The sequence below is a fragment of the Pteropus medius genome, unplaced genomic scaffold (genome assembly GCF_902729225.1).
Source record: "Pteropus medius unplaced genomic scaffold, Ma_sr-lr_union100, whole genome shotgun sequence".
Lineage (NCBI taxonomy): Eukaryota > Metazoa > Chordata > Mammalia > Chiroptera > Pteropodidae > Pteropus > Pteropus medius.
The window spans coordinates 799846-871934 of record NW_024344241.1 but is presented as its reverse complement, the minus strand read 5'-3'; the positions used below and the strand labels follow the sequence as shown (position 1 = coordinate 871934).

Genomic DNA, 72089 nt, shown 5'->3' with positions numbered 1-72089 from the left:
CTTGGGAAAAGTAGTGCCAGATCTAAGAGAAGAAAGGAGAAAACACCTCATCTCTTAAGGAAAGAGCTGCAGGTTCCTAGAACTTGCCTCTAAAGCTGACTTTGAGGTAGATATGTGTGTTCATAAGGCTTTCTGTGCAGGATATATAATGGGTGAGAAGAACTGAAGGAAAACTCTCAAGAATTCTATTTTTGTATCACCTCACATATGTCAGACGGCTATCCTCAATAAATCAAAAAAAATCAAGTGTTGGTGAGGATGTAGGGAACAGGTAACCTTTATACACTGTTGAGAGGATAGCAAATTTATACAGTCACTATGGAAAACAGAACTAACCAGCAATTGCACTTCTGGGTACTTATCCAAAGAAAACCGAAACACTAATTTGAAAAGATATCTGCACCCCTATGTTTACTTGACTATTTACAATAGTCAAGATATGCGAGCAACCTAAGTGCCTATCAGTAAACATTTGGATAAAGAAGAGATGATACATATATACAACAGAATATTACTCAGCCATAAAATAATGAAATCTTACCATTTGCAATGACATGGATGGACCTAGAGGACATTATGCTAAGTGAAATAAGTAGACAGAGAAATCTAAAAAGAAATAATAAATGATTTCTTCTAAATGATATGTTCAAATACTATATAATTCCACTTATATGTAAAGTCTAAGGAACAAAATAAATGAATAAACAAAAAGCAAACAGACTCATAGCTACAGAGAAGAAACTAATGATTGCCGTAGGAAAAGGGTGTTAGGGGCTGGGTGAAAAGGTGAGGGGATTAAGAAGTACAAATTGGTAGTTACAAAATAGTCATGGGGATGTGAAGTATAGCATAGAGAAGATAGAGAATAACACTGTAATAACTATATATAGTCCCAAATAGGTACTAGAATAATCGGAGGGATCACTTTGTAAATTATATAAATGTCTAACAACTATGCTGTACACTTGAACTAAACTGAACTAAACTGCTAAACTGAAATGACATGAAATAATAAAATAAAATAATAAGTAAAATAAAAAGATTTATCTTCATTTTTAAACTTATATATGTTCTTCTTGAACTACCTCACACTAGATTTCCAACTTTATATCCCACTCTTGTCCCTACAGTTTCTTGTGCTTTTACCATATCAAATTCCTCATGTTCATAAAATGTCCCTTGTGCATTCACTTCTCAGGGCTTTGTTCATTTCAGCCCCTCTACCAAAAATGCTTTGTCTTTCCATCTTTACTGGACAAAACTGTATTCAGCCTAAGGCACATTTTAATGTTTTCATGAAGAAATTATCCATGACTCTCTAAGAGGAATGAATTTTCTGATCTCATAAAACACTTTGTTAACACTGAAGTTCACATCAGTCTTTTAGTTAGCCTATTCCCCAGCTAGACGGTGAGGTCACTGTAGGCAACTTATTCTTCTTTGTTCACACAAATACCTAGCATAGGCTCTGGTACAAAATTCGACAGTGGAAAAATATTAGTTAAATGAGTGAATTAATAAGTACATTAAAAATTAGTGAAATGGAATAAATGAAATGGAATAATTTTGAAACTTTTTTCTCTTTTAAAAAATAATTTTTAAAAGAATTGCAATTATAATACTACATAGTAATGTAGCTGTGAATTTTGACATATTTAGAGAAAGTTTTTTCAAAATTACATTTTATATTTTTCAATCTAATACCTTAGTAGGTACATTAAAATAACTTAGTTATAATTTCCCAAGATTTGTTATTAGAATACAAATAAAAAAATAACACTCTAAATAAATTTTGTAATACACCTGAAGTTAACATAAAGAAAAATTACAATTTATTTTTCTTTGACATATTATAGTTATAGTTGGCATTATTCTCAAAACACAAGCAATAATTTCCTCTTTTCAAACATGTTTTATAAGTACTGTATTAAGCTAAGCTCTTCTAAGGATTATGTGGGGAGTTTTTATCAGCATTTTTGAGAATCAGGCCTCAGGTGTTAATAAATGAAGGCCAAGATTTAAATAGGAAAATGTAGTGGGATAGTTTAATGAAAAGCTACTAGTTAAAATAGTATTAAAAAAAAAAATGTCTAATGATTTTAGCAAAACCATTTGAAAATATACACGCTTTATGAACATTTGGAAATTATGAACATTTCAGAAGAAAATAGTTAAACGACTCATATCGAATAAAAACTGGTGAGAAGCTGAAATAAACTAATTACCACTATTAAATGCTCCCTTTAATGTACAAATGCAATCACAAGGTGCCTTAGTATTTGAAAAACAACTACCAATTGAAGAGGTAAGATATTCTAAATTTCACATTTTTGGCCCACATGAGTTGGCACAGTAAAATCTGTCCAGAATCCTCGATCCTCGAAGGGAAAACAAAAGAAAACTGACAAAAAAGTCCTATATTCATTAAATATCTCTTCACACAGAAGAACTTACGTAATGTCACATTACAGGGAACCAGAAACACAAATGATAACTAGAATCATAAATGTTGACTGAAATAGAAATTTAAAGTTTAAGATATTTTTATTAAAATGATTCCTTAAGCTACATAAAACAATTGATTTAAAAGTAAAACATAAATTAACCACTATATATCATGAAATTGTTATTAACCTAATTATTCTTATTGGAACTAAACTTAAAGCATGTTAGTAAATAAGTTATAGATTTAATAGGATAAATATATCACACCAAATAAGAGAATTTATAGAAAATAACATTTAAAGGTACATATAAATAGCATCTATTATTTGAGTACATAGATATTTGCCTTACCTGAGAATATTTCTATAGTAGAAAAACCAGAAATTCACTGGAAGTTGAACGTGAAATTGAAAATCACATATGTGTTCTTTTGTGTCTGGCTTATTTCACTTAGCCTAATCTATCAAGATTCATCTACGTTGTAACGTGTATCCAAATTTTATTCCTTTCTAAAGCTGAATAATATTTCATTATTTAATATTAGATCTAGATTTTACCTATTCATCTTTTGATGGCCATGGGTCGTTTCTACCTTTTGGCTATTGTGAATAATGTTACAGTGAACACTGACATACAAATATCTATTTGAGTCCTTTTTTCAATTCTTTCTGGGCCATGCAATAATTATATTGTTTAGCTTTTGCTGCATTTTACATTTCCACCAACAACAGAGGAGAGTTCTAATTTGTCTAAAACCTCGGCAATACTTGTTCATTTGTTTATATTATAATCATACTAGTACCTATGAAGTGATATCTTATTGTGGTTTTGATTTGCATTTCCCTAGTGACTAATGATGTTGACCATCTTTTTTATGTGCTTTTTATTGGTCATTTATATATCTTCTCTGAAGAAATGTCTATTCAAGTCTCTTGGAAATTGTTATTTATTTTTTGCCTTGTTGATGAGTTGTAGATGTTCTTTATAGATTCTGAATATTAAATTTTTATCAGATGCAGACTTGTAAATATCTTCTACCATGCTGTAGTTTGTCTTATCACTTTTCCGATAATGTCTTCTGACTTTATAGTGAAATAGCTTGTGAATTTACTCAAGTTATTTAATCTTCTCATTTTGCAAAGTAATTTTCGATAAAATTACTTGCTTTTTAAGCAATCCTTTATTAAGTTAAATGCAATGGGTAGTTATTAAATGTGTTTGTTCTAGGAAGTGAGACTACAAAGATAAATAAAAAAACAGAGTCACTGCCCTCAAGAGACTTAAAATCTTCAATGTCATAGATACATAAACATTTATTTGACATATGTAATAATAAACAAAGTGGTTTCTGTAGTATAGATAATGTTTGCAGAATGACCTAAATATATAATTATGATGTATAAACTCTAGATTTATGGAAAGAGAAAGGGTGGAAGTAGAAATAATTAAATATTAGCTTGCCATGGAAAGTAGAAATAATTAAATATTAGTTTTGCCATGCAATAGCTATTAAACTTACCTAAACTTGAGGTACTCTAATTTCCTTATCTGTAAAATTGGGGTACTGATTTCTCTTCTTGTGGGATTATTGTGTAAGATTAAATTAGATAACGGATATGAAAACACTTTTGACATTTAAAGGTGCAGTGTAAATGTAAGGCCTATTATTGTCATGCATTCTTGTGCACCAATTACTTAGTATCATAATAATTGGTAATGATCATTAAAGGGCATCATTAGAAATGCAGTCTTGTCTGTAAATTTATATGCAGTCTTTGTGTACTTAATACCCCTGTATACTTGAGTATTTGGTATGTGCATTTATTTTACTTTCCAATCAAACTATGTATTTCTTTCCTAGTAAATGCTGTTAAACTGCTGGCTTTCACCCTGCACAGCCCTTTATACCAATGTAAGATGCAGACATTGCCATTGTAGCCAGAATAAAATGTAAGGGCTGGAATTGTTCGGCCGAGTTTTAGTGGTCCTCTTTTAGAAACTGGGCCCTCAGGCCTCAGCAGCCTTTAATCAGCTGTAACTGGAGTGAAGCTGTCAACCCCTGCTTGTTCTCTGTCAGCTTTAGTACCATTTAGAGCATCCCTGATAAATGTACAGTACAAATTTAACAGTCAACCTGTGAGAAAGAAAAAACAAACATCTCTCAAACAGTGAAAGAAATTTTCTTCAGCTTGTTATGAAATATTCATGGACTAGAATCCTCAGTGTTAATAAAATAGAAGTTGGTGAAATATGAATATATAAGATGGAAATACAAGTAATCTTGATACATCTATGGGTTTTAGAAAATGTGTAAAAATAGAGGAAAAATAAAGTGAAGAAAAGAAAAAAGAAAAGGTGAGGTGGGAAAAGTTGATGAAAAGTAAAGATAAAATGCCAAGAGAAATTTCCTGATGTTCTCTTTGAGTTGGAAGAAGAAAACCCCAGAGCATATTCCCTAGCCACTCTTAAAGGTGGAACATGCTTGGTTTGGATGAAGAGAATGGTATGATAATTTGGAAGTACTAAAATTTGAAGAGTTGCACTGTGCTACCAATTCATTATTCTCATCTATGTATTGAGAATAAAATGATTCTGACCTAACAGAGTTTTTGTGAAGATGAAATGAAATAATATATGGGCTTTATAAACTCTAATGCATTCTACAAAATTTGGTTAAGTTAATGTCATGCCAAATTATTTGCTAGTGTCCTAAGAGGCTATTACTCTACGAAAAAGGAAAAAATTATTTTTCTAAGAACTCTGATATTAAACATAGAATTAAACCGAGTTGCTTAAATAGAAAGTTTCGTTCACACTTAAAAGCCTAGTGAAGTTCAATTACATGTGCCTCTGGTATCACAGTCAAGTTGAATCTATAGCCAATGATCAGTAGGCTGCTTCCTAGAATAAAAGGAGTGAAAATTTCCAAACCTTTAAAGTAGCATCTCCCAAAATATGTTCCAGAGAAGGCTAGTCATGTGAAATAAAAATTCCAACGGTCAAATAAATTAATTATTTACCGAATGAAAATTTACAACACATTATAGCATATCAAAGTTTCTAACAATTCTGGCAGTAAAGAAATCTGCTTAATATTTTAGCGTTATTCACCAGTTTGAATAGTGTACGCTAAAACACCTGGTAACAGTAGGCCCAGTACTATAAGAGAGTCTGTAAGGGAGAAATGGTCAAGAAAAAAAAGATCTCTCTCTCTCTCTCTCTCTCTCTCTCCCCCCATACCATATATCACATATCATATATCATATATATATATATATTATGGTTTTCTGTCCTATACTTCCTTGATGTCAACTTCTTTTTTCTGTTAGAATGTTTAGCATGCTTGGATGAAAATTAACATTTTTATAATGTGAGTGGAAATAGTCCATATTCAGCTCTTTTCAATTCTAATATATGACTTGAGAATTTAAAAAGAATTTTTGTTTCTATCATAATTTAAAAAAAGAATTAAAGAAAATACTACCTGTTATTCTGTTATTTATCCTGCCAACTACTAGAAAAAAGTACATGAATGTCAACTCAGAAATTGGGATCCCAGAGGAAAGAACTTGGGAGAAGAAGTGGAGAGCTTGGGATATTTCAGAATATAGAGATAGCAAACCATTGAGTCTATGTTCAGCAAAGGGAACTTTGAAGGTCATCTCTCACTACTTAAGTATACTTTTGTTGGCTACATGAGGAAGTCATATCATCATTTATAACCATCTTCATGTATTTTATTGATGTCTGACAGATATATCCTCATGCTCCAGCATTTTCTTGGAATCTGTGCATATCACTTTCTTAATGGTCCAGGATATTGCTAAGTTTTCCTACTCACTTCTACCCAATCTCCTCTCCAAAAGAAAAAGTAAAGATATCTATTCAGAGAGTTAGATGTGGTACCGAACAGGAAGCTCCAGCACTATAAATATGATAAGGCTGGAAAGTGGTGAAAACCATTAGTGTTGTCAGGAATGATGAGCTGAAAATGATATAGAACCTCTATCTAAATTTAGGGAATAGAAAATCTGTGTTCATTTAGTAATGTCTGCAGTGAATTCAGAAATGGGAGTGTTGGCATGTAGGTTTGTACCTGTAAATGCTTCTCTGATTGATAAATTTCTGAAATAGCAATTTTGAGGCTTTTCAGGACCAGTAGAACTAGGGATTACATATTGGTTATTTCAAGGACTAAACAGAAAGGAGACCATTAACGAGAGAGGACGTTTAATGGTGTACCTCTGTTTTTTATTAAAGGGAAAATTATTTTTGAGATCATTGCCTAGGGAAGCAGGAGAGGAGGAGTTTCTCTTATTTTATGCCTAAGAAAGTGAAGCCTTGGAGTGTTTCAATACTCATCAAAATCATACAGGCAGGAATGCCAGAAAAGATACTCAATCTTGAAAACTCTCACCAAATTTGCTGTACTACCGTAGAGTGTGTATCTATGTGTGTGTGTGTATAAATTTCCTTCCTCTTTTGGCAGTAATGAAATGTTTAAGTCTTATTTTTTATAACTCTTAAACATTTAATTTAAGTATCTTTTTCAACTGTGAAAATTTCTCTAACATAACATTTGTCTCCATTTGTGACATTTAAATACCAAGCCCAGAAAGAAAATTAGGCTTTATTTCTTCATTTCTTGTTTTTAAGAAAGAACATTTCCATTAGAATTTCCATACTTTTAATGTGTGAAAATTTGAAAAAATTTCATCAATTTAACTTCTAAGTTAAATTAAGAAGAAAAAATAATAATAATAAAACACACAATTTGTGGCAAGGAACATTGGTGCCTTTATACTGAAAGAAGAGTTTTAGCATTTTCCAGTACATTGTTTAAAATTTTGTACTTTCTATTTTGCGTGGTGGGTTAGGCTTCTTGAACATAAAATAAGAATGTTTTAATCAAAGAGTCGTTTGTAGGTAATAAATTTGTGAAAATTAAGAAAAAAAATTAACCAATAATCCACCAATAACAGGTGATGTACTAAACATTTAAAGATCAGCACAGGGCACGTTTATATTTGAAAATATAAGAAAAATACACTCAGAAGTCTTTCCTATATTATGCAGTTATTAAAAAGTTAGAACACATCAGTTTAGAGGAGACTGTCCCTGATGATTCTACATATAAAAATTTTAATTTATGTTGTCTCATTATATAATTATGCCATTTGTACAATTAAAAGATAATTTAACTTTTCTTTAACCTATGGTTTGCTATTTGGCCCAGTGAGGATCTATTGATGCAGAAATATATGTGGTATTACAACTTTTTTACCACAATAGTGACAACTATGAACACGAGAATCTTTTTTTGTGAGGGAGAGGGTAGAGGAGGTTAATAGGATGATCATTTTATTTTAAGTAAACATTTTATTGAAGGAAAACATATTATTGGAGAAAAGGGCCTAATATTTCTTCCTCCAAAAATAAGGAGGTCCGTCCTAAGTGTAAAAATACTGAAAAGGGTTCAAATGAATAAGAACACTGATTACAGAAATGCTATTTAAAGTGCACAAACTTTAAGGTGATAGAAGAGAAAGACATTGTTTTTTAAAGAAAACGAGTTAAAGGAAAGAATAAATGAAGAATGAGTAGTGAAGGAGGAATAATAAGGATATATTTTGAAATCTGTAAGTCACAAAGAATCAGTAAAATATATCTCACCCTCCACAATATCTCAAAAGGAAACTGTTCATGAAATTTCACTTTGTTACTGTTGGTGTGGATGCTCTTGGAATAGAAATTGTAGATACTGCCAATATCTGCACTAAATGTATAGACTTAAATCTATTATAAGAATATAAGAAGAAAGCAGAAAACCAAGATCAAAATAATTCAAAATCAAATATCAAAAAGACATAATAACCATGTAGCAGAATTAACTGTATCATACATTTCCAAAACTACACTAAATATTCTCAAATAATTGGAGATATGAAAAACACGAAAATAAAAAAAATGAAACAAAAGAGAGAAGAAGAAATGAAATAGAAGATTTTACTCAAGAAATGGACCAAAATAATAAAATCAAGTCAAAAATTACAGAGTTCCAAAAGATGAATAAATTGAAATAAGATTTAATGAAGAACATTGAAGAAAGAAGAAAATTCACTGGGAGAATGCAAATGAGATAAAGAAAGAAATGAAAAAGTCAAAAAAATTTGTTAAAAAAAAGTCAAGCAAAGAAGATCTAATGAATGTATAATTGAAGTCCCTGAAAGAAAGGCAGAAAAGTAAACTGATAAAAACTAGTATTTAAAATCATAATGCAAAAATTAAATCTATAAATATGTTGGCTGAAAGCAGCTTCTAAGATCTTACCATACATAAAATGAACCCATTTGATTTTAAAAATTAAAAAAACAAAATAGAGACTCAAGGTAAAAATAGTCAATATAAAGGTATAAGAGATTTGTATTGATATCAGATTTAAAAGAAAAAACAACATATAGAAGATTCTGGGAAGATGGTGGATTAGGAAGCACCAGGAATCTGTCTTTCCATCTAAACAACAATTACACTGGCAGATTGTATCTGATGTAATTATTTTGAAACTCTGATGACTACTAAAGGCTTACAACATCCAGGGAAGCCTTGGATAGTAAACAGGTTAATTTCGATAATTTTAGCCGTTAGCCACTTACCAATAATGGAGAGAACAATCAGAAGATAATTAAGGAAATAGAGGATTTGAAGAATGAAATAATTCACCTAGATCTAATAGACATATATACAATTCTCTACCCAACAATAACAGAATACACATTTTTCTCAAGAGCACATGGGACATTTTTCATAATGGACCCTATATTAGGCCACAAGTTAAGTCTCAATAGATTTAAAAGAATAGATATCATACAAAGTATCTTCTCCGACCACACAGGATAAAGTTAGAAGTCAATAACAGATGTAAAACTGGAAAATTTACAAATTTGTAGACATTAAACAGCATACTCTTTAAAAACCCCAACAGTTCAATGAAAAAATTACAATGGAAGTTAGAAAATACTTAGAAACAAATGAAAATAAAACCACAATGGAGGAAAATTTGTGAAATGCAGAGAAAGTGGTTCTATGAGGGAAATTTATGGCTATTAATGCTTCCATGAAAAAAAAAAGATCTCAAACCAAAAGCCTAACTTTACATCTTAAGGACCTAGAAAAAAAAAGAACAACATAAACCCAAAGCTAGCAGATGGAAAGAAATAAAGATTACAGCATAAATAAATGAAAAAGAGAATTAAAAAACAGAGAAAATCAATAAATCAAAAGATTTTTTCTTTGAAAAGATCAAGAAAATCGACAAATATCAAGCTAGCTAAATTAAGAAAAAAGGAAGATTCAAATTACTAAAATCAGAAATGAAAGTGGGGATATTTTTATTAATTTCACAGAAACAAAAGGATTATAAGAAAGCAGTATAAACTCTTACAACTCAACATCAAAAAAAAAAAAAAACCGAGTGAAGGACTGAATAGATATCTCTCCAAAGAAAACATACAAATGTCCAATAAGCACATGAAAAGGTGCTCAACATCACTAATTAAGAAATGTAAATCAAAACAACAACGAAATACCACTTCATCCCCATTAGAATAGGTAATATATTAAAAAATATATATCAGAAAGTGTTGGTGAGGATGTGAGAAATTGGAACCCTTGTTACTATTGTTGAGAATGTAAAATGGTGCGGCCACTGTGGAAAACAGGATAGCTATTCCTCAAAAAATTAAAAATAGAACTGCTATGTATATACCCAAAAGAAGTAAAAGCAGAGTCTTGAAGAGATATTTATAATCCCATGTTCCTAGAAGCATCATTCACAATAGATATAATGTAGAAGCACCAAAGTGTTCATAGACTAATGAATGGAATGTTATTCAGCCTTAAAAGGAAAGAAATTCTGACATATGCTACAACATGAATAAACTTTGAGACTTATTACATGCTCATTGAAGTTTATTACATGAGGTTTATTACTTATTACATGCTAAGTAAAAAAAGCCAGTCACAAAAAGATAAATATTGTATGTTTCTACTTATATGAGGTACTTAGAGTACTCAAAATTATAGACACAGAAAGTAGAATGGTGGTTGCCAGAGGCTGGAGGCAAGGTGGAAATGGGGACTTATTAATAGGTATGAGATTCAATTTCACAAAATGAAAAGTATCTTATAGATGCATGATAGTAATAGTAGCACAACATTATGACTGTATTTAATACCAGTGAAGTTTATTCTTAAAAATAGTTAAGATGGTAAATTTTATATTATGTGTGTTTTATTCAGTGGAAAAAACAATTTGAGAAAAAAGACATAAAAAGCTAGGCAACAATGGAGAAACACTTTCAAATAACTCGAAGTAAAAATGAAAATTAAGGATTTTATATTCCGATGTATATTGAAAATACAAAAAAAATAATAATAATAAAAGCCTTAAAAAACTTTTAAACAGACAGTAACTCCAGGAAGAAACTACCCCAAAGGACTTTTTGCTGAGTTGTTTTTTTTTTTTTTTTCTAGACCACTTGCTTCCTCCCACCAAGAGATGACTAGGAAAATTTTGGCAAAGTTATTACTAGGAATTTACTCTGAAAATTGGCCTGCAATGATACAAAAATACATATGAACAAAGTTATTTATTGTAGCATTGCTAAAAACTACAATACATTGGTAAACATATAAATTTTTACAAATTAATGTTTGGTTTAATAAATTATAGTAATGCACAAAATGGATTATTGTGCTGCTGTAAAAGAAAAAGGTGGAGAAAATGGTGAAAAATGGAGGAAGAATTTGATTCATATGAACAAATAGGAATCATTTTTAGAATTTACTGTGAAGTAAAAATCAAAGTATAAATGAGTATAAGTAAGTTTACCTTTTGTGTAAGAAAGCAGAAAAAATAAACTAATCAAATTTGTTATCTAAAGGAGTGAGTGGAAATAAATGAAAGGGTTGGGGGTTGGGTATAGACACCTCTGTGAGTATACTTTTCCTGTAGTTTTGACTTTTGGAACCATTTTTATATTTTACATTTTCAAAAAAAAATAAAATCAACAAGAATTGGGGGAAACCTTAATACTGAACACAGACATAAGCAAATAAACACATTTTTAATAAATAGCATAATCACACTGAAGCAAAGGGGTGAAAAATAATTTAAGTAGCTTTTGAACACATTATTTTGATTCTAGAATGAATCTATTTTGAGTCTAGAATGAAAAACAGTAAATATGTTTTGAATTCTAGGAGATTTGTTTTTGTGCTGGTAGAAATGAATGATTATGAAACTACTTTCCATATATTCTAGGAATGAGCAAGTTAGTAAACATATTAAGGATAATGAGAGTTGCACAATGGAAAGGTAGCAGACCAGATTCATTCTAGAGTGATGGATTAGAATTAGAGGTATACCTATAAAATCATGATTTTTTAAATCTCTAAATGGATAGATTAGATGATTAATAGATGATAGATAGATGGATAGGTAGATAGATCTCTATTGCTAAATAGCACTGTGAAAATAATGAAACAGAGTCTTAATTTGGGTTTGCTTGTTTGTTTTTATCTCCTTCCTCCTAGCTTCTTAACCTATTACTTTGCACAAGTTAAAGATTCAAGAAACATATTTCCTCTCTCTACATCTTTTCTCAGGGATTTTAGCCTTTTATGGCTGCTTTGCCTTGGTTGCCCTCAAACTCATACTAAGGCTCTTGGTAATCCCCAGTCAACTGTCTCTTAACAGTCACCTTCTGACTTTTCAGGCTATCCTCTCCCTAGATTCCATGCCAAAAGTTGGAAACTATTCTGAAGAGATAAGTGTGATGCAGAATACTGGGCTACCTTCCTTTTTCTCTGAGGCTTTGTTCTCTAAAGCCTAACTGCTTTGGCTGCTATTCAGTATCTATCAGATGATTTTGTATATCTAGCTTTCATAGTTGCTCTTGATGGGACCATTGGTCTGTTACAAATTTTCCACTATATATAGCCTAAAACAAATCTAGAAGACAAAATTAATTTCGTCACTGGTTTTAATTTGTTTATGACATTACCAATGTATGATAATATTTAAGTATATGTGCCCCTGAGCTGGATATATCTGGATCCAAATCCTAGATCTATCATTTACTATGTGACTTTGGAAAATATTTTAAATTTTTCTAAGATTTTTTTTTTAATCTGTGATGTGAGGACAGTATTGTGACTATCTCACAGAATTATTATGATGCATAAATGTAATAATGTTGTGATATTAAATATAAACTACTTTTTGTAGCTCTTATGGTATAAATACCGAAATGTACTTGAGATGAGTGCAGCTGCCATTGTTCTGCCTTTGCCATATATTGACCTCTTGTCAATAATCAAAAGAGAACTAACTTGTGCTTCTTAGACCTTTAGATAATGAATCCATGAGTGCACAAGAGATATATGTTTTTAAAGTACCAATTAATGAAAAAATTATACAGTTTTACTTTGAATTGAATGCTATTTCACTTGGGAAGCTTCATATTGAAAAATTAAATTTAAAATCATGTTTTTACATGGCACATACTTTAAGAATCATAGAATTACATATATTTTATATCATATTATCATCACAGAATAGATCATTAAAAGGTCATTCACATCTAGAGAAGAGCTTTGGGAGTAAAGGAACATCTAAAAATGTGTTCTGGAGGAATTTGTCCCAAGCCTGATGTTATTTTATAATTTTGTTTGATTAGGATAACAAGCAAATATTGAACAATATAAATTGAAAATGGCCTTGAAGGAGTAACCAAAGCTAATAAATAGACCAATGTAGCATTTTATTTCTTGAAGTGATAGAATTTATGGAAAGTTAAAAAAGAATATAAAAAAATTACTAAAGTGTTTGTAAAAGAACACATTTCTAATGTGGAACATAAAATTAGTTTTTAATGAAAAGTTTAATATGTGGAACAAAGGGTCTCCATATTGTACCCAGGGAAAGAATGAGATTCTTCTAAACACATTGCAATTCTTTCCCTGAGAATTTTCTGGAGAAATAACTCCTCAAAAATAAATCTTATTTTTATAAGATATTTACCAGAGAATATTAGAATATTGGAAATAAATGGAAAATAACCTTAATATGTAACCATAGGGTGGACACTGGGCAGATAGCATATCAGTATTATAATATTAGATAAACCTAAAACATTAATTAAAGCCTGTGCCACATGTAAAATGCTTACTTATATTACGTGAACAGAATCAAAAAATAATATTGAATCTATTACATAATCAAAATATATAAAATTGTATATTCAATTTGACGTGGACTGGCAGACATTTAAAATAAAAGCGTAAAATTGTTAGTATGGACTCTGGGTATTTTTAAGTTTGTTTTGATTTCTGGTATTGTTATTTCATTATTGTGAATTAACCTGAAATATAATAATCCTGGGAATAAATAATAATGGTGGGTAGAGGATGGAATAAAAGCTAACCAGTAAAAATGTCCTTTGATCATAGTCCATTACATTAATACCAGCAGGTTACCCCGTACATGATCTTGCAAAGAAAAAAAATGTTAAATACTCATGAAAGTAATTTTTATAAAGTTTTTATGTATTAATTTAAATATTAAAATTGAATAAGGAAAATAAGTCTAAGATTTATTTAAGTTAATTTAAACAAATTATCTTAAAATATTTCTGAAGAATTGACTCAAGCCACTGAATTAGGTATAGGCCTTTATAATTTTCTATTAAATTCCTTATTGTCCTGCCTGAAGATTTTACCTATCGTAGAATTGGAAAAATATCTACTAAATTTTAATACTACTACAAAAAAAAAAGAATTATTATTGTAATAATCTATTCTATTAGGGATTGGGTTATTAATGATTTCAAACCAGGTCCCAGTATATAGTAGATGCATTCTTTATTTTTCACACTAGTAAACCCTATGGAATACCATTATTTCTCATCCTCAAAAGCCAAGGTTCAAATAGGATTCCTTTACATTAACCATTTGAAAAGATGCCTAAATATAAAGCACAAAATTGTCATGCTCTCTCACTCCAGAGAAAATTCAGTTCATAAGGCTGCATAGAATAGTCTTACAGAGTTGAGACAAAATAATCCAAAAAGCTAAAATCATTATGCTTAACTTCAAGTCTTTAAACATAATTTGCTTAATAAAAATTTGTTTGCCATTGTTTACTAGGAAAAAATTAAGGTAATTTAAATGCAGAACCCCTATCCTGATAAATGATTTGAATCCCAGCTATAAATAAATAAAACAAGTATTCAGAATCTTAGAGAATGAAAGGTTCCATAAGGACTGACAAATGTTTTAATAACACATGAATTTTTATGCCATTGGTGATATAACTAGGAATCAAAAAGTATATTAAATATGAACAACATATAGAAACATCATAGTTTATCATTTCATTTTTTTATTTCTCCATATCCAAACACGAAATTTGAGATTGAAAACATCTCATTCATTATTCAAACCTTATTTAACACAACTCTGCACAAACCAAGAAAGAGAAATTTTCACCCCTTTCTCATATAGTGATAGAGAAATAGTGACTGAAATCATATATCAATTGAATTGTTTTCCAGGAACAACAGCACTCAAAAGCAGGAGCTCAGGTAACAACTCTCAAATTTTAAGGAACCCACTGTCAACAGACAGCTATTTTAATATTCTATTTCCCTCCTCATCATGAAATAATATTTTTTTCTGGAAACCTGAATTTTAGAATCCCTCGGATATCAGATTTCCCTCAAGTCAGAATAGATAGAATAAACAAAGAACACTGAGTAGCCTCGACACTTTGAGAAAACAGGTGAGAATCATAAAAACACTAAGAATGCCAGAGGTGGGATTAGTTGGTTCACTAACTAGCTAAAAGAAGGTTCAGACACTATGTATAAAATGATAATAAACACATACACAAAAAATGTTAAAAGATTAGAAGTAAGCAACAAAAGAGAAAACAGATGAAAAAGAACATAAAAGAAAATAGCAACAAAAACAGAACTCTGCAATAGATATTTCAGAAGGAATGAAACAACCATCTAGAGTTAATGAACATAACCATGGCCAGTTCAGACTCCTGCTTCCAAGGAAATCATTGTATTATGTTAAAGGGATGCCTACCAATATGGGTGGGGAATCAGTTAGTTGGTGGGGAGCAAAGGAAATCAAAATCCTTCAAAACTAGGATTACACCATTCACCAAAGGCAGGCACCGCCCTATCCAGAAAAAAACTATAATGGTTGTCATTCAGAATGTTCTTGAACCAAAAATAATTGAAATTGTTTGTTTTATTTTGACAAGAAAAATAAATATTTGGAGAATTTACAAATGTTTGCATCAAAAATAGTTAAATAATATTTTTATGAAAATAAGTTAAATCCTAAATGATCCAGGATAATCTCTTATTCCATGTTTATCCAATGTGGTCTCTATCTTTTGAATGAGATGCTTGTCTCTCAAAATGGAATCTGAGTATCTTGAAGCTTTGAGAGCATAGTTCTTTGCAGGTAGAAAATGCTGGAGGAGAGGGAGGGAACAAATAAATGAACAAAAACGTCTTTAATCAATAAATTATTCAATTATTAATAGAAGTTCTATTATTTTTTTAAATTGATAAATTTCTTTTGTATCTTACTCATTTGGCATTTGCATGAATTGTTGAAATACTATAAATTATTTCAAAGTAATAAGGAATTTTGCTATCTTCATTAGGGAAAACTTTCCCTCTACACCATAATTTTATAATTTAGAGAAAAAGACATGGTTGAAGATAAGAGGAATTATTATATCTTGCACTTGAGGTCAATATAGATAAGTTTTGATACATATATTTTGAAAGCCCCAAAGATTTTCAATTATCGTATTGTATTTTATATTACTCAAAGTGAACTTGGAAACCATTTCTTGGTTTTTATGTTATATGGACTTATAACTTGCATAGTTGTTATTCACTTTTTAGAGAGGGGTCAATACCAATAAACAAATTTGAGAGGAAACTAGTTATTTTCATATCTTTAATGACAGAGCAACTCTGAGGCAGACAAAATTATATTTAAAAATAAATTGATTATATCTCACAATACCATGTTTAAAAGATTTTGCCAATGGATTTATGCTTGTTAGGGGTAACACCTCACCATTCTATTTATTTTAAACATGTTTTAATTTAAAATTATTAATGTTTGCCAAATAGTCTTTATTTTTAATTTGTACATTATTCATTAATTTTATTAATTTACCAAAAGATTCCATTTTGTACCAATACAGCTATTTTTTTAAAGATACTGAAACTCTTTTTTTTAACTAACAGAAATCCAGACTTTCGCCTTTAAGTAATAACTAATCTCTAGAAATATTTAACACTTAAAATATGACTGGGCAAAAGTTTTTCACTTTTATATTCTATCAATAAACTAAAAAATATTCTACAAGACATTTTATACATCAGATATCTGAATTTCCAAGTCTAAACTCAGACAAAATATACTTCTCATTGGTACCAAAGTGTTACCCATTTCCATGCTTTTTCTCAAATCGCAAGCTGCTATGAGAATTGTAACTTTGGTGTAATTTTTATAAACCAATTAACTATGGGCGTTTATCTGTTCCAAGAAGGAGCAAGACATGTGGATGGAAGTTGAAGAAAGAAAGACCAGACATGAAAGATGATGGAAGCTGGGTTAACAGGCTAGCAGATTTGTAGACACAGAATAATCAGGTCTCACCCCTAATGAGCAGAATCAGACAGCTTTAATTCATGTCTTTTTTTTTTTTTTTGTCTCCCTGACCACAAAAGAGAATATAGGATCTGTTTAGGAGAGGGTTAGATTAGTCCTATGTGGTCAAAGGGAACAATACTGACATGTTAGTTGATCAGAAAGATGTTTTCACACTGTTTCTCATAGATGGTCCCTGGAGACAACTTTCTTTCTCTCTGCCTGTCTCTTCCCTTTTTTTTTTTTTTTTTAATTACCAAGCATGACATTCATGGTTATTTCTTTTTTTCACACAGTTGACTACAAAGGGTCTAGCTCTTCCGCCCCTTGTTGGCCAGGCCTGGGGGAGGAAGTGACAGAAGGCTCGCCTTATTTACCTTAGTGGCTTCCCGGTGTAATCTGCTTAATCATGTGGCTAATGGGAGGACACCGTGGGTCCCCACACACTGTGCTCCACAATGAGGACTCATTCATATTTAATACAATAGAGTGTTTAAGTCATTCCACGCTTTGCGGAGAAGATTGGCTTTCTTTGTGTGTTGTCTCCAGAGGGGCCTTTACCCCCTCCTCCTCTTTCAGACAGGCATATGTTCCAGCTCCTGCCTGCTGCAGCTGGACAAGGAAAGAGCAGGCTTCTTTCTTTTTCTTTTTTTTTATTTTTAAACCAATGAATTGATTACTGCAGTGTGAAATGTGGACTGAAATGGTCCCCTCTGCCCCATGGATGCATATATTAGCCTTTTGCTCTTCTAATATTTCACAGCAAGACATCTTGAGAAGAAGCAGGGCTCATGTTCCTCAAGTTTGCCATTGTGTGGACAGCAATCTGTTGAATATAAAAGAAAAATAAATAAATAAAAGCTGGTGAGATGTTGACCTTATTCTTTACATATTACACATGTACGGTACTCCTTAGTGGATTCTGGGGAGAAGAAAAAAGGAGGCACTTGGGAGGTGGGAAACATTCTTACTCCACACAGAATTTTAAAACAACTAAATTAAAAAGAGAATCTCATCAAGACACTACTACTTACCTCTTGGATTTGATTTTAGAGGGAAAAAAATGAGTTCTCATTAGTCTTAATGGGATTGATAATGGATACACAGATTCTATCACACCCCACTGGATAAACGGACATTTTTGAGAATAATGGAAATTAATGACTTCTGAGATACAGATTCTCATGTTCTTAATTCTTAATTTTTTTTTTAAATTTGATTCGAATTTTAAAAATATCTAAAACATTATGTGTATCATTCTCTGCCATTAATCTATTTCAAATAGACAGCTATTAATATAGCTGAGTCAGAAAAATAAGGAGTTACTCCTATTTATGTAGTAGAACAATTCAATTTCTATTTGGATACTAAAAAGAAACTTTCAAAAAAATCCCATGAATTCTAATGTTTTTACTCCCAAATATTGCGAGATTATCAAAGTCTTAAGAATTCTAAAATCTTTTGTAAGCTTCTATATATCTTAAGTCTTCTGGCTACAAGATTGTATATATTGGGACTCTTACAAGAAGGGTCATGATGAAGAATATGTCTGTTTAGAACAAAAACCCTGAGTAAATATGCTTACATTTGCAGCTGCGGTGATTTTGATTCAACCAAACAAATAATGTACTCTCCTGAAATGACTATATATAAAGTAATAACTATATACATAGAAATCAGCCCTAGTCCCAGATTAATGAAAGATGAAGAATTATTGATTGTTGGACTATATAACCAAAGGAGATGGTAACATTTATTTTTAAAACAATGTAGAGTTCTTCTGGTCTAGGGCTGTATTGATGTGGTGCAGCCCAAAGCAAAGGAAGAGACTGGCTGATTGATCCTATTCCCGTACCTGACTCAGTAACAGTACATTCTGTTGTGCTAACAAGGAAAGAAAGTAGAAGCCTTCCACACAGCTTTATGTGTACCTGAGCAGTGTATCAATTCTTAGCTCCCATAATAAAATTTATTTTTTACTTGCCAGCGCTGGGAAACAAATTGCTTAAAACGTTAAAAAGCGCATTTATATTGGCTATTAAAAGGATAACATTTACAAACTAGCCAAGGCTGCAAATGAATTTAACAGTTGCTTTGGCTTATTCTATAAACCACATGTGAAAATTGCTTGTATTTTTTTTTTTTATTTATATAAGACCCTGTTGCCTCTTATAGTCGGCAAATGATGTGACATAAGATGGATACAAAATACAACCACTTTTATTATTGTTTAACGTTCATACATAAAATTATTCTAAGTGGTAAAAAAAGAATTGATTCCATATTTCCTATAATATATATTTTGTATAAATAACTGAGAAAAAATACTAAGCAAATAAAAGAAGTTAATATGAAAATGTACTTCTAAATATAATTTATTAAAATACATTTTTGTGAATGTCGGAAAAAGCAAAATAGAATAAGAATAAACGCTGTAGAAAGAAAAGTACTATACCTCTTAAATTAACTATTTATTCAAATATAGGAAACCAAAGTTAACCAAAACCTTAATTAAAGTTTACTCTTGCAAACATCTATCCACCCCCTACCACCCTAGACCTCCCCAGCTGAGAGGTTTCATCTCCATATCCTCTACTTCATTAGAACCTTAACAGTCCATTATCCATTTCCTAATCCTCCACTGCTTCAAGGAGTGGGGTTATTAGAGTACTTGAAGGGTTGCTGTCATTGTGATAGAGGTGTAAATTGATTACTAAGATGACAACTGGTGACAAGTGCAGTTTATTAGACTGTTACTTTGCCTCTTAATTACAACTGACTAGCTTGCCTGTTAGAAATGGAAAACAGAAGAATTAACTGCTTTTGTTCTTGTCATCTACTACAGTACCTTATTGTTTTCGTATCCTTCTTAATGTGACTCTTTATTTTCTGTATCTAAAGACTTAGACGGTTCTCAAAGACCACAATAAGGATCTTCATTTTCAAAAATAAATTTAAAATGGGCAAGTGAAGTTCCAGAAAGAGCCATCATATGATATATCTGTATTTTGGTTATTTTCTATTAAAGAAGAGGGCAAATGATAGCTTCTATATTCATTCATTTGCTCAGAAATATTATAAGGACTAATGGCTTAGCAATGAAATAATTACAATTTAGTGTTTTAATTACACGTAATGTTAGCATGGGACAAATGAATAACACAATGTAATCCTCGAATCTATAACTGGCACCAGAAAGATTTTAAAATATTGAATGTTTTGTTTATATTTTGATTAAATTATTTTTGTCTCTTTTATCACTGAATTGACTGACTATTAAAGTTCTGCTTAAGGGATAGGTTTGTCTATCACTTATTAATAAGGTCTTAAAAGAAACTACTCATTCAATATTCCATAACATGAAACTAGAGATTGTAGTGGACAATCGGAAGAGTTAAGACAGAGCATTAGTATAAACAGATTCTGGTTTAGTAGTTACAAATTACTTTTTCATTGATAACTAAATGTCTTGATATTTACTTTTAGTGGATATTAAAATTTTAATTTTTAAAATTTACATATTTTATATATTTAATTGAATATAGTAGACATATCAGTAGGAACTCAAATACTGCAGATGATTTTTTTCTTTAGAATCTAGCCACAGTTTTTAAAAAACATCTAGATTTTTCTTCCCTTTTTATTCATTTATTTCTGTTTAAATCTCAATTCAAAGAAATAAAAATGAAGGATGATAGCCTAAGAGAGAGTATAGAAAACTGGTCTTATGACCAAGATATCAAGGGGGAAAATTGGTCTGGTTATCTTTAGTACACTCAAAGGGCCTTTGAAATAGTATTATCTCTTTGGTTATAAAATACTTATTCTGCACAGACCAAAATGGGTAGTGAGAACCTCTATAGATCAAGAACTGAAAATTTAAAATTCATAATTTTTTTGTTAATTGTAATAATTTTTTACATTAAATTTTATGAAATTATATGGTGTTAAACCTGGAAGACACATTGAAAATCATACCAATTCTTCAGAGGGAAATGGCCTTAAAATAGTAAGAATTATGTATATATGAAGTCACACAGAGAATGAGTATTAGATTCATATAGATGATTTTGATCTTTGAATTACACTTTTTAACTTTATTTTTATTTTATTCATTATCATAACAATTTAAAAATTTTGAAACTGGACAACCAATTAGCTGCTTATAGTCTACAACCTATAAATCATTAAATTATAAAATTCATGCTCAATTCAGTAGAATTTATAAACTAGTTTTGTTTGTTTTGTTTTTTTTTAAATGAGAAGCTAACTATAGTCTCAGTCATTGCAATTCAACTAATAATTATCAAGACCATATAGAGGTGCCTAAAGTGGATTCTGGTATCAGGTTGCATTGTTTAGATTCTGTCTCAGCTACTCACTCACTTATGTAACAGTGTTCAGATTTATAAAAGAAATACTAGTAGCAATTTACTAATATTGTGGTGTGAAGGTTAAAAATAAATACTATGGATAAGATACTTTGATAAGTGCCGTCAAACTGTTCAGCTAATATTATACTTACTGGTGAAGAAATGAAGGCTTTCCTCCTAAGATTAGGAACAGGGCAGGGATGTTCCCTCTCGCCACTTCTTTCAACACTGTACTGGTGGTTCTAGTCAGGGCAACTGGTGAGTAAAAAAGAAAGAAAAGTATTCATATTAGAAAGGAAGCTATAAAACTATATTTGCACAAGAAATGATCTGTATATCTATATAAAACATCCTAAGGAATCCATTAAAAATTGCTAGAACTAATAAATGAGTTCAGCCAGTTGTAGGATCAGTATCTAAAACTCAAGTTCATTTTTGTATAATAGCAATAGATAATCCAAAAATGAAATTAAGAAACAATTTCATTCACAATAGTATCAAAAAAATAAAATACTGAAGATTCAATTTAACAAAAAGTGCCAAATTTTCAGGCTAAAAACTGCAGAATACTGTTGAGAGGAATTAGAGAAAAATATAAATAAAAATACCCTTTGTTTATGAATTGGAAGACATAATATTGTTAACATGGCAATCCTCCCCCAAATGCCCTATAGATTCAAGAGAGACTCTGTCACTATTTTCTATAGTTGAAAAGCTGAATCTAAAATTTATATAAAAATACGAAGGACCCAGAGGAGCCGAAACAGTCTTGGAAAAGAATAACCAAATTGGAGAACTTACATTTTCAATTTCAAAACGTACTACAAAGCTGCTAATCAAGACAATGTGGTACTCTTCTAAAAAGATAGAAATACATATCAATAAATAGAATTCAGAGTCTAGAAATAAACCCTTACTTCTGGTCAAATGATTTTAATAAGGTGCCAAGGCCGTTCAATGGAAGGAGAGTCTTTTCAACACATATTGCTGAGATAACTAGATAGTCAAACTCAAAGAAATAAACTTTGATCCTTATCTCACAGCATATAAAATGTTAAGTCAAAAGGAATCATAGATCAGAGAGCTAAAACCATAAAACTTCTAGGAAAAAATAGAGAATTTTTTTTTTGTGATTTTTGGGTTAAGTAAAGTGTTATTAAACATGACACCAAAACACAAGGCATACAAAACATTGATTAACTGGACTTTATTTAAATTCAAACAATTTGTGTTACAAAGGTCAAATTTTTAAAACATAAAACAAGTTATAGATTAGGAGAAAATATTTGCAAAACATTTATACATTAAGGAGTCTATTTCCACAATATATAAAGAAAAATAGATAGACCTTGGTTTAGAGAAATGTGACAGAGAGAGAGGCATCCCCATATCTCTCCCCTTGAAACAACAATAAGCTGAACATCTAAAACTCAACAAAAACACCAAACTGCACACCAGCACATCTCAGTGTGGGATCTGTGCATAAGATATACCACAGGTCAGAACCCCAGGTGTCAAGGCGGGGGGAGGGGACTAGGAGAAATAAAGAAGCTGCCTCTCATAGGCTCCGGAGCTCCCTGTAGGAAGAAGGAGAAAGGAGAAGGTGAGTGAGTTCCCTGAACAGCCCTGCCTGGGAGTTCTATGAGTTCCACGCGGACAGTGGCAGGGACCAGTCATCAGGACAGAAAGTGGAGAAGGGGAATGGCAGAGAAAACCAAGGCTGAGCTGCAGCCCCCAACTCCCAACCCAGAGGGCCCCTCCCCACATACATTCCAAGACTGATCATTATGGAGCCCAGGAGGATTTGAGCAAACGCTACCGAAATTGTCACTAATACTGACAGGGACTGAGACTGAGGGTAGCAAGTGTGATTAAATATCTACAAGAAAATTAAAAAAAAAAAAACATTAAGGCTTTATATAAAGCAAAGATCCAAGAGGCTTAGATGCCACCTACTGGAAAGCAAAAGAAAAGCACCTTCTTTGCAATAGGCTAACGAGAGAACTTTATATAAACAATCTTTCTGGGAAAACAATAATGCCCAGGCAGAGAAATGGTCCATTAAAACCATGAACAACCAAGGTGACAAGGCATCTCAGAAAGAAAGAGAAAAATTTCCAGAAAATAAACTTACAGATATAAAAATATGCAACTTAAATGACAGAGAATTCAGGATGGTACTTCTGAAAAAATTCAGTCAGTTCTGAAATGAGTCATATCAACATTTTCAGGAATTGAAAAAAACACCTAGATGAGTAGAGGAAGGAGATTGAAACCCTCAAAAAGAATAGAATTGAACTTCTGGAGATAAAAAAAAAAACACTGCAAGATTTGAAAAATGAAAGAGCAAGCTTAGGAAATAGAGTCGAACAAATGGAGGAAAGGATTAGTGTTATAGAAGACAGAAATCTAGAAATAAATCAGAAGGAAGAAGAGAGAAACCAAAAAATGAAAAATAATGAAAGAGAAATACAAGAACTAGCTGATACCATCAGGAGAGGAAACATCAGAATAATGGGCATTATTGAAGGCAAGGAAAAAGAGCAGGGACTAGAAAACATTTTCAGACAAATAGTGGACAAGAATTTCCCAAATCTAAGGAATGAGCTGGGCCTTGGAATTCAAGAAATCAACAGAACACCCAATTATCTAAACCCCAAAAGGCCTTCACCAAGATATATTACATTAAAATTATCAAAAATTAACGACAAAGACAGAATTCTCAGAGCAGCAGGGATAGGAAAACAGTAAATTATAAAGGAAAATCCATTAGATTATCGTCGGACTTCTCAGCACAGACCTTACAAGACAGAAAGGAATGGAATCAAATATTCAAAATATTAAGTGAAAACAACTACCAGCCTAGAATAATGTATCCAGCTAAGCTCTCCTTTAGCTATAAAGGAGAAATAAAAACCTTTACAGACATACAAAAATTGAGGAAATTCTCCACTATGAGGCCTGCACTACAGGAAATACTGAAAGGGGTCAGCTCACCTAAAACAAAATGATTTAAAAAAATTTAAAAAAAAAAACATAATTAGGAGTAAGGTGACTAGCAGGCAAATAGAAGCAGAGGAGTGCAAACTTTACTAAGAACAAGGCATTATAAGCTTAAGCAATAAGAAGAGAATTGCTATAGCAAGATAGTAATGAATGTTCAGCATACATAGGGACAAAATGAGACAACAATGATTGAAAAGAGGAGGATTCAAGGATCCAAATTTGCAAAGAGGAATGGAGATAAGGCACGCACAGAAGAAAATAGATGACTGTATACATATAACTATCTTTTACATGTTCATAATGGTAACCATACACCAAAGATACATAACTGAAGAATATAACATGAAACAAGAAGAACCAGAGGGAAAACCCACAAAAGCCAACCAAAAAAAAAAAAAAAAAAAAACAAAAAAACAGAACACAAGGATAAGGAAACAATGGAAACACTGAGCTACCAAAAAGCAAAAAATAAAATAGCTATAAGATGTCATATTTCAATAATCACCCTACATGTAAATGAACTGAACTCAACAATAAAAAGGCACAGAGTTGAAGAATGGATCAAAAACAAAACCCAACAATATGCTGCCTCCAAGAGACACCTCGCAGCTCCAAAGACAAATATAGACTCAAAGTGAAAGGGTGAAAAATGATATTTCGAGCAAATAACATTCAGAGAAAAGCGGTAGTAGCAGTACTAATATCAGATGAAACAGACTTCAGAAATAAAAAAGGTAAAGAAAGATACTGAGGGACACTTCATAATGATAAAGGAAATTATGCAAATTATGCAACAAGAAGACATAACACTTATTACTATCTATGCGCCCAATCGGGAAGCCCCGAAATACGTAAAACAATTACTAACAGAACTAAAGGGAGAAACAGACCAAAATACTATCATAGTAGGGGACCTAAATACCCTAGAGTCGGATATGGACAGATCATCCAAACAGAAGATCAATAAAGAAATAATATCTTTAAATTACACATTAGACCAACTGGACATAATTGACATTTACAGAGCATTCCATTCCAAAACAGCTGCTTATACATTCTTTAGTGCACATGGAACATTCTCAAGAATTGACCACATACTGGGACAGAGAGCCTCAACAAATATAAGAGGGTTGAAATCATACCAATCATATTCTCTGGTCATAATGCTTTGAAAGTAGAGATCAACTTCAAAAAGAAATCAGGAAGAACTACAAATACATGGAGATTAAACAACATGCTACTGAAGAATAACTGGGTCAGAGAAGAAATAAAAAGAGAGATCAAGAAATACATAGAAATGAATGATAATGATAGTACAATATATCAAAACATTTGAGACATGGCAAAAGTGGTCATAAGAGGAAAGTTCATATCATTACAGGCCTATCTCCAAAAAACCTAATATTTCATCTTAAATTAGAAAAGAAAGAACAAATGAAGCCTAAAGTCAGCAGAAGAAAGAAATCATCAAAATTAAAGCAGAAATAAATGAAATAAAAAAAATAGAAAAAAGTAAATGCAACAAAGAGCCGGTTCTTTGAGAAGGTTAATAAAACTGACAAACCCTTGGCTAGACTCACTAAAGAAAAAAGAGAAAGGACACAAATAAACAAAATCAGAGATGAAAGAGGGGAAATTATGACTGATATCAAGGAAATATAAAGAATCATACAAAAATACTATGAAAAAGTATGTAACACAAATTTAATAACTAGAAGAATAGGACCAGTACTTAGAAAAATACAACCTTCCTAGGCTGAATCAAGAACTGGAAAATCTAAATAGACTGACAGCAGTATAGAAATTGAAACAATCATCAAAAACCTACACAAAGTAAAAGTCCAGATGGCTTCACCAGTGAATTCTAACATTCAAAGAAGATTTAATGCCTATTCTCCTCAAACTCTTCCAAAAAATCAAAGAAGAGGCAATACGTCCCAACTCATTTTATGAGGCCAATATCAACTCGATATCAAAACCTGGTAAAGATAACACAAAAAAAGAAAACTACAGACCAATATCTTTCATGAATGCATATGCAAAAATCCTATGTAAAATACTAGTAAACCGAATACAGCAACACATTAAAAAGATTATACTCCACGATCAAGTAGGCTTCATCCCAGGGGCACAGGATTGGTTCAACATATGCAAATCAATTAATGTTCTACACCACATAAACAAATTAGAAAATCAGAATCATATGATCATATTAAACGATGTAGAAAAATCTTGGATAAGATACAGCATCCATTTATGATCAAAACACTTAACAAAATTGGTATAGAAGGAAAGTACCTTAACATAATAAAGGCCATATGACAAATCTTCAGCCAACATTACACTTAATGGTGAAAAATTAAAAACTTTCCCTCTAAGATCAGGAACAAGGAAAGGCTATCTATTATCGCCACTGTTATTCAGTATCACATTGGAGGTCCTAGCGAGTGCAATCAGACAAGAGAAAGATATAAAAGGCATCCAAATAGGAAACCAAGAAGTCAAACTGTCACTATTTGCAGATGACATGATTCTCTGTACAGAAAACCCTAAAGACTCCACAAGAACACTACTAGAAACACTAAGCAAATACAGTAGAGTTTCTGGATACAAAAATCAATGTTCAAAAATCCATAGTGTTTCTATACTCTAATGATGAAGCATCAGAAAAAGAAGTGAAAAAATAATTCTTTTTGCAATTGCAACAACAACAACAACAACAACAAAATACCTAGGAATAAATCTAATGAAACATGTGAAGGACCTATATAATAAAATCTACAAGACCCTATTAAAAGAAATCGAAGCAGATACAAAGAAATGAAAAGATATTCCATGTTCTTGGATTGGAAGAATCAACATAGTTAAAATGACTATATTACCTAAAGCATTATACAGACTTAATGCAATCCCTATCAAAATCTCATCAGCATTTTTTAAAGAAATGAAACAAAAAAAATCATCAGATTTGTATAAATATACAAAAGACTCTGAATTGCCAAATCCATCTTGAGGAAAAAGAATGAGACTGAAGGCATCACTCTGCCTGACTTCAAATTATACTGCAAAATGACAGTAATCAAAGTGGAATGGTGTTGGCAGAAAAATAGACACACGGATCACTGAAACAGAATGGAGAATTCAGAAGTAAACCCATATTTATATGGGAGAATAATTTTCAACCAAAAAGCCAAAAACATACAGTGGAGAAAAGAAAGCCTCTTCAATAAATGGTACTGGGAAAACTGGAAAGCCTCCTGCAAAGGAATGAAACTAGACTCCTGTCTATCACCACACACCAAAGTTAACTCAAAATGGATTACGGACCTAAATACAAGGCTGAAACAATAAAATGCATAGAAGAAAACATAGAAATTAAACTCATGGACCTTGGACTTAAAGAGGATCTTGTAGATTTGACCTCTAAGTCAAGGGGAGTTAAAGCAAAACTAAATGAATGGGAGTACACCAAACTTAAAAGCTTCTGCTCAGCAAAAGAAACTATTAACAAGGTACAGAGACAACAATTTGAATGAGAAAATATATTTGCAAGCAATGCTTCTGATAAGGGCCTAATATCTAAAATATACAAAGAACTCATACAACTCAATAACAACAACAACAAAAAAATGATCCAATCAAAAAATGTGCAGAGGACTTGAACAGACACTTCGCCTTAGAGAACGTACAAATGGCCAACAAATATTTAAAAAGATGCTGAACATCACTAGCTATTAGGGAAATGCAAATCAAAACCACAATGAGATATCATCTCACACCTGTTAGAATAGGTATAATCAACAGCACAATTAATAACAAATGTTGGAGAGGATGTAGAGAAAAAGGAACTCTCATACACTGCTGGTGGGCCTGCAAATTGGTAGAGCTACTATAGAAAATAGTATGGAGGTTCCTCAGAAAACTAAGAATTGATCTACCATATAATCCAGCAATCCCTCTACTGGGTAGTTACTCCAAAGATTTGAAAACATATCCAAAAAGATATTTGCACACCAATGTTCATAGCAGCATTATTCACGGTGGCCAGGACATGGAAGCAACCAAAGTGTTCTACGATAGATGATAAGCTAAAGGAGTTGTGGTACATATATACAATGCAATATTACTCAGCCATAAAAGAGATGAAATACTGCCTTTTGTGAGAACGTGGATGGACCTCAAGATAATCATGCTAAACAAAATAAGGCAGACAGAAAAAGTTGAAAAACTGATGATATCACTTACATGTGGTATATAAACCTAAAAGCAACAAATGAACAGGACAAACAGAGACTCATGGACATGGACAATAGACTAGTATTTACCAGAGGGTAGGGGATGTGGAGGGAGGTCGACAGGGTAAAGGGGGTCAAATATATGCCTTATTGGTAAAGTGTACAGCTGAAACTTATTGGATTTCATTAACCAATGCCATTATAAAAAATAAATTAAATAAATAAACAAATAAAAATAACAAATAAATAATAAAAAAAGATAAATAATCTAATTTAAAAAATAGGGAAATGATGTGAATAGACATTTATCCAAAGGAAAATACAAATATCCAATAAATATGAAGATGCTAGAGATCATTAGTCACTGGGGAAATGGAAACCAAATTCACAATGAGATATCACTTCATATTCACTAGATTGGGTATAATCAAAGAGAGACAGTGACAAGTGTTGGGAAACATGTAGAGAAACTAGAATCTTCATACATTGCTAATTAGAATGTAAAATGATGCAGCCACTTTAGAAAACAGTTTTGGCAGTTTCTCAAAATGTTATATATAGGATTAACACATAACTGAACAATTCTATTCCTAGCTAGTCACCTAAGTATGATTAAAAATATATTCACACAAGGACATTTATATGAATGTTTATGGCAGTATTATTTATAACATCCCAAAAGTGAATAGAATTCAAATACTCATCTACTGATAAACGAGTTAACAAATATATTGGATCCATGTGTTGAAATAGTATTTGGCAATACTAGGAATGAAGTACTAAAATATGTTACAACATTGAGTTAGCTTTGAAAGCATTATGTTGAGAGCAAGAAGCTAAAATTTAAAGGAGAGGCAACTAATAGAAAACTTACTTATTTTTTTACTATTCCTGTCTAGAAATATCCTAAAAACCTATAAAAATTGTCCTATCCACTTAGTCAACAACACCAAGTTAAGATGAAGAAGACTTCTAGGAATCTCAGCCGGGTGACACTTTGATAGGGCTATATCCTTTTCTCTTAATTTTATACCCATCAAGAAACTTAATGTTTATGACAACCCAATGTAGATTGATTACAAGAAGAGATTGCACTGCTTAAACAAACAATATTTAATAGTCTGATTTATTCCTCATTTTAAACTAAAAAATTGGGATCTTGTTATATTTATGGCTTTTGACTTGTGGTTAGTGTAAATTTGGTCACTTGCGCCTGAGATATTAAAAAAATACATATTCTTTTTTATAACTGAGTAACAATTCATTGTGTATATGTACCACATCTTTTTTATTCAGTCGTTTATCGATACACACTAAGGTTGTTTCCACATCTTGGCTGTAGTAAATAATGCTTCATAGAACATAGAGATGCATATTTCTTTTAGAATTAGTGTTTTGAATTTCTTCAAAAGTGGGATTGTCAGAGATATAAAGTACAGCATAGGGAATTTGGTCAATAATATTGTAATAACTATGTATAGTGCCAAGTGGGTCTTAATCAGGTGGATCAATTTGTAAGTTACGTTAATGTCTTACCATTATGCTATTCATCCGAAACTAATATAATATTGAATGTCAACTCTAATTGAAAAATTAAAATGCAAACAAATGAAAAACTTGTCTCTGGTTCTGCAAAGCTGAGATTTAGGTTCTAGACTGTGATGAATTCATAAAAGTACTTGCTGCTTTATAGTGAAAATTCAGCTTTTCCCCATATGCTACTTCTTTGCATTCTGTGCACTGATGTCTTTAGAATTAAAACATTTTTTTAAAAGTTTGACTTTAAATAATTTTCAGATGATTCTCTTACTGAAAGAAATGACTTTTGGTTGTTTCTGTTCTCCTAATTTCACTTTATTCTTACTTGAATATCTTCTTAATTTTTTCTTTTGCACCTCTGTTTCTTTTTCTCTCACGAAATAGGAACAGGGATGCAGAACTGAGAATCAAGAGACTTGGATCTTTTTGTCATAGATCAAAAATAACTTGCCTAAAACACAATCTTTATGTATCTTAGTTATCTTATAATTAAAATCAGAAATCAAATTAATCAGTAATTCCTAATACTGGAAGTACATCAGATTGTTCAGTAGAGCTTCAAGAATGTAGATAGAAAGATAGGTGATAAAAAGATAGATTAGCTAGATAGATGATAGATTAGATAAATGATAGATAGATAAACAGATAAAAAATATAGATAGATAAACTTATTTATCTCTCTGTCTTCTATCTACAGATAATATAAAGATGATAGATATAGCCATAGACCGAGACATGTAGATATTTCTTACCTTTATTCAGGCACACTAAATAAAAACTCTGGGAATACAGCTTAGGGAATTTTATTTAAAAGAGCTCCCCAATTGCTTCTTATGCTTAGTCAAATCTCAGATCCCTGAACTTGGTGATTTCTTCAGTACCATCAGGTCTTAAATTTTGTCTTTTTGTTTTATTGATTTTATCCAAAACTGTGCCTAGATTGAACTTTTAAAGGACTTGGTCTTTCATTGACTTCTTTTATTTTTATCAACCTGTCCCCCATTTCCCATTATCAGTATAAAATGTAAAAAAAAAAAAAAATCACTAGATGAACCTCACCTTTTAAATTCTACTCCTTACACTTTTGCTGATGTAGGGGTCCTTATCTAAACTTTTCTCCCCATTTAAATTACAGTAATGACCCTTAAGGATGTCGTCCTGCTTGCATAATTAACAGACTGCAGCTGTACAAATACTGACGTCAGCTGTACAAATGCTGATTCCACTGTAGTATCATATGGAACACACACACAACTCCACTTCTACTTTATTAAACTGCTTGCCAATCAGATTAAAAATTTTGCTTCGAGGTCTTTCAGCCTGCCAAGCTCTTCTGAATCTACTTTCTCCGATGTGCCAGCACCTATCACAGCTCAGGTGGCTGGACACCCAGTGAATGCTGATTTTATTCCAAAAACTTGTAGACCAAGTCTATATTCTTGATTGTAAATGTTCATCAATAGGGGATTGCATTACAGTGAAAATTCAAAGGTAATTCCAAAGCCTATTAATCAAGAATTGCAGACTGCCTGGCTACCAAACCAGCATGGCTAATTTGCATACTATTATTTATAATTACTTTATTAACTGCTGTTTACCTGTGTGGTGGAGGTGCTAATGAACAGTGAAATGAGTTAGATGTAGGAAATACAAAGTGTTTAAGAGAAACATGATAATCAGTCCCTAAATAATGGAAATTGGGAAGGGGTATATTTCCACACTCTTTTCTTATTGCCTCTGCCCTGCTTTTAATTTAAGACAGCACAGATACTCAATCGCATTGAACAAATATTCATTCAGCATTTACTGTTGGTCAGAACTCTGTTCAATGATGACCAATTATACAGAGAAGTGAAACATATTGTGCATTCTGTACCTTAAGGGGCTAGTCAATGTAGTAAGGAGAGTAAGACACATAAAATAATGATTATAATCTAAGATGTAATATAAACATTTCTCAGTCTCTTACTGCCCTAATTTTTCCCCCCAAAATTTAAAAATGCTTGGAAAGTGATATAGCTTCTCTGGAAGTATGGAAACTCTGCACATATTTCTGCCCTATACCTTGCCTTATGAATCATTTCCATTTGGCTTTTCCTGGTTCGTATCTTTTACAATAAATCAGTAAAGATAATTAAACAGTTTTCCTGAGTTCTGTAACCTGTTCTAGCAAATTATTGAACTGCAGGTAAGGGTCATGATTTATAGGTGGTTGGTCAGAAGTATGGGAGGCCTGTACATTTGAAGTAAAGCAGTCTCATGGGACTGAGCTCTTATCTGTGGGGCTTGTGCTAATTATGAGTAGTTAGTGTCACCATTGAACTGAATTGTAGAAGACTGAGTTGGTATCCAGAGAGTTGGAGAATTGATATGTGCAGGGGAAAAATCCCCATATTTTGGTGTCAGAAGTATTCCATGAGCAGAAATAGATATTAGCTTTAGATTTGCTTTGAGAATACTTCATTCTCATCAGATACTACTTATTGGTATAGATATTTCCCCTAATTAGTATAACTTCCATCAAAAATTAAGAGATAATTATTATTATATATTTCTTCTCCAAGTGGTAAAAACAGACCAAATATCTTCTCTTGGGCAGACTTAGAGAAATTTTTGAGGACTTTATTACTTAAATTAACAAACATGTCTTGAGTGTCTAATCTATGTGCAAGTAATGTCTACCATAATCAAGATGTCATGATGAATAGGACGAATATTGCTCTAGTCTCACAAAGCTTTGAGTCTAATGGGTGAAACCATCCATGTTCTGCCAAAACATCTCCATTCTGTCTTGAAACTTGGACTCCCGCAAATTCCTACTGGGCTCTGGGTAATCTATTCACCTTGCACCTTCCTCAGCAAAGCATACCCATTCTCTCTCCTGCTCTATCTTAAGCCACTTTGGTGCCAGGCATTCTCCTAGCAGCTTCAGTAAAAAAATAACTCTTTCAGTTCTTTGCCTCTAGTACTATACCATCTTATTAGTGCCCAAAGAGCTGAGATCTACATTGTGTATCAACTGGAAAATACAGGAAGGTACTAAAGAGGGGATGCTTATTTTCATGTCAGATGTCTATTACATACACTTCCACAAACCCACTAAAGAAAAAATTGTCCTCTTGATGAGTACTCAAAATATCTAGAGAAAATTGATTTCAGAATATTTGTTTATTTTTAAAAATAATACTCAATTGAAACAGTTTTTTTAATGCCTTCCCTGAATTTCATAAAAAATAGAGGTTATTTTATAAATAATTTCTCCATATATTATAACTGAAGATTAAAGCTTACTTTTTTCAAATTTAATAATTTCTATTTAAATGGAATTTCCATATACTCATGATCATCTTTTCTTTTTTTTTTTTAACTGTAAATATATATGCCAAGGACAAAGTTCTTAGTATCAATATCTAAAACAAATTATCTTGGGAAGAATCTCTTCCCTGAGAAGAACATCCCTGTTCCCAGAGATCTGGTTCCCAGTGTCACTCATTCATTGAGTCTTAAACCTTTAGTCACTTTCTTTGCTTCTCTTCAGTCACCTAATACATCTCTCAGCTGGGCAAGGTAAATCTGAGCTGCATATACTACTCTGGGACTGAATGATTTAGTGTGTAAACTGAAGATTACCCCGTAGGTCTCTGAATCTAAATGGATAGTCTAGTTCTAAACACTAAAATGCTTCCAACTTGAACTGGAAAACACATAACAAATAAAAGTAATTTGGATATGTTAGCATTCATATCTTTTTTTATTTACTTTGTTATGTTGTCTATCTTTGCTTTTTGGTTTATTCAGATTGCTCATGTTTATTTTCAGATCCTTGTGTGTTGGAGATGGAAAACTTTGCTTCACTGTACTAGAGTTCAACACGCCCTTTGGACTCCACCATGAACTCCATGTAGACATTCAAACTGTGAAGTGCAAACCTTGGTCACTTTACCTTGATAAGTGTGAATAGCTTTAGAGAGAGAAACAAAGGATATAGTTTCTTATTGAAGAAACGAGGTGTAGAAAAATAAATGAGAAAGACAAGATAAAAGTCTCTGAGTAAAGGACTATTTTTCCATTCTAGAAGGAAATACTCTTAAATTTGTTTAGTCACGCTCATGGTAAGATTATACTACTCTCTAACCCTACTCTTGGGTGGTCATAGGCACACAAAATGTCAAACATATCTCGTTTCTTGATAGATTTCTCAATGTCATGCAAATTGAATATTGGGTATTCCCAGAAATCAGGATTTCTCTCTTAAAGAATAGCAGTTTTGATGCGTAAAGCTTGGAAAGTTCTGATGAGATTGATGGTTCAACTCAGAACTCTGACATTTGGATTAAAGCAGTACAGAAATGAATCTTGTATTTGACATTTAAAAGAGAGGCTTTTCTACTGCCTGTAGTTTCCTAAATCATACCAAAAGGAACTGCCATGACAGAATAGCTTGAGAAATCACTTTCCATTCATTTCTATATTTTCCCACATTATGGCCAATGAATTGAGACTCAGAGTCATTACGTACTTGGTGTCACAGTCACATACAAACTACTGAAGCAATTGATGAATACTGATTGTTCCCTTTTTACAGATATAATAGCAAAATTTGATTTCCAACCACATCTACTGAGGTCTTTAAGAAAGCATAACTTTTGAAATGACCTCTTTCTTACTGAATTTGTATATTTCTTTGGTTCTTTCTCAGAAAAGGGCAAATAGTAGATAGGCATGAACTACTAACATTTGAATGTGGAAAAAAAAGAATTTCAATGAGTTTAATGGAATGTTTCATGTTAATAAAACAGAATGTCTTTACTCTGAAGTGAAACAATATATCAGCTTGATAGTTATATTTATAAATTCCCACAAGTTCAAGATAGATTAATATTTAAGTCCAACAAATTTATTAAATTTAGTAATATGATTATCTCTCAAAATTTTAAAATAAAACATTTGAAATTATTTTCTACAAAACAAGTTATAAGTACTTGAAAGGACAAAATATGCTTTGAAATACCATGAATTTGAGTTTCAATAATAATGAATAGATTAGAGAATATCTTTAAAATACAATCATTAATCTCTGATTAGGTTATTCAAGAAGATTCTCGTACTTATAAATGCTTCAATTTATAGCTCTTCCATGAAGTCATAGCTACAATTAGTAAAATTAGTAATTCATTAGTAAAATTGTCAATATAATAAAAGATCCTTTACCAAAGACTACTAAAAATATCAATGTTATAGAATATATGACATATATATACACGCATATATATTACTTAAGGAATATGGAATAAATGATCACATCTTCTGAACCTAAAAATATTCATTTAAAAGACATACTTGAAACTGGAACTGTACCTGAAAAAATTGATTGTATGTTTAATATAGCTTTAAGGTAAATAGATAAAAATAAATGGGTAAAAATGTATTCACTCAGTGGCTTTCTCTTGGGTTCATCTGTGTTTTATGAATTGAAACCTCTTTGCCATTTCTTAATATGAGTAGCAGCTCTTCATTACAAATCATTTTCACTGTGTCCTCATGCCTCACTTAAATTATTCATTTACTTCATGAAAAGGAAGAAAACCTATTGTCATAAAGCAAATTTGATTGTTAAAAATATAAAACTTTTTTCTAAATAAATGTCTTTGGTTCATATTTTATGTTAGTTTAGTACTGCTCTGGACGTACACTGTGATTCTACTTCTTGTACATACCATTTAAGTTATTCATACCTTTATACAGTGTTACCTCCTTAAGATATGTAATTGTCTTCTATAGAAAAGAACATACATTTATTGGACTATTTATTACATGATTAGTATATACTGGTCATGTTAGATACTAGGTAGTCAGAAAAGAAAAAATGACACAATCCTTTTTCATAGCGGTCATAGTCTTGTAAGGAGTCAAGAAGTTAAATCGTTCCAGTAAAGAGGGGTAGACACTAGAAGAAAGGTAGCTACAGTGTGTTATAGGAGCACCATACTCCGAGTGACCCAGTCTGCCTGGAGATTAGATCCCTGGAAGAGACCAAATGTGAACTGATTTCAAGGAAGTGGGATGTTGGGGATGGTATGGTTAAGAGTCTTCCCATAAGGTGTTTTATATAAAAAAAGAAAGAACAAAGTTTCAGAACTGCAGTACTCTCTGGCTTGTCCTGGGAACTAAAGGTGGATCTGTATTCCTGCAAGAAGAAGATTGAGAGAGAGTGACAGGAATTGATGCTGAATATGTCAGGTTCAGACTACAAAAGACTATACAAACAGAGGTTTTGCCTCTAAAAGGAAAAGAGAGGAGAGAGGCAGAGAGGAGAGGAGAGAGAGAGAGGAGAGGAGAGGAGAGAGGAGAGTATATAGAGAGTGGAGAGGAGAGGAGAGGAGAGTGAGAAAGTAAAAGGAAAGGAGAAAGAAAGGAAAGGAAAGGAAAGGAAAGGAAAGGAAAGGAAAAGTAGAGAGAGTTCATTTAACAGTTTCTATGTAGTAAAATTTAAAAAAAAATTAGACTCAAAATCTTGGCAGTGTAGAGAAAAGATTGGAGGAAGATAGGGACAGAGTTGAGGAAGAACAGTTAGGAGGCTGTTGTGTAATTTATTGGCCATAGAGATGGCAGAGGACAGATCTGAGACATATTGGAAGGATTGAATCCATGTAAATTTAAAACACATTTAATTTGGACTTTAAGGGAGAACAAAGATTTAAGCCTAATAGTATTTTTCCTTGGACACCTTAATGGATGTTATGCTATTCAATGAGATTGGTGAAATGAATTTGATGGCAGAGCATAGGATGGGAGTGGAGATCAGTATAGCTTCTCAATTGAATTTGAGCTAAGATCCTCACTTGAAAATATCCAGTAGGCTAAATTTATGGGTTTGGGGCTCAGAAGAAAGACAGAGGCTTAGAATTGACAGGCACTATTTTAAGCTACAGAACAAATAAGATTTCCAAGGGAAAATGTGTAGCTAAAAGATAAGAAAGCTAAGTATAAAAATCTGTGGAACATATATTTTTAAAGTGATGGTGAAATCCCCTATACGAATGGCTAGAAATAAAAGAACAACCAGAAAAAGACTCAGTAAAACAAGAGAGACACACATGTTAAGGTATTCTGTGTCTTGCAAGCCCTAGAGAGCCGTCATGTGTATTAAAGACACATATATGTAATATGAATATTCAATTAAATATACACTAAATTAATTAAGTAAATAAATACATCGCATCAAAAGCAAACAAAATTTACTCTATAGGAGAAAGAGTACTTCTCACTATCATCGACCTTTCATCACGTACAAACCCTATATTTACTCTGTAGTCTGGTAAAGCCTCTTTGTATTTCATTATTGAGAGCTCTCATAGGGAAAACCTCTATTTTATTTCTTCAAAATAAAAGAAATGTAGTTATTTAATCATGCCCCCAACTTTTGGGGAAAAAGTTTACTGATGTTTGCTGAAATTTTGAAAATGAAATTACCAAAGGAGCATTAGCTTTATTATATTCACATTCTACTTATCTAAAATACCTTTCTTCTCAGTCACCAAATTCATTCTATACCTATTTGAATATTCAAACACTAAAGTTCAGCAAAGAAGTTATCAATTTATTAAGCAAATAGTTCTATTGTATTTCAAATTTCTAAATTTAAGATAATATTTTGAAATATAGGAAATATAAGTTTAGCCATTCCTTGGCAATTCTTGATTGCTTAGACTATTATGGAAATCTTTAAGAAGTCATATTTCTAAAAAGTATTTTAGTGTATAAACAATAATACAACTTTAGAAAATCACCAGCTTGACACAATTATTTTTATTTGTCCATATTGCATTTTTGTTCTTATTCTTACTTCATTCAGAACTATAAATCTATAAGCTGATCTTTAACCTAAAAGTTTATCCTAATTTTTCTGTTTCTACTCATTATGGCAGGATCTGTTCTCCGAAAGCAGATACTGAGAGTTCGAATTGTTAGATGTTTATTAGGGATTAATATCTGAAAATTGAAGGGGAAGGAGGCAGGCGGCATTGCATACAGGAAAAACTTAATAGTGGAGACATAACATGTCTGTTAACTGGGCAGGAAGATTTGGAGTGAGTATTGACTGTCAGAGTGCCCGTGTTGGGCCAAAATGGCTTAGCCTTTCTACTTCCACTCTGCTTAGTCACAAGATTTGGGCTGCCTTGGGCAGGGCATGACCTTGGGCAAGGCAGCTCTTTGAAGCTGAAGCAGATCATGAAGGAGTCATAGACTAGAAGCTGCCTGCTGCCCACACTCCCTAAAGATGGGCAGTGTACCCACATTTTTACCACACTCATCCTCTTTTGATTGCTAGTGACAGAAACCAAAGTCAAACTGGCTAAAATTCTATAGTAACTCCAGGTATTGTTAGATCCAAGCACTCAGTTGACACTTATAGAAATCTATTTTTTCTTTTCATTTCTGTGTTGGCTTTGTTCTTGGAGAATTTGCCCTAATACTCACCAATGTAGCTACTAGCAGCCACAGCTGACAGGGAACACAACTATTCTAAGATTTCTGGCAAATTTCTTGGGAGTGACATTGATTCACTAAATGTCCATCCACCCCAGAAATTGAGAGACATGAACTGAAAGTTGTGAAGGCTAGTTCCTCACTGCAAAATTGAAATGCTGTTACCAAAAGAAGACAGAGGGGATTCTGAGCAGATGAAGACTATAGTATCTTACTTTCTTTGACACAGTCATTGGTCTAAGGGGTGATCACCTTAGCCAAACTAGGCTAATCAGCTCTTTCTTCCTGGAATTAGAAACTGAGTGGAGATATCAACACTCAAGATTGTTAGACATGAAGGTAGTCTCTGAAGAAAATTATATTTCTGTAATTGTTTTCAAATCAATTTTACTATCCTAGCTCCACTTTTTGAAAACCTTGGTTAATTTAAGTATTTCACCTAAAACAATGGAGATAATAATGGTATCTAAAGATTTTTTTAAATGCTTTTATAATTGAAAAATTAATATATATAAATCACTAGCATAAACCGTACATTTTGTAAGTTATCAGTAATATAAATTTTATTTTTGTCATTATTATTAGTATTAAAATTGGTAATAGTGGTTTTAGTAGTATTGTAGAACAACTTTAATCAAACAGCTACCGTATTCTAAGCAGCATGCTTGATTCTATGGAAGTTACCAACATAAATCAGACATAAATTCTATGCTTAAGATGATCCAGTCTGGTGTAAGGAATAATTAATGCATTTATTATAATGTATTAATTATATACACTATTTTATAGTTAATTTAAATAAATAAACTTTGAATATTCTAGTCCCCTTAGCTGTAACTTTGCATTGCATTGTTGTATGTTAATGAATTGGATGCCTATAAATATATGTATATCCACATATGCGTACATATATGGATATATAAATAATATATATTTTTTTATAACAGGCTAAGATAAAGAAAAAATATTTTAAGCAATATGAGTGGTTTCTAAAATCTGCATATATTTATTTAATATAAATTATATTGGATTTGCATACCAACTTTCACAACAGAAAAACTATACTGAAGCATAGTCATTACAATGAGAAGCTATACACCTTCAGCCATTTGTTAATATCAATTCCTGGTTAAATTCCTTTAAAGTGTTGTTCATAAAATTAAGCAGAAAAATATTGTTAATATTAAAATAAAATATCAATTTTTAATTTATTTGTGTTATACCCCTCTTTTTCTTTAAATGTATTAATTCATATTTCTTTATTTTAAATAGAGTGATTTACTGCAAAAATATGACCAGGTAGATGTTAATTGAAACTTCTTGGGTCAAGGATTATAATTTATTAATTTTTGTATATTTAACAGTGCATAGTTGATAGTCATCACATATTCATAAATAAGCGAATAAACAAAAAACAATATACCTTCCTTCTAAGAATATCAATGATGACTCTCAAGTTCATTAGAAATAGCAACTGTGGTCCCTGAACCAGTACCTATCTATAAACTTCTTACAAGTGATCTTCAATGAGGAAAAGAACTTATGCTAGAGTGTAAATCAACTATCTCATAGACGCACAGTTTCGTACTGCTAAATTTGTTTTAGACTATCTCATTGAGGAAAGCACTATAATGATTTACAATCTTAGCTGATTACAGATCCGTACCAAAGTGTTTATCTACCTGCTACTATGGACTAAGAAACTAACCTTGGTATTACAAAGCAAATCTTAACACACAATTTTATATCTTCAAACTTTTGAATAACTAGGTGAGTAGCTAGAGGTCATTAAGAAAAAAATATTTAACCATGAACTTTTTTTCTTATTGCCTTCATTTTCATAAGGTATATATATGTGTGTGTGTGTGCGTGTGTGTGTGTGTGTGTGTGTGTGTGTGTGTGTGTGTATGTTTAATTTATGAAGCTCTTTAATTATTATGTTACTCATTACTTTGTCTTACCCACTATCTGTACTCTATAGAACTCAGGAGTTCTTTGATCACAAAACCAACTTACTCCTTAGCAGTAGGACCATGGTGGGGGAAAAGAAACCAATACACCATAGGGCTCCTGAAACCAAATAGCTTCTAGGGCCTGCCACCCAGGAAGAAATATTCAATTCAACATACTTTATCCAAAAGGACATGAAAAAAGATTATTGAACAATGAAAAAAATTTACAATGACTACAGATATGAATGGTGTTGTGTAGTTGTGTGGAGCACAAATCTATACAGCCCTGAAATTCTAGGCCAGTGTCAATACCTAAGGAGTTCCAATCAAAAGTTGGGCCCAATAAAAAAAATATAGATGCTTAAAAATGTGAAGCATCAAGATAGGCAGCAATGCTGAAGAGCAAGGCCATAACCAATGGCACTAATGTAAATGGTGAGCTACAACTCTCAGAGGAAATTGGGATTTATAAAAGAGAAAATTTTTCAGGGCTTTAGCCAAATTGGCTGGAATTTCTGACAAAACTCATGTCTTTAAAGAACAAGTGGCCCAACTATAAGAATCAAGAAAATCTATAGCTTTATTTGGCCAGGTATCATTGCACATACACCATTTTATAGAAATCTTAACAGGGATTATATTCAAAATATATTTAATAAAAAGTATGGTACGGTTATCAACCAATCAGAATAAATACTGATTATAGCTAAAGAAACAGATCTTGAGAATCTTGCTATATGCCAAGAGCTGACTTCTTATTGTTGTTGGATCACAGGGAAGTCTTAAGGCACTGGTTCCCAAACATGGCTGCATTTTGGAATCAACTACGTTTTTTTTTTTTTGAATACTGATGGATACTGGGTCCCATTCTTAGAGATTCTGAGTAGTCTGGAGGGTGCCTAGATATAGGGACCTAAGTAATTAAAGTATGCAGCAAAATGTGAGAATCACTGATCTAGCATTCCAAAACAAAACCAAAAATCAAAGAGCAAACACTCACACGTGTGAAATATTTGTTATCAATAATTTAAAAATAGTTTACTTCAGTTTCAGTTATTCTTAATTTCTTTTTTTTTAATGCAATTCATTTTTTTTTTAACTGCCTACAGCACCTGGTATGATTCCTAGGAGGTCTCCCATCCAAGTACTAAAAAGGTCCGACCCTGCTTAGCTTCTGAGATCAGAAGAGATCCGGCAAGTACAGGGCGGCATAGCCATAGAGTTATTCTTAATTTCTAAGAAAAAAGATTATTACTGTGGTTTCATATTTATTTATTACTATTTTTACTCTTATTATCCTCTCATCACCATCTCAAAAATCTTCTTATCGACCTTTATCTTCCAAGTTTTAGTCAATATCAAATATTGGTCACCTGTCTTTGTTCTGTAATAGAGGTTAAATGCATTGCCTTACGGTTGAGAATGACTCTTTATTTCACAAAATATTGTGAAGAGTTTTAATTGCCATAGTGTATTATCACCATTTATAAAATTATTTTTCTTTCTTTCCTAAAGATTTCTGGTCAACAGGAAATCCTTTCAACCAAGTCTCTCCTGTCTTAGAAGATTATGCACAAAAATTACTTTTTGATAAGCTTTTATTGGCACCTCACATCAATATCTGTGACCTGCTCTATACCAGAGAAGATTTTGCTTAAGCTTTGTCTTGGCTAAATACAGAAATTAAAGGTATGGACCAATTTTTGAATAAGCGTAACAATTCTCTTTTTATGTGCATTATGGAACCATGCATTTGAAACATGTTGTCAAAGGCTTTTTTGTCTTCTGGTGTTATACGAAAACAAGGTCATCTCAAAGGAGTAGAGGAAACTGAAATGTGTTCCACCTTAATCAGATTCACAGTCATGTCCTAATGTAATTTGTCCTAATCCATTTCAGAAGAAGACAACCATTTATGATTCCCAGAGACCCGTGGGAATAAACGTGGCTATATGGAAATCCCCTGAGTGTTCTATCTACTACATTTACCAGTTCATAAAAAAGCTAATTACATTTTGGAAATGCAGCTTTATGAATTCAATGTATATTTTAATGCAAAAACAGACCTAGGCACTTCAGAGTCATATGGTCCTATTTGCTGGCTGTACACAGATTGTATTTTGGATTTAGTAATTTGTTTCAGAATGAGGAGTGTACATTTTACTGCATTATTCTGACCACATATGTGTCAATGTTTGAGAGAAAATTCTATTTTTAGAGGTTTTACTGAAAAAAAAAATAAGTAACACAACATAGTAATAAATTACCCTGTAGTAAAATACAAACTGATTGGTCCCAGATTTTTTTCCCTGATGCCTTGGAAGATAAAAACATTAAGTGGTTTGTTAAAAAAATTAAAATTTTGAAAAAGACCCACCAAATTTCTGTCTCTGTGAAACATTAAGCTATAGTAGAGAATACTGCCAAGGATAATGAGTCTACAAGTTTATTTTACAATAAAATCTTTTCCTTAGATTTTATATTTCATTACAAACCTGTTTTTACAAAAGCAATGTTTTCTATAAACAGAACTGGTAATAGATGACACAGTTCTAAAGCAAGCCAGAAATGTAAATAATCAAAGAATTTTTGTTTACTTTTCTGCAATAATCATAAAATCATACTGACCTAATATTTCATCATTTATTTATTTATTTTCATCTGATGTATTTTTTTAATCTCTGGTACATTTTGATGTTCATTTGTTACTAATTAACTCTACTGTGCTCTTCCCAGCCAAAAGTGCTATATCTTTTCATTTAGTCAGTGGTGCAGTTTCATAGGCCAAGCAGCACAAATTATGGATGTGGTAAGAATAGCATAGTTGTTCACTGTTTTGAGGGAGCGTGATCTTTGAGGAGTTCTGAAAATCAGATCTTCCTCCAAAATATGAAAAATCATGAATTAACTAATTGACAAAAATATAATTTCGATTGAACTAAAACAAAGTAACATCTAAATTTAAATAACTGTATCTCTGTGTATTTGTCAAAGCTTCTCTATGCCATGACTAAAGATGTATGTAGCTATTTAATTTCTTAATGTTTGGCCATACCTTTGGTCAATAGTAAGATTTAAATTTCAGACCCCTGACCTTCTAAACACTTGGTAAATGAGTGTTCTCCATCTCGTCTCCCCACCCCAACCCCATTTATGTCACCCAAAAAAACCTTAATCTTTCATCTAGTATTCTTCTCTCCACCTTCCTTTCTCATCTCAAGAGTCCCCAGTGACTTCTTGGGAGATAATTATGCCTGTAGCTTAGGGACCTAAAGTAATCACCAAGCTTGGCATGAAAGGATGCTGGAATGCAAACTGAAGTGCCAAGCAACAAAGATTCAGTACAGATATTAAGAAAAGAGAGTGCATTAGAGCAATTATTCAGTTGGCCCGATTTCTGCCAGCCTACAGGATACAGCAAAGAGGCCAAAGTATAAACACCACCTAGTATTACTCATAATGACTCACTGACATTTGTTGTTCAGGACCCAGTGGAAGTCTGCATAAAGATCGGTGCTGTGGTAACAAAATTTCCAGAAAAGAAAAACAAATCTTACAGACTCTTTGGCTCTTAAATAGTACATGATCAACTTCTCTCTGTGTCTCCCTTTTAAGTTTGTGGTTACTATAAGAAGCTTTGTTTAGAGAAGCTGAATCATAAAGTATCACATGTAAAGTCATGAAGTGGTGTTAGAATGAACAGTAAGCTCAGTTGATTAGAGTCTAATGCAGCTGAGAATGAAATTTAGAGTGTGATTACTGAATGAGATGCTGGCATTCACACTGTCACAGTCTATAACCCAAATCCCCACCAGCCACTTATTAATGTTTGCTTTTTATCACAGGGGCCAAATGAAATAGCGCAGAATCATCAACATAACTCGAGAAACAATTTTGAATGCTGTAATAAATGTAAAGCTATCACATCAGAAATGCAGCATGCATCATCAATAAGATGACAAAGTGGAAAAGATACAAACTAAATTATTTGGAAGAAAGTTTCAGATTTCACAGGACTGTCAGTCCCTCTTTGCTTGCAAAAGCCACAGATTATACTCCTGTAGTAAGTGTTATTTCACTCAAAATTGAAGTTTAGACAATGAATGATATATCCATCCTTGTTTTAGTCAATATGACATGACTCAAAACTAACATTTTGAGCTTCTTCAATTTCTCTCATAGTGCCACCTGCTCCACTTACAAGATCTGTCTAAGCTGTATTATTTAAACAAAAGAATGCAATACACAGCAATGATGCGCTTAACTGAATAAAAGATCATTAATAAGAAAAATCATGTAACTATTTTAATCCTGATTTTTAGTATGTTTCTAACTATTTTTTATAAGCTATACAAAATTCCTGTGGAAGGATTCTTAGAAGTGAAACTTATAGAAAAAATCTTAAACTATAAATGGGCCAAACTGTTCTACTTGCTCCAACCTTTAACATTCACACAGCTGAATGATGATAACCAAAATTATCAGATCAACTGCCCCCTGTCCCAGTTGGCAGCTTAAGGCACTGAATAATGGAATCCATTGAATGCTAAATACATCAATTATCTATTTAATTTAGGATATTCATGGCCTGTGATAATTATTCTGAATACTGGCAACTTCAGTTCAAGAACAAAGTTGTAGTATTAGCTAAGCTTATGAGTTAAAAGACAGTTCTTTCTGATTTTCTTTTCAATAATACTGGTTTTGTGTCTGCCAGACATAAGCATGCATTTACTCTAGATAGTTTCTTTGGACAAAGAATTTAAAGCTAGGTCATTCATGGTTACCAAATGTGACCATAATATACCATCTTCTCACTTATACCAATTGTGAAACAATCTACATTAATTGTTTAATTAGATAAAATATTCATCTTAAGTGAAGTTAGGAACACATTTTGGGGGAAGCATTGAGGAAATGGAAACTGAAGTCCTAAATAATTATTGTAATCAACACTGATACTCATAACAGCAGCTAATAAATATTTGAAGCAACATATAAATAGATTTTCTTTATTTTCTACCTAACAATTCAGATTGGGGTCTACATGCCTAAATTACAAGACAGTGATAACTGTTTTGAAACTAGTTTCCTAGGTAGGTTTAATTAATCACTCCTTAAGCACTAAATGCATTTGTACTTTGTCTTCTCTATATTAAGGTTATTTATTACTAAATAACATTAGTATGATTGGGTCCATAACTACCCATTTTAATTGCATGTGTTTCTTGCAATATGCAATAATGTTGGTAACCTGTTACCACTTTTTTTTTCTTTCATTTAAGACATAAAACTGGAGAAAAACTGAAGTACCTTGCTTTGATTTGATTTAGTGCTTTAGATCCTAACCCATAAGAGAAGTGACTAAACTTAAATTTTATTTCAATTATTTTGATTTTGAAACTTAAAAGAAGCTGTCACAATGATTTCAAAATTGTTTTCTCCAAAACAAATGTAATCTTTGATTCAACTGGGCCAATTAGAAGCATTGTAATATAAGTACAGGACCGGAAAATTAGGTCAGCTGAATTGTCCAATGGTGACAATAAAATGCTGTGCATGAATATTTTCACATACTTACTGTAATAATTCGCTACATAAATGAGCCCCATGACATGAACCTCAGAAATGCCTAAGTACTAATTTATTTTACTTGCTGCATATGGCTATGAACTAAGGCAGCTTTACCATATACTTTCAAGGAAGAGGAAAGACTATTTCTGAAACTCTTTTGATACCAATTTGGCCAATGAAGTCAATTGGTCACTCAATTCAGCAGGAATCATTACTCAAGTTAAGAAATAAACTAATTGATGATGCCAAGTAAAATAATTGAACTTATGGTCCCACGGACATTGAATTCAAAGCTAAATGAATGTGAACATTCCTCAAATCACTTTATAACTTGCTTATATATCCAAATACATACATCAATTTTGATCATTCAAGCCTGAAACTTAAGTGTTTTTTTTTGTTTGTTTTTTAAAATTTTTAATGTCACCACATATTTGACCCCTTTTACCCCATCTACCTCCCTCCTCTCCCTTCCACGCTAACTTCCAGTAATCACTAGACTATAGTCCATGTCCATGAGTCTCTGTTTATCATGTTTGTTTGTTGCTTTTAGGTTTATAAGCCACATATAAGTGATATCATGTGTTTTTCAACTTTTTCTGACGGGCTTATTTCACTTAGCATGATTATCTCAAAGTCCATCTATGTTGTCGCAAATGGCAGTATTTCATCTCTTCTTAAGGCTGAGTAATATTCCATTGTATATACGTACCATAGCCTCTTTAGCCAATCATCTATCGTAGGACACTTCAGTTGCTTCCATGTCCTGGCCACCATGAATAATGCTGCAATGAACATCAGTGTGCGAATATCTTTTCGAATATGTTTTCAAATCTTTGGAGTAAATCTCCAGTAGAGGGATTGTTGGATCATATGGTAGATCAATTCTTAGTTTTCTGAGGAACCTCCATACTGTTTTCCATAGTGGCTGTACCAATTTGTCCCACCAGCAGTGTATAAGGGTTCTTTTTTTCTCTGCATCCTCTCCAACATTTGTTATTACTTGTCCTGTTGATAACAGCTATTCTAACAGGTGTGAGGTGGTATCTCATTGTTGTTTTGATTTGCACTTCTCTAATAGCTAGAGATGATGAGCATCTTTTCATATGTTTGTCAGTCATTTGTATGTTCTCTAAGGAGAAGTGTCTGTTCAGGTCCTCTGTCCATTTTTTTTATTTGATTATTTGTTTTTTGTTCTTGTTGCTATTGAGTTGTATGAGCTCTTTGTATATTTTGGATATTAGGTCCTTATCAGAGGCATTGCTTGCAAACATATTTTCTCATTCGAATGGTTGTCTCTTTATCTTGTTAATAGTTTCTTTTGCTATGCAGAAGCATGTTAGTTTGATGTGGTACCATTCATTTATTTTTGCTTTAACTCCCCTTGACTTAGTGGTCAAATCTATAAAATCCTCTTTAAGTCCAAGGTCCATGAGTTTAGTTTCTATGTTTTCTTCTATGCATTTTATTGTTTCAGGTCATATATTCAGGTCCTTAATCCATTTAATTTTGGTGTGTGGTGATAGACAACAGTCTAGTTTCATTTTTTTGCAGGTGGCTTTCCAGTTTTCCCAGAACCATTTATTGAAGAGGCTTTTCTTTCTCCACTGTATGTTTCTGGCTTTTTTGTCAAAAATTCTTTGCCATACAAATATGGGTTTACTTCTGGACTCTAGATTCTGTTCCACTGGTCTGTGTGTCTGTTTTGCTGTCAATACCATGCCATTTTGATTACTGTCACTTTGTAGAATAATTTGAAGTTGGGTAGAGTGATGCTTTCAGCCTCGTTCTTTTTTTTCTCAGGATGGATTTGGCAATTCATGGTCTTTTGTGCTTCTATACAAATCTGATGATTTTTTTGTTCTATTTCTTTAAAAAATGTCAATGGGATTTTGATGGGAATTGTGTTAAATTGTATAATGCTTTAGATAATAAGGTTATTTTAACTATGTTGAATCTTCCAATCTAAGAACACAGAATATCTTTCCATTTCTTTATATCTTCTTTTTATTTTAATAAGGTCTTATAGTTTTCATTATATAGGTCCTTCACATGTTTCATTAGATTTACTCCTAGGTATGTTATTCTTTTTGTTGCAATTGCAAAAGGAATTATTTTTCCACTTCTTTTTCTGATACTTCATTATTAGAGTATAGGAACACTATGGATTTTTGAACGTTGAGTTGTGTCCAGAAACTTTACTGTATTTGCATAGTGTTTCTAGTAGCGTTCTTGTGGAGTCTTTAGGGTTTTCTATATAGAGAATCATATCATCCGCAGATAGTGACAGTCTGACTTCTTTGTTTCCTATTTCATTACCTTTTATATCTTTCTCTTGCCTGATGGCATTCGCCAGGACCTCCAATGTTATATTGAATAACAGTAGAGATAGTGGATAGCTTTGCCTTGTTCCTGATGTTAGAGAGAAGTTTTTTAGTTTTTCACCATTAAGTATAATGTTGGCTGAGGGTTTGTCACATATGGCCTTTATTATGTTAAGGTATTTTTTTTTCTATACAGATTTTATTAAGTGTTTTGATCATAAATGGCTGCTGTATTTTGTCGAAGGCTTTTTCTGTGTCTATTGATATGATCATATGATTCTTATATTTTAATTTGTTTATGTGGTGTATCACATTAATCGATTTGCATATGTTGAACCATCCCTGTGGCCCTGGGATGAAGCCTACTTGATCAAGGAGTATAATCTTTTTAATATGTCGCTAGTGTCTTATTTGGAATATTTGCATTGGTGTTCATGAGAGATATTGGTCTCTAGTTTTCTTTTTCTTTGTTATTTTGAGTTAGTTTTTTAATGCTAATGTTCTTTTCCTTGTATGAGTAATCATAATATTCTCTATTTGTATTATGTAGGCCCATATATGCTTTTGATAATAGAACACTGTAACTATTATTTCCCTTATTTTATCATTAATGTATTATTTATTTGTTTATTCATCAAATGTTTATCAAGCATCTACTATATACTATCTTCATTCTAATAACTGAAGCTAAATGATGGGCAGGATAAACAAAGATCCAAAGATCCTGCACACTGAATTTTTAGTCAGGCCAGGAACACAGGCAGTTAAGCAAATAGTAACAATAACTTTAAGAGGATTTTAATAGTGTCTGTAGCCACGCCACTCTGAACAAGCCTGATCATGTCTGATCTTAGAAGCTAAGCAGGGTTGGGCCTGGTTAGTACTTGGTTGGGAGACCACCTAGGAAGACCAGGTGCTGTAGGCATAAAAAATAAAAGATAAGGAATTGTTAGCTGACAAAGTCTTTGCAATATATGAGATCAACCAAGGGTTGCCTCACTTAAATAGACAGATAGATGATAGATAGATAGATAGATAGATAGATAGATAGATAGATAGATAGATAGATAGATAGATAGATGATAGATAGATAAAAGGATTTTAATAATGGACATCAAGATTCCATTATTAATAATGGACACTGGGTGCACAAAAGAACATCTCACCTAGTTTGGAGTGAGCAGGTTGCTAAGAGGAGGCTTTCTGGAGGAAATGGAATTAAAGAGAAACTTGAAGAAGCTTGTCAAGGAATGTGAATAAAACCTAGACAGAGCTCTTCAGTTGTTTGTGCTGGGTGGGTGCCTCCTCACCCAGAGTTTCCTATATACCTGGATAACATAAGAAAGTAGTCAAACCTAGCATTCCCAAAACAGATCCAGCCTCAGTAGAAGTATCTTAGCCTACAGTGTTGTCATTTATAAATGCATTAATTGCAACATTTAAAATTAGGACATTTCACATAGAAATCCACAATTTTGGTTCTTCTTGAAAAATTGGAAGCTCTGGCAATAGAGGGCTGGCCTTCCTGAGTAGCAGTTAATCTCTTTAGACCAAATTTGAGCTGCCCAGTACACTATAGCTCCTGTCATTCTTTACTAATCCTCAATATCGAGTCTGAGTGGCAACTAATATTTCATTTTTCACCTCATCAACTTCACTCATTTAGGTCACTTTCCTGGCCTCTATAAGCATTTTAGCTAGTGATCTACACTTAAAGCTACTCCAGCTTTTGAGTCAAAGAAACACCTGCTTTTTCATAGCCTTTTGGGTATTTGGTTAAGCTGGTCCTTCTTTACTGAAGTATGTGTGTGGGCATAATTCATAACATTTAACATTTAATTCATATTACTAATATATAGGAAACATCACCCTGCATATTTAAGTAGTTATTCTGCTTTTCCTGTTCATTCCTTGCCCACATATTTACATAAAATTCTGTTATTGTTCTCAATTGAACTGCACATAAGTTGCTTAAATAAGACACGCTCAAATATACAAAGTGTCATTTTTATGTAAAGGGATATGCATATAAACTATAATAAAAATAACATTTTAAAAAGAATTTAAAACATACTCTGACTTCACATATTTGTCTTTTGTGATAATTCTCTCAAGCTTATCTAGGCAAGCAAGTTCATCGAGGAATTTTTTGAGGCAGAGAGCAGAAACTCTTGTATTTGGATATGCAAATGATCAATATGAAGGACAATGCAAAAATATTTAGTAAAGGCATCTGGACAACACCTAGGAATTCATGCATATACTGAGAAAATAATAATATGGCTGTCTAAATCAACCCATTCACCATGAAGTCACTCTACAGTATCTTTTTGTGAGCTCTAAACTGTATATCAGACATTTGGAATAAAACTGAGAATCATGGTATGAGAGAAGAAGAACATTTCAAGCTTGTACTTTCTCTTGATTGTTTGTTTAATAAAAAGAGAATAAGCAAATGATATCTGAGGGGAAAAAATACTTTCTTACTGGCTAGGAACTCTGAATTTTTGATACAAAGTTCATCCCTCTTAAATATCTGATATAATATTTAACTTGTCTGGAGTACAAAGCATTATGAGCCACGAGAAAACAATAAATGGGCAGCAAAGAGGAGTGAATTGGGATTCAGGGGAAGTGGCAGGAAGTCCTTCCAGCAGAGTGTAGTTCAGAGGAGAGCGGATTTTATTCACAGAGCACTCAGGTCAGAGAGGAGAGAGAATTGAAAAAGAGAGGAGGCTATCTCTTTTGTCCATAGGCTAGATAAGTTTATTGTTGCTCGGAACCCATTCCTATTTCATTTCTATGTTCCTCCCTGTACTACAGATCTGGAAAGCTAAAATATGCCTTTCCTAGACTCTTTTGCATCTAGTGTTCTGGATAGGAGTTAGATCTCCCTAATTAGATATGCTTTCAGAAGATCTAAAAGGTAAAGATGAGACAGAAGCTATGTTCTTGATGTTGATTCTGACCCCACAAAAGAGCCTGGAATGGGAGTGTGGGACATTTGCAAAAGCCAGCCTCAGCATTGCCATGGCTTTCAATTCTTGCATTGTACCTGTTTGGTCTTAAACTGAGTAGTTTTAGAGCTGCCTTCCTGTTTCCTGATTCTTCATCCTCTCTATTTCTGCAAGTCTATTTTTGCTTGAAATACCTTGAGTTTTGTCCCTCTTATGCTGCACCCAACATAAAACACAGATAACAAAATTAGTCTTTTGACCAGTTTTTCAAACTGTAGGGTATGACTTATTCCTGCATTAAGAAATCAAGTTTCAAAGAAATTTAAAATAGGGTAGGAAAAAAGTCAGAAGATATAGTATATAACAAGGATTAATATCCTTTCATGAAACCTTTGAAATATATAAAACTATGAACTGGATTGCAAGGTAAATGCATTTCTCACTGTTTGCAGTAAAGAAAAAAAAAATTAACTTTGAATGCCACAACTTTAGAGTGTGTTGTAGTGAGATGAGAGAAAATTTCACCCAATATTATCAATATACGTGTAAAATGGTGTACTGAACCAGTAGCACTGGAGGAAATTAAAGATCTAGAACTAACTACAGAAGTATTTATCTTTGGGAGAAATAGTTCCAGTGGGGTGCTTTGAACAAAACAAGACATACAGATTAAGCTAGAACCTGGACGTAGAACATACTATAGATTCTGATTCCTACTAAAATTACAACCAAGAGTTCTCATCTCCTGATGGGTGGTCACTCCCAACATCGGATCTGGGCACAGGTCCAGCACATACTTAGAGGGATGCCATGTACTGCTGCACAGTATATTACCATTTTACATAAAAAAGCAGAACCTTGAGTAATATCTATTTTCCATATTGAACCTAGGCTAATATGGTTCTATTTCCAGAATTTTTAAATAACAGATGAAAACAACCCAACTAGATAGGTGCCTACAGAAGAGTTAGTATAGCTTTGGTCATTGAAAAGATCTATCAACAGCATAATCCAGGCCTTTACTTTAGAGAAGAGTTCAAAGGAAAGAAATGGCAAAAGTTGGGTGCTGCCCTAAAAAAACAGTTAAATATTTAAAGTTCTATCAGGGAAACATATAGGTAGTACAAACAAAGACAGAAATAAAAAGAAAATAAAAAAATAAGGAAAATTAGACTATACCATTATTTCTTTGGTTTAAATGATAAGTTGGCATTAAGATATAGGGAAATTTATTATTTAGAAGCTTAAAAAAAAACAGACTCTACGTAGTAGCTGAAAGAAGAGATTAGGGAAATAAATACAGTAATCCCCCCTTATCTGTGGTCATGCTTTCTGCAGTTTCAGTTACCCTCAGTCAACCATAATCCAAAACTATTAAATGGAAAGTTCCAGAAATAAACAATTCATAAGTTTGAAATTGCACGCTGTTTGAGTAGCATGATGAAATCTTTCTCCCTTCTGTTCTGTCCCCCTGGGACATAAATCATCCCTTTGTCTAGTGTCTCCATGATGAATATGCTATCTGCCCAGTAGCTGTCTCCGTTATCGTAAAGACTGTCATGATATCGCAGTGCTTGAGTTCAAGTAACCATTATTTTACTTAATAATGTCTCATTCACTTCTCTTCATCTTATAGACATTTTATTATATCATATCATCATATGAGAAGGGTAAGTATATAGTACAATAAGATATTCTGAGCGTGACCACATTCACATGACTTTTATTATAGCATATTATTTTAATTGTTCTATTTATGTTATTGTTAATCTCTTACTGTGCCTAATTTATTGATTACACTTTTTTACAGGTTTATGTGTATAGGAAGAAACATAGTACATATAGAGTTCGCTATTATCCTTTTTAGTATTAGAAAATCATGTAATTTAAATATGAAAAATAGAATACTTAGGTTTATAAAATAAATTTAAGTGTTATTAAAATATTAAAATTATCTTAAAATGATACTATAATACACAGTTGCTTATAATGTGATGTTTCATAAAAGGCAAATGTAAAATTAAATATATACTATAGCTAAGTAAAAATGGCCAAAAAAAAAAGTTTTTCTAGGGAAAAATGTCCCATAATCTTCTCATTCCTCTTGAACTTAGGGATCTCAGTTCCAAAGTAGATACCTTGTCCTCCAGACAAGGACCTCACTGAGCATGATAAAGTTTTGCCTACCACAATGATTTATCCTTCATCACTTAATGAAGGAAGTGTCCAGGGGGCCCTTCCTGTGAACCTAGATGGCCGGCGAGTTTGCTGACCTTATGTAGTGTATCCAAACTACCATTCCCACCCCTCTAAACCTTCTATTCCCTTGCTACAATTACCTGGCACTTTCAGATTCTTAACCTCATTTCTATAAGACAATGTCATCTCCAAGCCTCTTGGCAGCCATACCAGCCATGAATTAAGACAAGCTCATTAAGATGTCTATAGCAGCATGTTAAATCTTATTTCACAAAAAAATGATCTAATAATAATAATCACTCCTCTATCCAACATTATGTGCTGGACCTTCTATGTCAACACATTTATTCTTTTTTTTTTTTTTTACATTCTCCCTGTTGCTGCTGGTATGTATTACCCGAGCCCTACAAATAATTTGGTGAATACTCCATTTCTTCCCATATAGGAATATACTTTTCTATTTAATTCATGTCGAGAACTGATTCTAGTTATTGGTCTAGAAAAAGAGAAATATATTTGTAAAGCATCTTCTTTTTGTGAGCTCTTTGTATGAATTTTCTATGATTCAGGTGATTTTAGGGATACAAGACTCTCAAGTGCATTATCTAAATGCCTTTATCTTAGGTCTCAAGGTCTCTTTCTTTCCCTGTTAGATTTAACTTTAATATGAAAAACTTCCTGGTACTACAAATTGAGCATCTGTCTTGCTGTAGATTCATGGTTCGGAGGTAAGGGGTATGAGACTTGGGCAGTTGAGAGAAAATGTGGGGAGCCAAAAGCGACTACAACATAGCTCTTTATTACAGCAAGGGCACAACCAACTTCTCAGGTTGGCGGTGTCTTTATACACAGGTTAAACAATAGAGCACACTGCCAGATAATGGAAGCCCGCGCATGCCTACTGGCATGTGGTTACATAAGGGGAGAAGTGCTGAATCACTTGTGCTTGGAAGTTAGCTGCTAAGGACGTCAGGAGGGAGCCTGACTACAGCCATCTTTCTTTCTCCATACCATATTCTTGCTAACTCCAACATCATAATGCTCAAATCTCAGGCCAGATTTCATTGTAGTCTGTTCTTTAGGAGCAGGGTGAAGGTATCTTTAAACCTTGCCATGACATCTTCTAATTTTTACAGTATATTCTGAGGTAATAGTTGGATGAGCCTCTTATTATCTTTTAAGATTTTTATTAGAATTAACAGAACTCAAACAACTCCATATTCTTTTAATGACTGTTTGTCACCATATTGTCCAAGTACTGATATATTTCCTTCACCTGTACCCCATCTTATTTCAGCATAGAAATATCACCAGGTTAAGTCACTTGCTGCCATCTTGTCAATGAGTGACCCAAGTCCCAAATTTTCATCATGAGGTTCTGCTTTCTAGGATACTATCTTGTTTGTAGTCCCTCAGCAGCAGATGTTAAGACAAGATTTTGTTCTGCAGTTTATTGGAGGTGTACAGGAGACATGGTGATACAGCAAAGTCAGGAAAGTAATGATATGAGAATAAAGAGGTTACCTCTATTGGGGACTGAGCTTAGTCCCACAAGAGACCCTTTAAGAGACTAAGTTGAACATATCTCACATTCACCTCATGGAATCACAAGGAAGTTGGTATGTTTATCCACCAATTCCCATCTCTCATTTGTTGAGAGCCACTCCTGGGGACATTAAGTTTCTAAAACTTCTGGCTCCTCCCATAGCCAGAGAATGTTTTGGAAGAATGTAGAAAACCATTGGCTTTGAATAAGACTGTCTGCAAGGGCCTTTGGGGGTTAACTAAAGAGAAATGGGTGAGACGCTAATAATGTCAGCTATAGCTAGGAACTTAATCATCAATGAAGAAAAAGTATAGTATCAATTAATTCATATTTATAGCATTTTGGAGTGCTTCGCCATATTTAACAATGTAAAAGCTGCTTAGCTGATAGACTGATGATATTTTATGTGCTTCTTATACCCAAAATATCTTATTTAAGATTCACAGCCCCAAAATAATGATCTCAACTTTTTCTCTTTCTGAAGATTTATGATCTATTAAAGGAAATTGGATCTATGGTTAGATGACTGATAGATGATGATAGATAGATAGATAGATAGATAGATAGATAGATAGATAGATAGATAGTTAGATAGATAGGTGATAGATAAAATAAAATCTTTTTATATTAAGTTTTACAGTTACATATCGTCATAATATAAAAAGATCTTAAGGCACTTCAGAAGATAGTGAAATCACATGATTTTTATGTGAGCATTAAAAGAACAATTAGAATTGGGCTTGCATAGATGTGAGGGGTTGAGAAGGAGATACAGATTGGACACTCCATATGAAAGAAATTCAATGAATTAAAAAAATTTACCAACTAAAAATAATAACAACAAGCAGCTTTGTATTTCAAAATCCATTGCCTAGGAATTACTGTAGAAGTTGGATCTAAAATATATCTCATGGTGAAATGCCTACCTCTGGCATTTCTTTGAGGCTCAGATGAGATAACTGATATGTATATAATCGTACATAATTACAGTAAAGGTTAGTGCCAGTGAAATGGCCACAAGGGGTATTACCATAACAAATGGCTAAGTAATGCTTTTCTGTTCCTTCCTCCAGGTATACCTAATTAGCTGTTGGGGTAAAAAATCAGGAGCAAAGTGGCGTTCATTGCTGGTTGTTGTCCCCTTCTGGCTGATTTTCCTTTAGACCTTTTGGGGTTCAGGCTGTTCCCAGACTTCATTTGCACACCCTTTTCTGCTCTTTCCCTGGCTTAGCACTCTGTGTTTCCACAGCAGATTAATGACAGCTAATAATATCTGATATATCTGGACATTGCCACATAATGAGTTGCAGTCCCACTGGGTCCCAGAAGTGTCACCACTAACAAATTCACCAGACCTGCACATAATTAGCATGTAAAGGGAGTGATCGCACAGTAAATCTGTAGGGGAAGATGGATAGCTCAGGAGAGGAAATACAAGGGGAAAAAAATCCCTCCTTATCATGCCTTGCTAAATATATGTTTCTTGGCAAGAATATTTTCTTGATAACAAACAGTGGACAGGTTACCTTTACAGTAACATTATTCCTTCCATGGCTGATAGGCAGAATTTCATTATGTCACTGCTAATGTTCCAATATTTCTGCAAAATGTCACCATATGTAAATTAGGAGAGGTTAGGGTTTCCCTTGCAGTTTTCTTTAAAAATCCACAGTCCCCTTTTCACACTGGCCTTGGTGCTCACTTACACACTCTTTGACAGGCTGAAATTTAGTGATGAAACCCACAGAAACTTTGCCCTTACCTTACCAAGACTAAACAAAATGGCATATGTACTCATAGTCATTATGCTAAAAGCTACAAATGCAACATATGCTAGGAGGAGAAAATAAAAAGAGAGAAGGAATCCAGAAATCTACAGTGTGGCTAGTATAATTACCAACTTGGAGATGTATTTCTCACATGATAATGAACATTTAAATCCACATGATAATTTTAGGATTTGTCTCAGACAATTGGAACAAAAGTGGAAATGTTCCCAATTACGTGTGGCACAGCATGAGGACTTTGCCCCTGATCCTTCAACTTCGGCACATGAGTCCATGCTAGAGTTAAACGTGCTATTTGAAGATAACAAAAATATGGCTATGGAAATAAACCTATTAAGGGAGACACTTCTGAATTTTGGGTCAGCTCTTTTCTTACAAGAATATTATTATGACACTGAACCAGAAGTCCAAAGTAATAATACAAAGATTTTTTTAAAAAAAAACAAGCTACAGAAAGTGCATTCCTGCACAGTGCCTCAGAGAAAAGTGCCTGATGCATTTTTCCTGTCTTTAACCTCTGATTTGGGATATGTGGCGGTGTCAGCCTCTGTATATTACACCTTCCAGGGGCCATAGGGATGGGGGAAGGGAATCATTCTTCAAACTGCCATTCTGGAAAGACAGCTCAGGTGCTCAGGACAACATAGTAGGCAATCAGCACTTGTAACCTGATAATTAACCTGCAAGGTGATCAATAAAGACCCTGAAGGCAGAGGCTCTTTTTGCTTCTCAACCCACTGTACTCAGGCTTGTGTCACTTATAACCCTGAAGTGTGATGTTGGTGACCTCCAAAGTGGTCACTTTTAGTCCTTTTTTGGTCTTCATTTTCTATATCTTCAAAGGGCAATCCCATTTGCACACAGGGCTTCGACTATCTTTATGCTTGCTAATTCCCAAATGCACGCTTCCAATTCATAGCTTTCTTCTGAACTCAAGATCTATTTAACCAATGGTATATTGTACACCTATTCCTGAATGGCTCAAAGGCTTCTCAGCCTTAACAAGTCTAAATGAAATGTCTGTGTCAGCTAGCACAGCCCCTAGCCCTGCTCTTCTTATATTGAAAAGTGTGATAATACCTCAAAGTATCTAGCGTCCAAAACAGTTCTAAGTGTCATTCTCTCCCTCACCTTTATATTCAATCATTGACGTAATTTTCTTAAATGCCTTTCACAGCCATCCCTTTTCTTCAGGCATTTACTTCATTACCCTTCCTCTTTGTCCTAGATTACAGTTCATATATGCAGAATGGGTCCCTAATTCAAGTCTTATCTTTTGCCCACCTCCCCCCAACCCCTTGTTACCAGGATGATTTTTCCAAAATCCAAACACAACATGTTATTCCTTTACCAGACACTCTTCAGTGGCTCCCCATTGCCAAAACAATCCAACTAAAATTCCTAACTTCCCTAAAATAACACTCAAAAATTCTCCTTTTTCTGACTGTGACTGCCTGCCTAGTCAGCTTTATATTTTGTTGTTGTTGTTGTTGTTGTTAGAAGAACAGAATCTTAGGTACTACTTCATCCCCACTGCATCAGAATCTGCATTTTATGGAGATCTCTAAGTGATTTCAATTCATATTTAAAATCTGAGAAACATTGATATAGTGCACTGGTTCTCAAACTTAGCTGCATATAGAAATTACATGGGGAGCTTTTTAAACATAATGATGCCTGGGTCCTACTCCAAGGATCCTAATTTAATGATTTCTTATAGACGACACCTAAAACATGATTACCAAGGGGGAAAATGTCAAAAATGGACTCCTTCGAAATTTAAAAAATTTGCTCTTTGAAAGATACTATTAATAAAGACAAGTCACAGATTGGGAGAAAATATTTGTAGGTCATAGATCTGATATAGAACTTGTATCTAGAATATGTAAAGAAAATATGAAACTCAAAAAGAAAAAGACAATCTAATTTTAAATTATTGGCAAAAGATCCAAACAGACTCTCTACCAAAGATGACACAGGAACAGCCGAAAAGCACATGAATAGATGATGAACATCATTAATCATCAGAGAAATGCAAGTTAGAGACATAATAAAATACCACTACATTCATGTTAGAATAGCTAAAAGTAAAAGAGATAGACTTCACTCTTAGCGAAGATGTGCAAAAACTGGAACTCTCATCCACTGCCAGTGAGAATGTAAAACGGTACAATCACTGTGGCAGTTTGTCAGCTTAGCAGTTTAAGTATATACTTCCCATGTGACTTAGCCATTCTACTTCTAAATATTTACTTAGAAGAAAGGAAAATATACAGGCATACAAAGACTTTTACATAGCTTTTTTTGATAATAATTCAAAGTGGGGAAAGAAATGAAATGTCCATGAGATGAACGAATAAACAAGTTGTATTTTATATGGAACACTACTTGGCACTAAAAAGGAAAGAACGATTGGTATGTGCAATAACATGATGGATTTCAAAATAATTAAATACGGCCAAACAAGAGTTACTGTATATCATTTATGTAAAACTCAAAAAAATTAAAACTAATTAATAGCAATACAAAGCAGCTCAGTGGTTGCTCGTGGATGGGAGAAAAAGAGGGCTGAGAAGAAGGGCTCACAGAGGGATCTGATGAATCTTTTGAGAGTGATGGATGTGCTCACTAGTATAATTGTGAGAATGGTTTTACTAATGTACACATGTGTCCAAACTTAAGAAATTATACACTCTAAATATGTGCAGTGTACTGTATATTAATTATATCTCAATAAAGCCGTTGAAAGAAATCACAATGTTCATGCTGGACCAATTAAATAAACTATCTTTTGTTCTTTCTTTAAGTACACTTTACATTCTAGCAATACAAATATACTGTTACTTTCCCACTGTATTATATGTCTCTTTGAATTCCCATATGTCCTCCTCATATAAGTTCTGTCTAGAAAACTATTCATGTAAAAGTTCAAATCAGTGGTCACTTTCTATGTGGTCTTCCTAGGTCCTCCTTGAGTGGCTTGGAGGGCTCTCTTTTTTATATCCTCCTATATTTATATTGGTTATGCCACTTCATTAAAACTTTTATACATCTGCCTCCTCTATTAGACAATGAGCTTATTGTGGGAAGACACTTAGAATGATTAATGTAGAAATTAATATTTGGCAAGTGCTAAATATGTCAGTGCACAGGAAAAAAAAAAAAATAGATGACATCAGCCTGAGCCACAGTGCTGTGGATAAGCAAACTCTGGTAATGGCAACTGACAAAGGGTTGATGGGTAGGTTTCAGGATACCATGGGGACCCCTTAAGTATTGGCAGACATTAAGAATGAATGCTTTTGTGTTTTCTAAAACGTTGCTTGCCTCAAATCACCAAGGTAACTAAGTAGTAACCACTTTTGTCTCCAGTTCCCTTCCCCACCTACTGTTCCTTTCACAATATGTAAACACTAGAATAGGCAGCCTTTATAGCAAAAAGAGTGACCTATATATCATGATGGCTATTTCTCACATTTGCCAAATAGAATGCTCTCCTCAACTTTCTCTACATATTTAAGTCTTAGATGTCTTTCAGGGCACAAACCAAAGCCTCCCTTTCTACAACTACCCATAGCGATTTCTTCCTTCTCTTGATTCTTTAGAATAATAATTACTATTTAGCTTGGTATTTATATACAAATTAAAAAAATAATCAATAATACAGGAGAGAAATTATTTTTTTAGCAAGAAGATTGTAAACAATTAAGGTCAGGAGGTATTTATTAGTCTTTTCTCAAACTATGACCACATCAACTACAATACCCCGCACATAGTTTTTTCCAAGAAATATAAAAATGATAATCCTTTGAAAATGTGTTGCTCTTTTGGTATCATGTTCAAACAAATATGATATTCAAAATTGTTCCAAAGAAACAGGAATTTGAAAAAATTCTGGATTAAAAAACAATTTATATTCTTACAGTAAACAGTAAGGGTGGCAGATAGATATATAAACTATATAGTAAATGCATCAGTTGTAAAGTAAAATCACCCTCCTATTAGCCTGAGTTCAAAAAAAATAACAAGTATCCATCATGTTCTTTCTGTTGTGGAAGAGAAACATTCACAGGAAATTAATGAACTAGATAAATTCTTAGCTCTTGAGATTATTTTAAATTATTTGTAAATTATTACCTATCATTTATTATTGTTATTATTTTATAATACTAGTTACCATTTAGTAAATGCTTATTTGTGACAAATACTATAATAACCACTTCATATTTTTAAGCTTATTTATTCCTCACGCAATCATATGAGAAAGGTTTGTTACTATTCCCATTTCTCAGGAAGCATATTTATAATTGTCAATTTACTTTGAATCAGTTTATCCATACTTGATTTTTTTTTTTTTAAGTTTTCTCTATCCAGCCAGATTTCGAAGACAGTAATGTGGGGTCAAAATTGACATCCTCCTCTACCTCATATCTCACTTCAAGTTAATGCATTTCAAAGAACTCTCACTTGTATTTACTATTTCCAGTATCTCTCAAGAATGTTTACTCACCACCATGTCTTCACAACCACTGCCCTAATCCAGGCTGCCACTGAGTCTCAGCGGATAGCCTCCTAAGTGTTATTTTCAAATATACTCTTCACCACTCTTCATTCAGGTCTCAAAACAGCATTCCAAGTAGTCATTTTATTTTTTCCCACAAAATCACAAATATGACCATGTAGTCCCTATTTAACAGGATGACAAAAGGTTAGAACTGGGAAAACATCCAGCAAACTTGCATGAAGGTCATTATTGAATCATGTTATTGACCATGGCCTCAAGAATGCTACATTACAGAGATCATTTTAAAGCAACAGACAAACAAATAAGCAAACAAAATGAAAAAAAAAAAGTGAACAGTGTTATTTATCTCGGCATATAGTGAGTAAACATTCCCATGATGAATGCAATTAATGTTCATTGAGCACCAACAACACATCAAGCCTTACTTGAACTAACTCACGTAATCTTCTCAACAACCATATAAGGCAGGTTATTTTATTTTATTTTACCGATGAGGCCATTGTAGCTCTGAATTGATAAGGGACTTGTCTAAGGTCACATAGCTTAGGCAGCAGAACTAAGTTAGAACCCAGAAATGTCACTCATTCCAGAGCTGTGTCTAGACCGGGAGATAAATGGTTCTCAGCTCCACACGATTCAGCTGTATTTAATAATGGACGTCTTGTAATTCTTCCTTTGCCATCTTGAAATGAAATTCGTAGATAATATAACCTGCCTAAAAATGTAATTTAAAAATTAGTACAAAGTTCTAAATCTAATATAAAGGAGTAATAAGAATAAAATATTTTAAAATAAAAAGTATGTGTTTTGTTATGTAAATATTTGGGCACAACAATGCTAGAAGACATTTAAAAAAAAAAAGTCATATGTTTACAGCTGAAATGCCATAAATGCGACAGCTTTAAATGTGTAATGATACAGATGGGCTATATCGGTGACTGAGTGATGAAGAGTAATATCGTAGTCAGTGATGTGATGTTTGAAAATGGTGAACAAATCATGGTGATTTTCCAAATGAAGCAAAATGACATCTTTCTCAATTTATGTGGCAGTTATATTTCTAGAACATTCTATATAAATTAAAATTAAGTAAAAAAAAAACCTATAAAACAAAAAACAACAATAGCAACAACTTTTTGTTCATACGTTACCTGAATTAGGCTCTAGGCTCAGATAAACAGGCTTTCATCTACAGAAATTTCCAGCAAGATAAACAGAAGTCATGTGTTACACAGGCAATTGCTTGTAAGACAGTATTGAACCACACAATGCAGTGAAATCTGTCTTCTGGCTTCTGCCCACTACATGCTACCATCACCCTTTCAATCACTTGACAACCAGCAATGCCCTCACAAATATGCTAAATGTCTCGAGGCGTGATAACTGCCCCACTGAGAACTACTGTATTTCCCAATAGTCACTCTCATGTAAACTGGTGGAGCATGAACCTCTCTTGAGGAACTAAATTTCTTACTTTCAATTTGGAATCTCGAGCTCATTGATCATGTAAACACAGCATTGTATTATTTAAAACAATGAACATCTGCTGTACAAATGGAACTTACAAGGAATTCAACTTTACTATGAATCGATACTACAAAGAAAATGTACCTCTTATTCAGAGTTCACCATTATATCTGGGTTCCAAGAAGCTTCTTTGAAACAGAATTGCTAAAGTCTAATAATTGACCTATATACACAGCTAATGAAAAAGGACAGTTTACTTGAAACCTTTTGGATGTGTTATATTTTCAAATAAATGTAATTTTTGAATAAATATTTAACTTCGAAAGGCTAATTATTTAATGGTGCTCTGCCATGCTTGACTGGACTAATATTGTTTGATGTTAGATCCACAGAAAATTTTATTTAGTAAAGTCATTCTCTTACAGGTCATATCTGTTAATATTTTCAGCCATGAAAAGCCATGTATCCATTGCTTTGAAAAGTAATGTTGTCTATTGTTCCTACTTCATATTTATAAACATATGTGTGTTTATGTATGTATGTATACATATATATTCATATATAAGTATAACAAAAAGCCTTTGTAAATAATTGTGATTTTAGTGTAAAAAGAAGGAATGTCAAAAACTACTAAATGCCAAGAACTTTTTGTAATTACTTCCTTAGATCTTTACAACAACCCTAAAACATGAATATTAGTCACTTCATTCTGCAGAGGAAGAAATTGATACTTGAGAAAGTATCGACTGGATTCCCCCAAGTCCATCATCCAGGAAGCAGGCAAACTGTAGTGTCAAGCCAAGTATGGCTGACTTTAGAGCCTGTGTCCTTTCTACTAGTCCATGTTGTTGCAAATTAATCCACTAATGCTTAATTTGCTTGAAATATTAACTCATCTCACCAAAACCAGGACTGAAAGAAATAGAACCATTACAGTGAACTCCAAAACCCATAAATAAAAACCTGTTTGGATGATGTCCAACCACCTCTTTCCAACTGCCTGTAAGGCATCTCTGAAGAATCCGGAGAACAATTTTCAAACCAGTAATCTGGACCCCCAAAGAGAATCTAAGATAAATTGTATTACTTTTGGACTTAAAAATGTAAAATCCTCACTTAGAATTTTGAAAACTGTGGTTATAAAAACTTTAGAAATATAGAAAATGAAGAGAGCATTAGGGTTCTAAATTATACATACCCAATAATATACATTTATGAAAAAAATTAAATCCAAAGGGCCAGACTATATTTATATTTCAATAATAATGACAGCAGCATTATTGAGCATCTACTATGTTCCAGCCTGTGCTCATACTTTAAAACTGAATTACATCTCAGAAAAATGCTCAAAAGTAGGCGCTAGGTTGTTCATTTTACAGATCAAGAATTGTGGCTTAATTTGGCTAATTATATGCTGAAGGTCATAAACATAATAGAAGTAAGGCCAGAATCCAACTCAGTTATTACGAAGCTGATGCTTGAAACCAGTTATATTGTGGACAATTCTCTTTCTCTGCACTACTGTCTTAGCTTTAAAGAAAGTTATACTACATTTCTAATTGAAAATCATTTATAACTGTTTATTTTATGTAAAATGAAAAGAAGCTCTACAATCTCATACCTGACTTATAAGTTAATTACTTAGATTCTACATGAAAAGTAAAATAAAAGAATGTATACTTTTCTATTCAATTTGTTTCATGGAGAAAGTTTAGTTTTATTAATTCTTGAGAAAAATGGGATTGAAATCCAAATTTTTAGTTTAGCTAATAAAAAACCCACATTTGTTTTACAGGTGCTAATTAATAAATGCGAAGAACTTTGAATAGTGTCTGGCACATTATATGTACTCATAACTATTAGCTATGACTGCTATTATAATTATGCAATGGAAATTCGATCTGTGGTTCTTCTTTTGGAGAATGATTTTCCTGAGTTGAACAGTTGTTGCCTATTTCTTCTAAAACCCTCTGTGTACTAAATAAAACAATGATCCTTTAATAAAGCCTAAATAGTCATATGCTCTTAAGCTCAAAGCCAAACTCATGGGAAAATTATATGTCAAAATTTAATTTGTATTCTATAGACAAAATGACTGGCTGATTGGCAGGGTATTTCAGAAAATTTTGGAAAGTAGCAAATTCTTTGAAAATTTCAAGATGGCTCTGCCATCACATGATCTTAAAATATAAAAGCACACAAAGTGGGCCTTTCTTCTGGGGAAAGCCACACATAAGAAATAGACATATGATAATATGCTTGGAATGTGACCTCACAGTAAAAATGTCTTCTTTTTATCTAGAAGTTTGTAATTTTGAAAACAAAATGCATTATTTCACAACAGGAAACCACTGGATATGATGAGGGACCTAAAATATGTTCAAACAAATTAAGCTTGTTTAGTATGTTTCAACTCTTCCATTTTTTGTTTTCTTCTCTTGAACATTTACTGCTTTGTTTACAGCTTTTGCATAGGAGAAAACGAGTGCCTTATGTGCATGAGAGATCCATCATATGATTACCTGGAGGAAATTAAAATAATATACACTGTAATAAGGCAAATGGAATGTTAGGCAATTATTCAGAAAATCTGATTGGCCAACGTACAGGGCAGTAATTCCTTAGACATTCCATTCTCAGTGAGATCTTATAGTACCTTCAGAGATGTAGGGGTGGGGGGTAGGGAATTCCCTTGCCTATAGAACCCTCTTGGGAAGTCAATGCAAATCAGTGTACTTCCTCTTGTTCTTGTTCTGCATAAAGGACCTGAAAGGCAAGGAACATGTATCACAAAAGCACCACAGGAGCATATCATTATTACTAATAATAAGAATAAATGAAATATAAGTAAATCATGGGCAGTCCACCTTTTTTTCTCAGCTTTTAAAATCAACAATAAGTATCTGGGCATTCTCTTGGGATTAATCACTAGCTGTAGTTTTGTTACTGTGACATGAAAAAATCTAATCATTAATCCCGAAGAAATTCTTTGCCTCTCAGTCACTGATATGGACCAATTTGTGCATTATCACTACCTCGGACTCTGAAACAAAAGTAAACAAACAAAACAGGAAAAAGAACTCTTAGCTTCTTCTGGATTATTTATAGAAGTTAGAATTTAAATAAAATTCACCAATAAAAGTAATAAAAGTAAATCTTTTATTAAGACTCTTACAGTGCTTCTGAGTAGCTGCAAGTCCAACATTTTGTGAAGAGTAGATTTGCAGCTGCCATCCTGTCCAGGCACCCTTTGCTTCAGTAGTCAGTCAAATACTTCCCAGAAGATCAAAAGCAAACAGAGTCACATGGCTCTTTGCCAAATGTGTAGCAAGGGGTAGGCATCAACCTTCACCTGAGGGGGGAGAAAAATCTGTTAGGGAGAGGCTTATTATCAGTAATGACCATTTCCATCGGGCGAGTATACATGTATATGAATATTTGCTAATCAGAATACGAGTGTGGTAGTGTGGTAGAAGACAGTGATAATTTCAGATAATAGCTAAATATGAAGTCAAATGAAAATATTCAGTAGTCATTCAATATGACTTTAGGAACAGGATTAAAGGTTGGTGTTTTTATGTGATACTTGCATTTGTTATTTCTAATTGCATATATCTATACTACTAAAATTACTTAAATATTTTTGAAAATTCTTCAGATATATTTATTAAGAATTAATGAATTAACATTTGTACTATTTTTCTGTTATATTGAGGAAACAAGTAATTTGGTTGAAGGTTATTCTAACTACAAAATGAAGAGATAATATAAAGAATCTTCACGCAGATATTCTGAACTCACTTTACAATCTGCGACACCCCCTCCCCAAATTCCGCCAGCTTTTCTCTCATAGAACTTTCTCTTTTTGTAGTAAAATATTCAGACACAAGTCCATAAAAGGGGTCAACACTAATAATGAGAATGGATCCTGCAGCAAAAGTTGCAGAATGATTGTTTCTCAAATATCCTTTTTAGAAATGAGTTTTCAAAGGATTCCTCCTGTTGCTTTCTTCATCTTAAATCCTCTCATTATCTCAGAGACAGCGTAACAAAGAAGAAAGTACATTTTCTGTGACAGTAAATGACTTAGCTCATATGCCAACAGTTTTTCTACTTGTGGGATCTCTCTTGATTTTAGTGATTGGCTCTAAACAGTGGCTTATGCTACTAGCTTGGATTTGAATGGCATTTTATGGTTTTTGAACACTTTCTCATGCAATCTCAAAAAATCCTCATTCCAGTTTTCTAATGAGGAACTTAAAAGTAGGAGAAACTAAAGGACTCTCCAACATTTAAAAAAATGAAGGGTGATGAATTAGGTGTAGTGAATAAATCAGCTGAGAACTTTCTCCAGAATCTTTTCACAAAACTCAGCTCCTTCTCTCGCCTTCAGGAAGACAATAGACAAGACACAGCCTTTAAAGAACCCTCATCAGACTCTAAATCCTGTGATGTGTGCATAAAAGTATAGTAAGTTCACAAAAGTTTGTGGAAGAAAAAAAATTTTCAATTCTTTATACATTTTCAAACACAATTGGAAGAGTAACATGAGAACTAAGATGGTAGACTCATAATTGACTTTTAAGTTGAAAAGGGCTTAACAGCTAATCTAAAATTAGAGCTGTGACCAAAGGAGCTTGAGTAGATGCTTTCCTTGCTTTTTCTTATTTTCCCTTTGTAATAATCAATGACATCAATATGTATCTGCCTCCCAAGAGAGAGAGATCCATATTTTCAATGTTTTCTATCTCTTCTTGTTTTATTTAATCAATTGTCATATTTTGATTCTTATTACTACATACCACTCTTTCTTTGCAGTCCCAATGGTAATATTAGTGTCAGTGCTTTAGTATTGCTCATCTGAATGACTGAAGTAGCCACTACTAAAGCATTTCCTGTTTTGGTCTGTCGCTAGTCACCTTTCAAAGGTACAGGTTCAACCATGTCATGGTGGTTCTCCCTTACCCAGAGTAGTGGTTTCTAAACTTGAGTGTACATCAGAATCAATAGGAGAACTTATTAATACAGATTGTTGGGTCCCACTTCCAGAGTTTCTAATATAGTAGGTCTTGGTGGGGCCTCAGAATTTTCATTTCTAACAAACTCCCAAGTGCTGCTGATGGTACTGGTCCTGAGACCACACTTGAAGAACCATTCACCTAGAAAAATATACTCTAATCCCTAGCCCTAATTAACATTTCAAGCCTCCTCTGTCACCAAGTCAATTCACAATCAAAATAATTGATTCTAATGGATGCTTTTCCATTTGTCTGATATGTCATACAATATAATACTATAACAGTTGCTGTTTAGAAAGCTCCAGAGTCAGATGCTTGGTTTTAAACCCTGCCTCTAGACCCTAAGAGCAGTGAGAACTGGAGTGTTTTTCTGGAGTGGTTTACTGAGTATTTTGCATCTGAGTTTTCTCAGTTGTACAAAATAATAATAATAATAATAATAATAAATAGAATGTTTCCACCTAAAGAAACCATGTTTTTCATTCCTTGTGAGCATTCAATTAATGTTAGCTACTACTATTTTTTATGATTTGCCTTTTAGATAAACTTTGGGCCATTCTCTTTCAGGTGTGTTATTTCTAATTCTCTCTGTAATGTAGCTATTTTTATCCCTATTTTAGTTGATGAAGAAGCTAAAGCTCATAGAGGTTACATTTTTATCTGATTCTCAGAATTTCATTCTTCTCTCTGTAAGGCCAATCAAGAAGACTTCCTCAATTTAGTCATTCCCTGGATAGCCGTTCAGTTGCATTTTCACTATAACATTGTTTTCATTCTGCCAAGTCTAGCTAGGCTATAAAGCATGTAAGAAACTTTCTGGTGGCCACTGTTCTTGGAAACCCTTCTATTTTCCACAGGGCTCTACCTTATAATTCTCAAATGTTTGGCGAATTTGAAGACAAAGCCTTAACAAAAATCTAAATTAAAATTAAGCTTTGTATGGCTTCTCCATTCACCATTCTGATTCGGATAATTAGACTTAAAATTTACATTGCAATAAAAAATGACTGAATTCTGCTAAGTCATTTAGTTTAGATACATCTAGTTGAATCAGTCAAATCAAATTCACCCATTGTACCAGTGATGATTTACATTTACAGTCTCCCTCCTCAATTTAAGTGCATGGCTAGCTAAAGTGAAATAAAAGTGATAATCCCAGCAACAACATCCAAGATTAAAACTTAAGTCAAAGTAAAACGTTATTGACCATAATTTTTAAAATGTACTGGTTAAAAGTATGTCTTGCCCGCTCACTATACTAACAATTGCCTCGGTCTCTGTCTTACTTATTTTTGTAAAAAAATTTTCCAAACTGTATGGCAGTAGATATGTAATTTCTTCATATTTTCTGTTTTAGAATGTATGTCTTTAAAACCAAATTGTTGATGGTTTTATCTTCAAATTATTTTATTGTTTTATTTTCAAATTATTTTATCTAAAGAACTAGTTTAGAGTTCACTTCTATCATAATTTTTGTTTTTAAAATAATATACCTCTGATTTCCCACTTTAAAAACTAATTTTAATTTTTTAAAAATCTACAATGTCTTTATCATGTGATTTATTTCTAGTTATTAAGATGTATAGTGTGACTTATACAGAATTTTACTTTAAAAAAAATTTCTTTTTACACTGACTAAATTCCGAGTTAATATTTTCTACATACTTAATAGTAAGGCACTCATATGATAAAGTCAATGAATAACACACGTAGAACTTTTCTTGAAAAGAGTAATATATAGTATCTTGTATCCCAATTAGGTGGAACAAATATGCTACAATTTGTAATTATTATAGCTATTACCATTATTTTTAATGAATTTATTCTTGAATTAAAGTTCTCTTTGGTTTATTCACAATATTGTAAGGACTGTTATAAAAAATGAGCAAGGCTTTCAGCCATTTATAATAAAAGCTGAATGACTAAACAGACCTACATTTTTTTATTTGCATTAATGAGTTCATCCCCAAATATATATGCAATAATATATAAAATTAAGTTACAAATGTAGAGTTGTGCTCCAAGTCACCATGAAAATCTGCATGCAAATGCATAATAATCACAAATCTACAATATTACAATATTAAAAAATACCCACAATTAAATTATCATGTGGAAATAATCATAATGTTATTGGAAACTCAATTATTGTGGCAACCCTTGTCGGGGAATTAGCAGAGTATGGCAAAGGCAAGTCAGACCTGAATTCATCAAATATATATTATCACAATATTACATGTTCACTTCGATTCCATGCAAAGACAAACATCCTCTCTCACTAGTATCTGCTCAATGCATTTGTATTATTCATGAACAACTCTGTGATCTATTATACATACAAAACTGATTGTATGCTTCTTGCCGCAGGCTACAGTGCAGAGACACAGAATTAATTTTATTATATACACATGCATGATAATTGTGAAGGATTCGGTCAAATACCAAACTCCTGTGCCCCATTATTCCACTTTCCAAAAAAAAAGAGGTCTAAGGTCAGCAGCAATTTCTTTGTGACAGTGAAACTCTCTGTCATTTAGAGTAGAAAGTTCCTGGGTACTAATGAGCTCCTAACTGGGAGGAATATTCCATATACTTCTCTTCACCAAAGCAAATAAATAAGTTCATTTTGTTGATACCCTAAAAAACTTTGGTCAAGCAACATCACTATTGGGACTGTTCAGGAATTGCTGATTGTGGCTATCCTGCATCTGACCAGTCCCCTGCTGAGAAGACTGAGTGATTTTCTGACACTGACCAGAACTAAAGCTGGATTTAAAGGTAACATCAATTTGCAACTTTAAGATTGGCTACTGGTCTACTTTCTTCCTCAGCAAGTTTTCTTCCTTGTTTAACCACTTCCTCTCTTGAATTTATTATAAACATTTCTTCATCTTTTCCTAAATTGTAAATTCCTTGGAAGGCCTTGTTTATTTTGATTTTTTTTTCATCCTTCTGTCCCCTGTACATTGCAGGGCATTATGACATAGGAGAAAATAAATGCTGCTTTATAAGTTTAAGATATTATTCTAGTTACTGCTATCATAATCTTATTTTCTAAATTGTTCTTTACCAGTACTGTCCCGTAGAAATATAATGCGAGCTAAGTGCCATTTTAAATTATCCAGTAGCTGTATTTTATGAAATGTAAAAAGAAACAAGTGCAATTAATATTAATAATATTTTATTTAGCCCAATATATCTACATTATTATTTTCTCAACACATACTTAATATTAAAAATTAAGAGATAATTTACTTTTTTGTTAAAGTCTTCAAAATCTGGTGTGTATTTTATACTTACAAGCACTTCTAAATTGGGACTAGCAATATTTAATTACTCAGCAGCCACACGTGGCTAGTGGCTGCCGTATTGGATGGAGCAGGCCTATAAGCTGGTAACTTCACTAAAACAAGTCAGTTAAGCCAGTTTAGGTGTGCGTATTCTGGATGCACTGATATCAACTGCTTTCACTTTTCAATTGCTTTTCTATGTCATGTGGGTATGATGTCAGGTTCAGAGAACTTTCTTTTTTCAAATAGAGAAAATAAAAAGAACTAAAAAAAAAATAATTTGTGGAAAAGGGACTATATTTTTTTTTGTCTTGGACAACTCTTCTAGAAGTAGTAGATAGAAATGCCAGTCTTATACACAATCCCTCATTTATAATATTTGAGTAAAATGTGTATATGGAAAGAAGTGCGATATCAGAGAAAGTGAATATAATTTGGAGCCAGACAAATCTAGGGCAAAATCATGTCTCTGTCCATTGGGCCGTATTTCTAAGGCTTAAGTTCCAAATCTATGAAGTGAGATAACACTATCCAGCTCTTGGGCATGTTGTGAAAATTAAATGAGATGTAAATTGTGTTGGACTGTACCTAGCATACACTAGGCACTCCAT

The 72089-nt window shown here is 32.8% G+C and overlaps 2 pseudogenes; one reads left to right on the top strand and one right to left on the bottom strand.

Moving 5' to 3' along the window:
• Positions 1–41891: 41891 nt before the first annotated feature.
• On the bottom strand, positions 41892–42013 carry LOC120607792 (uncharacterized; annotated as a pseudogene).
• A 7482-nt stretch (positions 42014–49495) lies between these two features.
• LOC120607761 (uncharacterized) lies at positions 49496–49614 on the top strand (annotated as a pseudogene).
• The last annotated feature ends 22475 nt before the right edge of the window (positions 49615–72089 follow it).